General features: G+C 36.6%; 2 protein-coding genes across 2 annotated transcripts; one reads left to right on the top strand and one right to left on the bottom strand.

Annotated features, from left to right (window-relative positions):
- Positions 1-48116: 48116 nt before the first annotated feature.
- On the bottom strand, positions 48117-52507 carry LOC142624279 (ethylene receptor 2-like). The gene is made up of 3 exons (XM_075797806.1): positions 51982-52507; positions 49597-51495; positions 48117-48907 (listed from the first exon to the last, which is right to left on the bottom strand). The coding sequence occupies exons 2-3, from the start codon at positions 51349-51351 to the stop codon at positions 48365-48367; spliced, it is 2298 nt and encodes a 765-aa protein (XP_075653921.1). The 5' UTR covers positions 51352-51495; positions 51982-52507; the 3' UTR covers positions 48117-48364.
- Positions 52508-59227: 6720 nt separating this feature from the next.
- LOC142624969 (uncharacterized) lies at positions 59228-61585 on the top strand. The gene is made up of 4 exons (XM_075798687.1): positions 59228-59419; positions 60695-60917; positions 61038-61123; positions 61205-61585. Exons 1-4 carry the CDS (start codon positions 59228-59230, stop codon positions 61583-61585), a joined length of 882 nt encoding a protein of 293 aa, XP_075654802.1.
- Positions 61586-72089: the final 10504 nt, after the last annotated feature.

Below are 72089 nucleotides of genomic sequence, written 5' to 3'. Positions count from 1 at the left end.
TTTCAGTGCAGCAAGGCTCTACCTCGCAGATTTCCAAGTGAAATTTCTGAGTAAGGAGAGTAAACTCCCAACGGCAAGGGATAAATGGAACCCCCTTTGGGTGAGATATGCAAAACAAATTATGATGGGGCAGTATTTGTAGACTCAGAAGAAGCAAGGATCGGAGTGGTAGTTTGCAACGCCAAGGAAGAAGTGCTAGCTGCATTATCTGAGAAAATTTCTTTTCTAGGTTCGGTGGATTTGGTGGAGGTCCTAGCTGCAAGAAGGGTAGTTTAGTTTGTTGTGGAATTGGGCATAACACAGTCAGTCTTTGAAGGAGATTCAGAGATAGTGTATAAGGCATTGAAAGCAGCAGATATAAAAGACTTTGTGTTTATCGCTAGTTCGCTTCGAACTAGGAGTGGGTCATTCCTCAATAGGAAAGTTTGTAAAAGACATTGTGTTTATCGCTAGTTCGCTTCGAACTTTTTCTTTCTCTCATACCCCGGCAGGGAAATTGTGTAGCTCATGCATTGGCTAAGAGAGCAAGATTTTCTTTTCCTTTATTAGTCTAGATGGAGCATGTTCCTTCAAACGTGTATCCACTTGTAGTTTCAGATTTTTAGTATTTTAATAATATTGCATGGTCTTGATTCTCAAAAAAAAAAAAAAAGGTTAAGAATAAAGTTTTTGTTTTTATTATATCCCAATGCAATGGGAGTCGTTAAATTCTTCCTTAATAGGTGTATTCGCGCACCCATTAACAAAAGTCATAAACAAATACTAGCTCTATCTCATATTGTTGGTCATGTTTAAAAAAATATAGCGTTTTAAGGGAACATCATTTTCTTCTAAAAAAAAAAGGAACATCACTTAATATTTTGTTTATTAGTTAAAACATTGCAAATTTTCAAAACTATCCTCATTAATTTAAACTCTAGTGAATTAATGATATTAACTTAAAAAAAATAGATGGTAAGTTAGGAATTCTACTTATTAACAATTCAATGAGGGGCTACATTTGGGGACATCCCAAAATAGAATAGAACCACAATTTGGGATGTGGGGTGGGGGGGGTACTTTTTTTAACTAAATATTGTGAAAGTTGATCAATTACAATAAAATAAATAAATAAATAAAAACTCAACCTTAGCCAATGCACTGATGAACTCGTTAGCCAAACCCTTATTAAGATGATTAGTCACTAACTTGAGGGATACATAGGGAAGTTCATCAAAAATATTTATAATGAGACAGATTTATATGTGTGTATATATATATATATATATATATATATATATATATATATATATATATATATATAAGTCATATTAGAGAATCAATAGAATGATGAAACATTTATTAAAAATAATGATGAAACATAATTAATTAGAATTTTCTCATAAAAGGCCAAATGTATATATATACATGCGTGTGTATAGTGTCTTTTTGGGTTTAGCTTATAAGTTCAGCCTTTAGCTATAGTTTTTTAAAACCTCAATTTTTTTTTCAATTTTTTGAAGTACAAATAAACTTTAACACACTTTTAGTAGAAAAAGTTTTCAGTAAAAAATTAGATAAATTGTTCTCAAATAAACACTGTAGTGTATTGTTAATGTGTAAAAATGTGGGTTTTATTGATTTACGTAGCAATGTAGAAAGAAATTAATAACAAGTAAAATGTTTCCATTACCATTTTACTAGTATTATTTATATATTTTCTTCAGGTGAAAGCTTATTACCAACTATTTACCCCATAAAAAAATCATTATTACCAACGTTCTATTAAGTATTAAATACAAATTGTAATTTTATTATGAAAAAATTTAAGGAATTCAAAAATAAAATTTTCTATTTCTTTTTTATTATTTCAATCAATTATCAATTTTTTTTTTTTTACTTTTATAAAAAATCAGACTCACATGATATGTTTATGACCACATAATTTACAGTAATTTTTTTAATTATCTATTTATTATGATATTAGTTAATTTTTTTCTTTAATTTATATAAGATTTTAAATTAACTTGTAGAGTTGTAGTATATCAGATGAAATTATGAGTATACTGCAAAGTTATTTTAAAAGTTAATTTAATTTTGAATTCAAACCTTATCAAATTAGTCAACATAGTATTAGGCTCCCTAGTCCCTACACACTAACAGCCTTTCAGTGTGCAGGCCCACTCGCTAGCGGAGAACCTATGGGCCTTATGTATGCAAAACAGAAGAAGTGAATTTATTTTTAAATTCCAAGCATTAAACAATTAGTAACATTGTATTGGTCAATTTCGTTGATAGCTTAAGAAGTTAGACATAAACTAGCAACGTGTCAGCAAGACAAATTTCAAGTTGAGCCCACCAATCTATCTGAACTTGGGTACTTTGATTGTATGTAAGCCCATACTTAGGTCCATAAAACCAAGTTTATCTATTATTGTATACTTACCATCAATGAAAAAGAGAGTAACTATGCTCCGCAACATTTTATAACAAATTTTAGATGGTAAACTATTATTAATAAGTTAAAAAGTGGTATTAGTAGTAGACCTAGATTATAACTAATAAGTAACAACCTATCATCTCGAATTTGTAATAAAACTGTTGTGAAAAATAAGTAGTAGACTCAGATTATGACTAATAAGTAACAACTTACCATCTTAAATTTGTAGGATCAGTATAAAAATAGTTTATTTAGATAAAACTGAAGACTTTTTTATTGAAAATGTAGAAAAAAAAATAAAAAGCTAACTGAATAGTAAAATAAAACCTATAAATTATATCAAAAAATACAATAGAAACAATAAATATTATAAAAAAGAAGTTAAAAATTCAAATAAGCGTAACTTTTCGTCTCCTCTCCCAAAAAACGTAACGTAATTGTTGTAGAAAAATAAGCTAATGATGGCCCTTTGGCCCTTTGAACATTGTTCAGTGATCCACGTCCCAATCTAACTGGGCCAACAAACCATCTGAAGAGCCCAAAGTGGATTTTAATTTTGATACCCACGGACCCACCACTTCTTTAATTGAGGCAATGATTAATTTTAGCATGAATCTCATGTTTTGTTTTTTCATTCCAATTATCTTTTGATCTGCTTTTTTGACTTTAAATTAGGGGTGTGCAAAAAACCGAGGAACTGAACAAACCGATTGAAACCGATTGAAACCGACCGAACCGTTGTCAAAATTTTGGTTTGGTTTTGGTGCGGTTCGGTTTCGGTTTCATTTTTTAAAAACCGAAATTTTCGGTTTTGGTTTCGGTGCTGGATTTTTTACCCCGAAACCAACCGAACCGAACCGATATATATTTATTTACGTAACTTTAAAACATAACTCTTCAGTGGCTTAGTGGTATGCTCCTTAAGTTTTGGCTAGCAGTTCTAGAGATCGAGTCTTTGCGTGGGCGTGAGTGATTTTTTGCTATTTAATTTTTTAAAACCCTAGAACTATAGCATGATATAAATATCCCTACTTTCTTCTTCTCTTTCATTTCTTTCCAGCCGCCCCTACCCCTAACTTCTTCTTCTCTTTTCTTTTTTTCCAGCCGCCCCTATCCTTCTTAATTTCTTCTTTTCTTTTCTTTTTTTCCAGCCGCCCCTATCCTCCTTAATTTCTTCTTCTCTTTTCTTTTTTTCCAGCCGCCCTTATCCTCCCTATTTTCTTCTTCTCTTTTCTTTTCATCAGCCCTTCTCATGTCTACCTCAGCCTCCCCATTTTTTTCATTTCTTTTTGTTCTCTATGAGTCCCATGGACCATGGCCATGCCTTTCTCTTCTCTCTGAGTCACATCTCTATACAGAGAACGAAAAATCAATGGTAGGCTCAAGCATGGTGGTACGCTCTTGCTATGGTGTGGTAAAGTTCAATTTTTTGTTTGAATCTATGTGTAAATTGTTGAACCAATATTGTTGGAAATTTTTCTTTCTTTTTCGTTCTGATTTGTTCAATAGCTCCCTCTCTGTTGCTCTATTTATTTGTTTTTTTATATGTGATTAAAGTTAGGGTTTTGAAAATCTCAATAACCCTTTCTTTGAAAAACTGAAAACCGACCGAAATCGAAATACACCGAAACCGTTCGGATTCCAGCCATTTCGGTCGGTTTCGGTTGAGAATTTCACAAACCGAAATATTCGGTTTCGGTTGGCCATACCCATAAAAGCCGACCGAAACCGAACCGAAACACCCCTACTTTAAATCACATCTATCGGATTCTTCTTCAAATCTAACCGCCCCCGAATACATATATTTATATTTAGAAAAGAAAAAAAAAAAAGAAAAAAAGAGTTCTAGATTTTGGTTTCATTACATTAGATAATAATCTGAATCAAGCACATTTTTCAGTATCTTTACCTGCTTTTGTTATTTAAGAAAAAATTTATTAAATGCTTTTGGAATATAGTGACTTAATGCTTCTTACTCTTATATTCATAATGGATTCCACTATAAATTAAATTGGTGGGATTGACAATAATTACTGATGAGGAAGAAAATAACCTAGGGTTGTCACTCCCATTAATGTCGACCAAAGCGAGCGTTACACATTTATTGCATGCATTGATGACGAAACGGACGGAGCAATGATAACAAGTGAACTATGCATTTCAAAGCTCTCATTGATAACGTACTAGCTGTTACTCATAAATGCTGGGACTCATTATCCATTAAAACAGGAAACAACTATAAAATAGAAGAACAACAGAATCCAAAGGTACACACAATTACTCATCCAAAAATCACTTTAAATCATTTTCTCTCTAAACAAACTTTCTCCCTTTCTGACTTAAGTATCAGAGTATTTTTGGCAAACACAACACTGGTGTGTTCCATTTATTTCCAAAGCTTTCTTACAGGTTCTCATAGGAGACACGACCAAATACATGATCGTCCATCCACTGAAACAAGGATCTCAACTGCTGATTTTTCGCATCATTAGTTTGGCGCCGTCTGTGGAAATCGCTACTCATTCAAGCCATCTTCCGTAAGTGACAAAAGAGAACCTCATAGCATGAGATGGATGCCGAACAAGCCACACAACAAATTCAAGCCCTGACAGCCATCACGGAGGAATTGACTCGCCAGGAAAGCTGCGGAATCTCAGAACAAAGAATGGCAGCGGACTGTCAAGAACCAGAATGAAGAAGAATGCCAGAGGACCGAAAGGCACCATAATGAGGAAAAATCAAATAGCCAGGCCAATAGGAGTATAAGAGTGTTGGAAGAGAACTCGTCTAGAATGAAGAGCAAGCTTTGTAACTTAAGGAGAGGGATGAATGAGCTCAGGAATGCAGTAAAAGACAGAGCTGTGGATAACCTGAATGGAATAATTTGGAGGACGGATTCACCATTCACCACTGAGGTGTTGAATCGTCCTCTCCCACCGAAGCTTCTCATTCCCCAGCTGGAGTTGTTTGACGATTTAAGAGATCCCTTGGATCATATCAAATCATCCAAGACTTTGATGTTTTTGCAGATGATCCCAGATGAAGTCATGTGTAGGGCCTTCCCAACAATGCTGAAATGCACAGTTAGGGCGTGGTTCACTAAGCTACCCTTAAGTACTGCTGCAAATTTTGAGCAACTCAGTAAGGGTTTTGTTCGTCATTTCATTGGAGGACAAAGACACAAGAAGCTAACTGGGCACCTTCTCAACATATGCCAAGTAGAGGGAGAATTTTTGAGACAATACGTGATGCACTTCAATAAGGAATTATTGCATGTGGAAAAGGCGGAAGATCAAGTCATCCTAACGACCTTCCAAGTAGGATTGCTTCTAGAAGATTTCTTCTTCTCAATCACCAAGAGTCTGCTGAAAACGGTGGCAAAGCTACTTCATTAGGCCCAAAAGTATATGAATGCAGAGGATGCAGTAACCGCTCAAGGAGTGAAAACTAAAAGGAAATGAGATAAAGGAACTAGTCGCACTCTTGACAGGAAAAAGGAGACACAGGGCGTTAGGCATGCATTGGACAAAAAGAGGAACCTCCTAGATCGAAGGTCTAAGTTCACCAGCTTCACTCCCCTAGTGATGCCAATCGAGCAAGTACTGATGGAGATAAAGGATGAACCCTCTTTGCATTGGCCCAAACCAATTTATGCTCCAGTAGAAGTAAGAGACAAAATCAAGTACCGTAGATTCCACCAGGACAACGGGTGTCGCACTAATGAATGCAGATATTAACGACCAAGTAGAAACCCTAATCCATCAAGGGAAATTACAGAAGTTTGTATGAAAAATAGAGCCATCTAGACGACAACAGAGGGACGAGAAAGACAGAGAACTAGAGATGGGGGGCAAGAAGGCCTCCATGGGAGAAATAAGGATGATCTTGGGAGGGTTGGTAGCTAGAGGATCCTCCAAGTCATTGAAGAAGGCGTATGTAAGGGAAGTGGATAGTGTCCATTCATGGTTCCCACCTTCAAAAATGTTTAGATTCAGCGAACCAAACATCGTCTTTCCGAAAAAGAAGCTCATGGCGTCAGACAACCCCATGATGACCCACTAGTGATAATACTTAGAATGGAAGAATTTAACATCCATCGGGTACTAGTGGATAATGGAAGCTTAAAAACATCATCAATCTACCAGCCTTCCAACAGATGAAGATAAGCAAGGAAAGGCTTCAACCATCACTTCCCCATTGGTAAGTTTCACCAAGGATAGGATCATTCCCAAAGGTGTTGTTAAACTAACCATAATTGTAGGCACTTATCCCACACAAGTCTCCAAAGAGATTGATTTCCTCATGGTAAATTGCCCATCCACATACAACGCCATCCTTAGACGACCAACACCCAACAAGTTGAAATCGGTAACATCGACTTATTATCTAAAAGTGAAATTCCCTATAGCCCACGGCATAGAGGAAATTAAAGGAGACCAAGTCCTCGCAAGGGAATGCTATCAAGCCACCCTAGCATTAGGAGAAAATCATACATGGATAATAGACGAACTTGAACCAATTCTCAAACAGTCAGAAGTGCCACAAGAGGTTGAGGTTGTCCCTAGAGATCCATCCAAATTTTCGAAGATACGATCAGTACTTTCAACCACAGAGAAGACGAAGATAACAACCTTCTTAAGAGAAACCATGATGTTTTCGCTTGGAAGCACAAGGATATAGTCGGAATCGACAAGGAAGTCTTCTAGTATTGTCTTAACGTTAATTTAGAGTACAAACCAGTGCAGCAAAGATAGAGGGTATTTGCATCTATACGCAATAAGGCAGTAGCAAAAGAGGTTGAGAAACTCTTGGAGGCATGCTTCATAAGGAAGTGTTCTACCTTAAGTGGCTAGCCAACGTAGTGATGGTAAAGAAGAACAACGGCAAGTGGAAGATGTGTGTCGAATTCACAGACCTCAACAAGACATGCCTGAAGGATAGCTTCCCCTTACCTAGGATCAACCAGTTAGTAGATTCAATTGCTGGACATAAACTCTTAAGTTTCATGGATGCCTTCTTCGGCTACAATCAGATCATGATGGACGAAGAAGATCAAGAGAAGACCGCATTCATCACTAGCCAAGGGTTATTATTACAAGGTGATGCCTTTCGGACTAAAGAATGTAGGAACCACATACCAAAGGTTGGTAAACCGCATGTTCTCTCAGCAATTAGGAAGAAATGTGGAAGTATATGTAGATGATATGCTGGTGAAAAGCAATGATGAAGCAGACCACCTGGACAACTTGAGGGAGATCTTCGACACACTACGTAAGTATAAAATGAAGCTAAACCCAACAAAATGTGTCTTTGCTGTATTATTAGCGAAATTCTTGGGATTCATGGTATCTCAATGGGGCATAGAGGCTAATCCAAAAAAGATAAAGGCAATAATGGAGATAAAGTCCCCAAAGGCAGTGAAGGAAGTATAGAGCTTAACGGGAAAAGTTGTATTCTTGAATAGATTCGTCTCTCGAGCGACAGACAAGTGTCTACCATTCTTCAAAGTCTTGAAAAGGCCTTTTAATGGACTAACACATTTGAAGAAGCCCTAACGAAGCTAAAAGACTACCTAACACAAGCGTCATTGTTAAGCCCTTCAGTAACAGCAGAGAAGCTACATCTCTATTTGGTAATATCTAATACGGCAGTAAGCTCAGCACTGATCAAGGAAGAGGAAGATGTGCAGAGGCTAGTGTACTATACTAGCCAACCATTCCAAGGAGCTAAAGCGAATTACCCAATGCTAGAGAAGATCGCCTTTGCCCTAGTAGTCGCCTCCAGAAAACTACGCCACTACTTTCAGTCACATCCCATTGTCATCATGACAGACGAACCGATAAGAAAGATGATGAACAAAATAGATGCAGCAAGGCACCTCGTCCAATGGGCCATAGAGCTTAGCTAGTTCAACATAGAATATTGGCTCCAAGTTGCAATCAAAGCCCAGGTCCTCACCAACTTCATTGTAGAGTTCACTTGCCCTCAAGAAAAAGAAGAGCCCCAAAATACAAAATGGACAGTCCAAATAGATGGGTCCGCCACCAAGAAAGATAAAGGAGCAGGTGCAGTCCTCATATCACTAGAGGACAAAATCTTGAAGTATGCGGTCAGATTATAGTTCCTAGCAACAAACAACGAAGCCGAGTATGAAGAACTTCTAACAGGGCTAAGTCTTGCAAGAGTACTAGAAGCCAAGACCATCATCATCCAAGTTGACTCTCAGCTTGTAATTGGCCGGGTATGAGGAGATTGTGAAGTAAAGGAAGAAAGAATGCAGAAGTATCTGAAGATCATCCAAGAACTCCTACAGTACTTCGACAGTGTCAATTTCTAGCAAACCCCTCAAGCAAAGAATGGTGAAGTTGATTTCTTAGCACGACTAACCTCATCAGACGAACATGGTCTATCTCCTGAACTATGCATGGAAACTAGGGGATAGCTTAGCACGGAAGGGGAAGAGGTGATGAAGGTATAGGAACAAGACAAGTGGATGACTCCCATCGTCCTTTACTAGAAAGAAGGACAACTCCCAAAAGACAGGAATGAAGCACAAACGGTATAGATCAGGAGGCTCGCTTCGTCATTATTAACAATGCCTTATATAGACAGTAACACTCCCTCCCCTATCACCGATGAGTTAACAAGAAAGAGGCCAACTATGTGCTTCAAGAGATACACGAAGGAATTTGCGGTAACCATGTGGGACCACTCCCCATAGGAAGGAATCAATACAAGTTCTTCATCGTCGCAATCGATTACTTCACAAAATGGGTGGAAGCTGAACTAGCAGCAACGATCACAGAAGCCAAGATCACCAGCTTTGTATGGAAGAACATAATTTGCAGATTCAGGATTCCTAACGTAATCATATCGGACAATGGGAGGCAATTTGACAATCCCAAATTTCAAAAATTTTACCAAGACTTAGGCATTAAAAACTACTACTCTTCTCTAAGACACCCTCAGGCTAATGGTCATACCAAAGTGATGAATAGAAGCTTGCTTAAAATTATTAAAACTCGACTTGAGGGGTCAAATGGCGCATGGCCTAAAAAGCTACCTAATGGTTCATGGGCATACAGGACAACCACAAGAGTGCCAATGGGAGAAACACCATTCAGACTGACGTTTGGAACTAAAGTCATCATACCAGCGGAAGTAGGACTGATGAACATCCAGATCAAGGCGTACGAAGGGCAAAGGAGTTGCCAAGGACTCAACAACAATCTGGATCTGATCGACGAGGTGAGAGACGAAGCTATGAAGTAGATGGCAAAGTACAAGGGAGTAATGACCAGATACTACAACAAGAAGGTAAAGGTAAGAAGATTCAACATAGGTGACCTCGTCCTTAGAAAAGTCTTGCAATCGACAAAGGACTCATCCCAAGGTAGGGCCAGCATGAGAAGGACCCTACGAAGTAATTCGTCACTCCAGAAAAGGATCATACTATCTGAAGAACCTGGACGGCCAATAACTACCTTGTCCATGGAACATAGAACACCTAAAGAGATATTATCAGTAAGAATTCTTGAGTATTCCAAAATGCTTATTTTTATTTAGATGTATTTCCCTTTTTATTATTGTTTACCGTCCATAGGATACATGACTTAGAGAAAGTATTAATACGTAATAACGTCATCATTCATGCATGAATAAGAAAATTTATTGATACATAACAACATCGTCATTTATACATGACTTAAGAAAAGTTATTAATACATAACAAACATCGTCATTTAAACATGACTTAAGAAAAGTTATTAATACGCAACAAACATTGTTATTTAAACATGACTTAAGAAAATTTATTGATACATAACAACATCCTCATTTATACATGACTTAAGAAAAGTTATTAATACATAACAAACATCGTCATTTAAACATGACTTAGGAAAACATCGTCATTTATACATGACTTAAGAAAAGTCAACATCGTCAATTATACATGACTTAATAAAAGTTATTAATGCATAACAATGTTGTTGTTTATGCATGACTTAAGAAAAGTTGGTATTTCATAACAACATCGTCTTCATACATGACTTTAAAAAAAATATAAATAAGGTTATTAATGCATAGCTAAACTGTTGTTCATACATGACTTAGAAGAAGTTATTAATATGTACCCACAACGTCATTGATACACTCGTACGCGAAGTAGGCGATTAGCTCCAAAGACGAAGTAGGCGAAGTCAAGCGCTGATCTCTAGACTTGGCGACAGAAGAGGTCACCGCAGGGTCATCCTTTGGTGCCTCGTTTTCCCTCTAATGTTTCCTTAATAGAAGGCCACCAGTTAAACTGGTCTTAGCTTTCTTCTCCTGAGCCTCAACAAGCTTCGCTTTGCTAAACCTAATCATCATTCCTAAAAAAGAAAAGAAAGGGATGGTGATCCTTAGCATAGACAAGAAATATAATAAAAAATAATAATAGAGACTGAGGGGGGGGTCAACATACTCTTCTTGATGATCTCAATATTCTTTCAAACTTTGTTAGAAGGTTTGGGACCAAGAAAATGATGAAATAGAGATTGGGGGGGAGATGAGCTCGTTAAAGTCTTTGATGGTCTCCAAATACTTCCTAACCTTTTCTAGACAAGCGTGAAATCACCTCTTCATCAAGGACAGACTTTATCTGCATAAAAGAACAACAGACAACGGATTCAGAAAGAAACAAAAATATACAAGCATAGAAACACATAAACACAAGTACGAATAAAGGACACACCAGACACAAGAGTCCCCCAACTGTGAAACAACTTGGGAGCTTCACTCGGATCCTCACTAGGAACAGTTTCCCAACCTTCACCGGAGACAAAGGAAAAGCTTGTCTTCCAATTTTGAGGAGAAGAAGTGGAGTCAAGAATCAACCTTAAACTCCTATCCCAGGGTTTGAACTCCCAATAACTAGGATCCTTGGAGCGTCTTAGGCGATACAAATGTAAAAATTCATCTATCCTAATGGTGTTTCCGTCATAAGTTGACATCCACACCACCATACAGCAAATAACTATCCTCAACGAATTGGGGACTGTTAGGACATATGTGATTCATGTTAAAAACATATGTCAACAATTTATGTAATTGACTAATCCTTTGACAAAACGCACTTTACTTGTAATTGGGTAGATATAGGATGTGTTTAATGCTTCAAGAAATAAGGTTTCAAGTTCAAGTGTTAAAGCCATGCAAGTCTATCCAAGAATCAAGTGAAGAAATGTTGTTCATTAAAGCTCAACAGCTAGTATCTATCAAGACTTAAAAAGTTGTTTTAGCCCGAGACTCGACAGTTGCTCGATAGATAGGGTATCTGTAGAGGTTTATAAAAAACAGATTTTTAGTTCTGTTTTTCATCCAATCCGTGAATGTATGTTTGGGCTTTCTTTTCTCACAATCTTAAACATGTATAAGGATTATTTTAAGGGCCATCACAAGTTGAACAAGAGCACAATTGCACATGTGTGAAGAAATTTGTTATTCATGCAAATTGTGACCGGAAATCTAGTTTGTCCTAGTTCATCGTGAAGAAGTTGCTGTGTTTGTACACCATAGGGTTTTGTGACCAAGCAATTTTGTAATCTTCATTGTGTGATGAACTAAAAAACTTTTCAATCAACATCCTTCTCAAGTTGGTGATAAAGTCGCGTACTGGGATCCGCGCATCTTTTGGTTAGTCATGTACTGGGAGCCGTTCAATACAAGGAAAGATTGTCAATACTGAACAAGTCCAATTGGGTATTGGGGTAAGAGTTCAAATATAGGTTGGTATAAGGTACTGGGATTCCTTTACTTCTAACCTCTTGTTGCGATAATAGTGAATTCTCGAGAGTGGTAACCTTAAAATCACCCAGTGGGATTTTTGCCTCAAAAGTTTTCCCCATTTGTAAATAAATCACCGTGTCAACTTTATTTGCTGCTATATTATATTTTAGTTGGTGATTTGTTTGTGCTGCCACGTACTTTGCATGTTAATTTGATTAATTAATAAATTTGGCTAATTAATCAATTAATTAATCACAATGGGACAATACATTCTTGGCCTATCAAGTGGTATCAGAATAGGCACACTCTGATTAGGTTTTAATCTTTGCTGTGTGATCCATTGGCCCCTATTGTCATGGAAACTCTTGATTTTTTTGATTTACATGATCTTGTGTTGAATGATGATGATGATATTTAAGGTGTCTATTGCAAGCTTTATAATTTTTGTATGAAATCTCTTGAATGTTCTACAAATTTAAAAAAGTCAAACTTGAAAAAGATGATTTGATTGCCAAATTGGATGAAACCAATAATTTGAATGAGAATTTTGAAAATCAAATTTCATCTCAGGTGGACAAAATTAAGAGTTTGGAAGAGCAACTAGTTGAATTTAAAACTGAAGTTGAAAAGTTAACAAGTGTCAAACTTGTTGTTGAGCCTAACATAAAAGAAAAAGATTTTTATATTCCCCCATTTAAAAGGAATAATGAAGAGTTGAAGGCTAATATTGCTAGGATAAACAAAGGTAAAAATTCTGATGTTAACTCTGAAGTTTCTATGCCTATGTCTAAAACTCCTCCAAGGTTGAATGAAAAATCTAAAATTGTCCCCATTTGTCATCATTGTCATATTGTTGGTCATATTAGGCCAAATTGTCCAAAGTTGAGGTCTCTATCAACCTCTAAAGTTAGACCTCTTTCTAGGAAGCTGAGTAGCTCTAAAATTGCTCATGTTTGTCACCATTGTGGTGTTTCTAGACACACTCATCCTAATTGCTTTAAGTTGTATCCTCAAAAGTAAGTGTCCAAATGGTCACAGGTTTCCTCTCAATGACCTATACCTTTGTTTGGAGAGTTATTAAAAGTTTTGAGCTTTTTAACTCAATTTCAGGGGAATTCTAATTCCTCTATGTCCTTTAGTAGTCATACTAGGACATGTGCCTTTTCATCGTCACGGCCAAAGACTCCTGCTGTGTGAGCGATAAAGGATCCTAAGACTTAATTGTCTTTCTGTTTGTCCTCTGCTTTAATTCTTTCTATCTAAAGTAGGACTCTCTTTCTTGTTTTCTTATCTTTTTGGAATCATGTTTTCATGCATTTGCATCTAGTTTCTATGCATTGCTTTGCTTAACATGCTTTTGTTTATTTGTTTTCACTTTTTGCTATATTTTTTTCATAAAATAAAAAAAATGAAAAATCAGAAAAATATAAGAACAGTGTGTGATTGTGTACCTTGAATGGCCAATGAAACAAAGTTTTCTAAACTTTGTATCTCTTGTAGCTTAGATGAGCATCTCTATGCACAACTAAGCAAGTTAACATTGTGGCTCGTGTTTGTGATGAGTAAGATTAAGTAGTCTCATGTGCTTAACACTCATATCACTCTTTTTGACAAGAATGGCTTAAAAATCCTAAGAGAAAGACATAAATAACCATCTCACCACTGTTGCCCGCCAATCAAGAAATGACATCTGTATGCTTTAGCATAGCAAAAGTGCAATGTCAAAAGCTTAGCATCATTGAGTATTTCTTTGTTCTCTTTTATATGCCCATGCATGATATGCTTAATAAAAGAAAAATATGCAAAGAAAATTAAAGAAAATAAATCAAAATGCATTAAAATGTGATTGCAAGCGTGTATTTAAGGAGATGTAGGAGTTATAGGATGTACCTCAAAGGTGATAGTCCCCATCAAGCAGCTATGATCATATGTGAGTTAAATTGAGTTACTTATATCTCAAATCAGCATAACATAGAGACGCTTATGCAATCTTGCGATGATTTTCACGCACAACACGCAATATTCTTTGCTACTTTTGATACATGTGCAGGTACAATGTGATTTGGCCATCACAAGGTTTACATGTGTTAAAATATGCTCACTAAACTGTCTTAACTTGTATTTGAAATATAAAATTGGTTAGACTTGTTTAGTGTGTGTATGTTTGTTTTGGATCTAAATGCATGACATTTTTTTCTTGATTGAGAGATGTTTTGAGAGATTAAGATGTTGTTTGGACCCCTGGTTGAGTAGCATGTTTGATGGGAAATTTAGACCCTAGTTGATAGAATTAACAAGTTTTAAACCGAAGTTGTTAATTAGATTTATTATGAATAAATCTTGTTAAAAGAAAAAAACATCAATATCATATCAAAATCATACACAGGGGAAAAGTGAATAAGACAAGATATGATGACCTAGGAAAACCAATGAAACAAACTAGTTTCACAGTAAAAATCTTGGAGAAAACCTTCCCGAAAAGCAATTCACTATAGTAAAGAAAAGTTTCAGATCTAGTACAAAACTTTTGTCCCTAGACTCTACAATCACCGTAGATGAACTTACAGTAGAAACCTTCTACCGCTTCAGAACCTCTGAACTCTTCAATATATGAACGCCACCCTTTGATGCACAGATCCCAGTATGTGACTCACTCACCAACTTGAGGAAGAAGAATGTTGGCTACAAAGTTCTTCACTTCATCAACAATGAAGATCAAGAAGTACTTGGTTACAAAACCCTAAGGTGCAAAGATGCAGTAGCTTCTTTCAGGCATCGGTCACCTTTTTCATGTGTTCTCCTTGTATTCTCTTATGTAACGGCCTTTAAAATAAGCCTTATATATGTCTAGGGTTGTGAGAAAAGAAACCCTACACAAATACATAAGCATGGGCCAAAAATTAGATCTGAAAAACTAATTTTCGTAATTCTCGATAGATAGCATCTGTCAAGCAGCTATCGAGACCTCAATAGATAGAATCTGTCAAGAACTGTCGAGACTCATTAAACCTCAATAGATAGCTATCTGTCGGCAGTTGTCGAGCTATCTATCTAGCTGTAATGAACAGCTTGTCTACACTTGTTTCTTGATCCAATCTTCATGGCTTTAATACTAGACTTAAACAACATGTTTCTTGAAGTACTAAACCCATCCTAGATCTACCCAATTACAAGTAAAGTGTGTTTTGTCAAAAGATTAGCCAATTACATAAAATATGTCCTTAACAATCTCCCCCTTTGGCAATCCGTGACAAAACCACAAAAAACAAATGAACATATGAGATAAGTCATAAATCACTCAACTCATACTCACTTGTTGAATACAATAAAATCTATCCTAACACAAACTCTTAAAAAACTTTTCAAGAAGAAAGTTTATGGCAAGGAAGACTTTGACAACCTGTATTTCTGAAACACTTTAAACAAAACTCATTAAGGCATCTTAGTGTGAGACAAAAATAAAAGATTGCATACAAATAAAGAGACATGTGTATAAAGAGAGAAAAGAAACAACACATGTAGAGATAGGTAAAAAAAACATGCATCACACACACACACACACACACACACACACACACACACACACACACATATATAAAAAAGATAAGCACAATGTATGTAAACATGGTCACAAGACCGGTTTACAAGAAGACGAAGCTAAAAATAACTTCTACAACAACAAGAAGGTAAACACTCCCCCTAACAAGATGAAACACAACTCCCCCTTATAAGGGCATGCATTTCTCCCCCTAACATGTAGAATCTTAAAAAGAAACCACATATTCTCCACAATTTCTCCCCCTTTTTGTTATGATTGACAAAGGGTATAGAAAGCTAGAAAGCTTCACCTGAGAAACATAAAGATGATCAAGGATAATCAAGGGGGTATAAGGAATCCATATAAATGCATGAATGTAATGAAACAAGATGCTATGGATGACAAGATAATAGATAGATGCAAAACATATGAAAAACAATGTATGCAAGAGGATCTCGATGGATCGAGAGCTATCAAGCCAACCTTGATAGATCGAGAGTCTGTCGAGGATCTATCGAGCACACAGAAAATTTCTCGATGGATCGAGAAGTTATCGAGATTGCGGTAAATAAAAGCTGAAGAGCTCGATAGATAGCCTAGCTGTCAAGAGGTAACAAGGAGCTGTTGAGATTGCTTTAAAAACAGTTTTTTCAAGAAGAGAAAAATACAAACATGAATGCAATCAAACATGCAACTCAATCAAGGATCCAAACAACATTTTAATCTCTCAAAACATCTCTCAATCAAGAAAATTTTAAGCACATAGATTTAAAAACACACACACATACACACTAAACAAGTCTAACCAATTTAATATTTCAAAAATAAGTTAAGACAGTTTAGTGAGCATACATTAACACAAGTAAACCTTGTGATGGCTAAATCACATTGTACCTGCATATGTATCAAGAGTAGCGAAGAATATTGCGTGTTTTGTGTGAAAACATTGCAAGAATGCATAAGTGTCTCTATGATATGACGATTTGAGATATGAGTAAATCAATTTAACTCACACACGATCATAACTGCTTGATGGGAACTATCACCTTCGAGGTACATCCTATAACTCCCATATCTCCTAAAATACACGCTTGCAATCATGTTTTAAAGCATTTTTTTTTATTTGCTTCAATTTTCTTTGCATACTTTTCTTTTATTAAGCATATCATGCATGAGCATATAAGAGAGAGAAAAGAAATACCCAATTATGTTAAGCTTTTTGACATTGCACTTTTGCTATGTCGAAGCATACCGATGTCATTTCATGATTGGCGGGCAATAGTGGTGAGATGGTTATTTATGCATTTCTTTTAGGATTTTCTAGTCCTTCCCGTCAAAAAGAGTGATACGAGTGTTAAGTACAAGAGACAACTTAATCTCACTCATCACAAACAAGAGCCACAAAGCTCACTTGCTTAGTTGTGCATAGAGATGCTCATCTAAGTTACAAGAGATATAAAGTTTAGAAAACTTTGTTTCATTGGCCATTCAAGGTACACAAGTACCAATGTACACAAACACACACTGTTTTTGTATTTTTCTGATTTTTTTATTTTTTATTTTGAAAGCAAAAATAAAAAATAAAAAACTAAATAGCCAAACAAAAAAAGACAAACAATATGAAAGCATGAAAGAAAGATGCAAATGCATGAAAGCATGATACCAAAAAGATAAGAAAACAAGCAAGAGAGTGTAACTTTAAATAGAAAGAATTAAAGCGGAGGACAAACAGAAAGACAATTAAGTCTTAGGATCCTTTATCACCCACACAGCATAAGTCTTTGGCCGTAAATATGAAAAGGCACGTGTCCTAGTATGACTACTAAAGGACATAGAGGAATTAGAATTCCCCTAAAATTAAGTTAAAAAGCTCAAAACTTTTAATAATTCACCAAGAATAGGTACAAAGCCTTTAGACAAAGGATGAGACCTATTGGACACTCACTTATGAGGAAACAACTTGAAACAATTAGGACGAGTGTCACCGGAAGCACAACAATGGTGACAAACATGAGTAGTTTTAGAACTACTCGGTTTCCTAGAAGGAGATCTAACCTTGGGGGTTGACAGAGACCTTAACTTAGGACAGTTTGGCCTAATATGACCATCAATATGACAATGATGACAAGTGGGGACAAATTCAGAATTTCTATTTTTCCTAGGAGGAGTTTTAGACATAGGTTTAGAAACTTTAGCGTTAACATCAGAATTTTTACCTTTGTCTATCCTAGCAATATTAGCCTTCAAATCTTCATTATTTCTTTTTAATGGAGGAATATAAATATCTTTTTCTTTTGAGTTAGGATCAACAACAATTTTGGCACTAGTTAATTTTTCAACTTCAGTTTTATATTCAACTAGTTGCTCTTCCAAACTTTTAATTTTGTCCACCTAAGAAGAATTTGACTTTTAAAATTCTCATTCAAATTATTGGTTTCATCCAATTTTGCAATCAAATCATCTTTTTCAAGCTTGACCTTTTTAAATTTAGCTTTTAATTTTGTAGAACATTCAAGAGATTTGATACAAAAATTATAAAACTTGCAATAGGCATCTTGAATATCATCATCATCATTCAACATAAGATCATGCAAATCAAAACAATCAAGAGTTTCCATGACAATAGTGGTCAATGGATCACACAGCAAAGATTAAATCCTAATCAGAGTGTGCCTACTCTGATACCACTTGAAGGAAAATTTAGACCCCGATTGATAGAATTAACAAGTTTTAAACCCAAGTTATTAATTAGATTTATTATGAATAAATCTTGTTAAAACAAGCAAACATCAATATCATGTCAAAATCATACAAAACGAAAAAGTAAATAAGACAAGATATGATGACCCAGGAAAACCAATGAAATAAACTAGTTTCACAGTAAAAACCTAGGAGGAAACCTTCCCGAAAAGCAATTCATTATAGTAAAGAGAATTTTTAGATCTAGTACAAAACTTTTGTCCCTAGACTCTACAAACCTCGTAAATGAACTTACAGTAGAAGCCTTCTACCGCTTCAAAACCTCTGAACTCTTCAATATATGAACGCCACCCTTTGATTCACAAATCTCAGTCACGTGATTCACTCACCAACTTGAGGAAGAAGAATGTTGGTTGCAAAGTTCTTCACTTCATCAACAATGAAGATCAAGAAGTACTTGGTTACAAAACCCTAAAGAGTAAAGACGCAGTAGCTTCTTTCAGAGAGAGTAAGGCATCGGTCACCTTTTTCATATGTTCTCCTTGTATTCTCTTATGTGATGGCCTTTAAAATAAGCCTTATATATGTCTAGGGTTGTGAGAAAAGAAACCCTACACAAATATATAAGCATGGACCGAAAATCATTTCTGAAAAACTAATTTTCGTAATTCTCAATAGATAGCATCTGTTAAGCAGCTATCGAGACCTCTATAGATAGAATCTGTCAAGAGCTATTGAGACTCATTAAACCTCAATAGATAGCTATCTATTGGCAGCTATCGAGCTATCTGTCCAGCTTTAATGAACAGCTTCTCTACACTTGTTTCTTGGTCCAATCTTTATGGCTTTAATACTAGACTTGAACAACATGTTTCTTGAAGTACTAAACCCATCCTAGATCTACCCAATGACAAGTAAAGTATGTTCTGTCAAAGGATTAGCCAATTACATAAAATATTCCCTTAACAATGTTTGATTGCATTCATGTCTGTGTTTTTCTCTTCTTTGAGAAACTGTTTTCAAGCAATCTCGACAGCTTCTTGAAACCTCTCGATAGATAGGCTATTTATCGAGCTCTTCAGCTTCTTTTTATCGCAATCTCGATAGTTTCTCGATAGTTCCTTGATCCATCGAGAAAGTTTCTGTCTCTTTAATAGATGTTCGATAGCTCCTCGATCCATCGAGCTTCTTTGCTGTGGAAATCTCTAGACAGATCCTCGATAGCTATTTCTCTCTATTTTAATTCCCGACAGCTCTCGATAGCTTTCTATTAGGACATATGTGATTTGATGTTAGGAACATTTGTCAACATTTTATGGATTGGCTAATCCTTTGACAAAACACACTTTACTTGTAATTGGGTAGATCTAGGATGTGTTTAATACTTCAATGAACAAGAGTTTAAGTCCAAGTATTGAAGCTATGCAAGTCTATCCAAGAATCAAGTAAGAAAGTGCAAGATTTTAAATCTTGACAGCTAATATCTATCGAGGTTTAAAAGCTGCTGAAGCCAGTGTCTCGACAACTAGCTCGATAGATGGCTATCTATCGAGGTTTATGAAATTTAATTTTTCAGAGCTGTTTTTATCCAATCCATGAGTATGTGTTTAGGATTTCTTTTCTGATAACCCTAAACATATATAAGGATTATTTTAAGGGCCTTCTAGGGTTGCGCGAGTATTGAGCAAAGTCTTGTTTATGCAAATTGTGACCAGAGACAATATTTGTCCTAGTTCATCTTTAAGAAGCTGTTGTATTTGTACACCATAGGATTTTGTGACTAAGCAACTTCATGATCTTTATCGGTTGAAGAGCAAAAGAACTTTGCAGCCAAAATCCTTCTCAAGTTGGTGATCAAGTCGTGTACTGGGATCTACGCATCTTTTGGTTAATCACATACTGGGAGTCATGCATTACAAAGAGAGATTGTCACTATAGAACAAGTCCAATTGGGTATTGGGGTTAGGGTTCAACTGTAGGTTGGTATAAGGTACTGAGATTCCTTTACTTGTAACCGCTTGTTTTGATAATAGTGGATTCTCGGGAGTAGTGACCTTAAAATCAACCGGTGGGGTTTTTGCCTCGGAGGTTTTCCCTATTTGTAAACAAATCACCGTGTCATTTAATTTCGACTGCATATTTAGTTATTTGGTGATTTGTTTGTGCTACCACGTACATTGTATGTTAATTTGATTAATTAATTAAACTTGGCTAATTAATCAATTAATTCATCACAATGAGTCAATACATTTTTGACCTATCACTCTCGATCCATCGAGAATTATGAGATTCCTATATTAGGATTAGCACGATTTCTGCTCATCTCTCCGCGATCTCTCTCTACAAAATCATTCTCTTCACCTCCCAAAACCTCTCTCACTCACTCCATACCTCTTCCCCATTCATTTTTCGGTCTCAAGATCTTCTTTCTTCTCTGGTATGATACTTTCTCACTCATTAATCATGCATTTCATATCTTTTGACCTAACTTTTTGGATTTTTGAAAAATTTTGGGGTTTTTCAAAATTGATGAAGTTTTTGTGAAATTTTTGGGATGAGTCTATTTATGTGTTTTTAAATCACCACTGCATCACATTTGCATTATAACAATGTTTTATGCATTTTAGATGTGTGTTTACTTTGTTGCAAACTTATGTGCTAGTAAGTTTGGATTAGGCTGAGCCCATAATGTTTTTGTGTTTGCATGTCACATGTTCATGAATTTTCATGCATACGCACCTTGAATTCTTTATATTCTTATATATTGATTGTGTTGGTGCAAAGTCTCTCTCCCTCTCTCCTTCTTTCGGTTAGTTGCTCTATTGCACCCAAACAAAAATCTACTTTGTCCAAGAACCCTCTTCATTCTGGGGCATCATCTTCTGATTCTACCCCCTCCCACATTCGATTCTGTGATGATAAAGCCCGCAATGACTTTTTGGAGAACTTTTCTAGGCGAGACCTTCATTCAGAACGCCAAGTCATTTTGTCGAACTTCTCCGATACTGACCTACCCACTGTCATTCACAGTAAGGGTTGGGAGTCACTGTGTGACGTCCAAGTCACTTCTCCATCCGTGATCATTCATTAGTTCTACTCCAACATGCACAGTGTTGATTATTTAGTAACTCATTTCTTCACTCACGTTCGAGATACGCATATTGTGGTCACACCGGATATCGTATCCGAGGTGCTCCACTTTTCGAGGGTAGCGCATCCTGACTACCCCGACTGTGATCGTCTTAAGACTATGTCTAAAGACGAGCTTATGTCTTCTTATTGTGAGCGACCTTCTGATTTGGGTGGTCGTCAGTATACCCCTTGCTCGACCTTTGCTAAAAGTCCGAGGTTCATTAAAATAGTGATGACTTTTGTTCTACATCCTTTGTTTCACTATAACTCTATCATAGAGTCCCATGCTCGATTTTTGCTTTCCCTTCTAGAGCATCTTACTATAGACTTACCATCTCATTTTATTCTATCCCTTATAGATGTTTATAAGGATACGACGACCCATGATAAGCTCATTTTTCCTTCAGCTATCACGCAGATTATTCGCCATTTTTCTATCTCCTATCCCGAGTCGAACCATTTCTCAATTATGTGTGCCATTGACGCCGCTACCATTAAACGGATCGAGACGTAGCTTCGATCGAGACAACCCGGGACGGCGATTCCTCCAGCTTCTACCGCTCCAGCCACCTCCGCTCCTTCTTCCACGGGTGAGGTGACTCTTGAAGACATCATAGCATAGCTTGTGCGCATGGATGCTCGCCTTAACACTCTCAGTGATGAGTTGTGTCAGGTGAACACCCGTGTGGGTAGAATCACACGACGACAGGCTATCATGGGTGGTTTTGTTGCTTCCTCTCCATCTCCACTAGCTTCAGAGGATGAGAGTGATGATGGCTCTGGCAGTGATGATGCTAATGAGGACAATGGTGCTAGCTCGCCTAGTGATGATAAGATGTCTACTTGATGTACTTACACTTCGTCACTCATGACAAAAAGGGGGGAGTAGTTTTGGATATTAGAATAGTCATATACATAGGGGGAGAGTTAGTACTTAGGAGATTTTTGTTAAGAGGGGTGTGTCTATTTTTTGAGGGATGTAGTGAGGACTTATGTATCTTTTTCTTTTCTTTCTATTTTACATACATTGTTCTTGTACCTTTGGTCTTGTGACCACTTTATGATAGCAAACCTTGTACTTGTTGATGATATATATACATTTGAGGTTGTTATTACAGTTCTTTCACCTATCTTTACATGTGTTGTTTCTTTTTTCTCTTTATTCACATGCTTCTTATATATTTTGTATGCAATCTTTTATTTCTATCTCACACTAAGATGCCTTGATGAGTTTTGTTTAAATTGTTTCAGAAATACCTGTTGTCAAAGTCTTCCTTGCCATGAACTCTCTTCTTACAAAGTTTTTCAAGAGTTTATGTTAGGATAGATTTTATTGTATTCAACAAGTGAGTATGAGCTGAGTGATTTATGACTTTTCTCATATGTTCATTTGTTTGATGTGGTTTTGTCATGAATTGCCAAAGGGGGAGATTGTTAGGACATATGTGATTCATGTTAGGAACATATATCAACATTTTATGTAATTAGCTAATCCTTTGACAAAACGCATTTTACTTGTAACTGGGTAGATCTAGGATGTGTTTAATGCTTCAAGAAACAATGTTTCAAGTTCAAGTGTTAAAGCCATGCAAGTCTGTCCAAAAATCAAGTGAAGAAGTGCTGTTCATTAAAACTTGACAACTAGTATCTATCGAGACTTTAAAAGCTGTTTCAGCCAAATGCTCGACAACTGCTCGATAGATAGGGTATCTGTCAAGGTTTATGAAGAATATATTTTTAGATCTGTTTTTCATCCAATCCGTAAATATATGTTTGGGCTTTCTTTTCTCACAACCCTAAACATATATAAGGATTATTTTAAGGGCCGTCACAGGTTGAACAAGAGCACAATTGCACAAGTGTGAAGAAAAGTGTTGTTCATGCAAATTGTGACCAGAAACCTAGTTTGCCCTAGTTCATCTTGAAGAAGCTGTTGTATTTATACACCATAGGGTTTTGTGACCAACGAACTTCGTGATCTTCATTGTGTTATGAATTGAAGAACTTTGCAGCCAACATCCTTCTCAAGTTAGTGATAAAGTAGCGTACTGAAATTCGCGCATCTTTTGGTTAGTCACGTATTGGGAGTCGTGCAATACAATGAAAGATTGTCACTACAGAACAAGTCCAATTGGGTACTGGGGTAAGGGTTCAATTGTAGGTTGGTATAAGGTACTAGGATTCCTTTACTTATAACCGCTTGTTGTGATAATAGTGAATTCTCGGGAGTGGTGACCTTAAAATCACCCGTGGGGTTTTTCCCTTGAAGGTTTTCCCCATTCATAAACAAATCACCTTGTCAACTTTATTTTCTGTTGCATTATATTTTAGTTGGTGATTTGTTTGTGCTGTCATGTACATTGCATGTTAATTTAATTAATTAATAAACTTGGCTAATTAATCAATTAATTAATCACAAGGGGTTAATACATTCTTGGCCTATCAGGGACTAGTTGAGCAAGAGCAAGCAACAAATGATTAAAAAGCTCCCTGAGAAAGGGGTGGATGGGAAAACAAAGACCACTAACGATGTTAGCCTCGTAGAAGCACACTTCATCAACATAAGAATGGCAAGCTATATCATCGCCATTAGGGATCCTAACCTTAACCGACGAAGGGAATTGAAACCTATTCCTAATTCTCCCCTCGTCTTTCCCTTTCAATGCATAGCAAATACCCCAAGCTCTGTAGGAAGTTGACAGAAAGGTAACCTCAAAAGCCCCACGATCCTCAGACGAAGACAAACCTGTCTCAAGCTTACTAGACCTAACCTCACCCTCTCCTGACATAGCCAACATTTGATCAACCCGCATGGAATGATGAACAAAAGGAAAAATGAAACACAAGACAAACCTAAAGGGACAGTTTCTACCTATGAAAAGCCCAACCTTAGGGCATCATCTACCTACAACTTCAATCAAACTACACAAACGAGCAAAGAGAAAAGAAACTGAGGGGCAATTGGACCTAACTACAGAATAATCTACCATTAAAAGAAAGAAAACAAAGAGATAAACACGAAAGACTTATCAATAAGTAAGAAGGAATAAGGGAGGCTCCAAAGCAATTGAAATGCCACAAAGAAGGAAATAACAGAGCAAAAATGGAAAGAAAAGAAAAGGAGAGAAAAGGCAGAATAAATAGAAGATCGTGCGTGGGAAAATTGAGATGAAGAAGACATCCTAACCGTACACGTGGCATGCGGCAAACAAGACATCAATTCACAATAAATGCGCCGAACACAGAACACGAAGTGATGAACGGTTATGTTCTTACTTCGTCTCATAGACGAGGATATGAGCAGTGGGGCAGTTGATGAGTCAGAAAATAACCTAGGGTCATCATTCCCATTAATGACGACCAAAGCAAGCATTACACATTTATTGCACGCATTGATAACGAAACATAACAGACGGAGCAACGGTGGGAAGTGAGTTGTGCACTTCAGAGCTCCCATTGATAACGTACTAGCCATTGATTGTATATGCTGGGATTCATTATCCATTAAGGCAGGAAACAACTATAAAAGAGAAGAACAACGAAATCCAAAGGTACATACAAATACTCATCTAAAAATCACTCAAATCATTTTCTCTCTAAACAAACTTTCACTCTTTCTATCTTAAGTATCAGAGTGTTATTGGCAAACACCACACCGGTGTGTTCCATTTATTTCCAAAGCGTTCTTGCAGGTTCTCATAGGAGACACGACCAACCACATGATCGTCCATCCACTGAGACAAGGATCTCAACTGCTAATTTTTCACATCATCAACTGTATTCCAGAAACACTTAATAATCACTTGTTTAATGTTATATCATTTTGATATTTTTTTTTTAATTCTAATTCTGAACTATGGAAGTCTAGAAGAATTACTTCGTCCTACCATATATAGGGGAAAATGAAGGAAGAATGTGTCACAAAATCTTAGTAAAAAATTATTTTCTATTCCATTATAGTGAGAGTTATGTTGATCACCTAATAATAAAAATTCAACAAAAATGGAAAACCCAATTTAAAAATATCCTAAGTGCTTTGTTGCTGTCAATATCTCACTAGTCGTGAAATCGTGTAATGAACAAAAAAGTTTAACACTAATATGATTTTTTTTATCTTATTTTTATTTTTTTGTCTAAAGGAAAAATCTAAGTTCAATTAAAAATATACGTGATTTTTAGTTAGCTCAACTAGTAAAGTCTCTGATATTTGAATAAAAAATCTGGGGTTCAATCCCTGCCTGTACCAAAAAACCGATTGGTGGTTTAATTTGATAATAAAACACTATCATCAGTAGCGAATGCCATAGGTTGAAATTCTTTCAAAAAAATTAAAAATTTGTAGTATATATTAGAATAATGATGTGTAGAATTATAAGGCTTCAAACTTAGGCGGAAAAATAATTTAAAGTCAATTAAAACTTAAACATCTTCAATTTTATATATTATAAATAATCATTGACCATAAAGGATGGGAGAATTAACTTGAAAGTTGAAACACAAATTAAGCTACTACTTTCATGTAGTACCCTGTTTAAAAAATTCTATATACTACTTTTGTGTTCATATGTTCTAACAAGTATTATTGTTTCCTCAAAAAAAGTAAAAGGGGATATTTATCCCACATTGGTTATGTGTGTTAGAGTTTCAGTCCTTATAACCCCAAGCTACTACTACAAATGTTAGACCATTTTGTAGTAGTACTACGGCTATGTAATATATTATAAGCCTGTTTAAAAAAACTCTATATACTACTTTTGTGTTCGTGTGTTCTAATAAGTATTTCTATTTCCTCCCAAAAAAAAATTTAATTTAAGTTCAATCACTTTGTTTTAATATTATTTAGCCTTTTTACTTTGTTTGTTTCAGCATAAAATATTTTTAAATAAATTTTATATTTTAAGATATATATTTATATATAGAATAAAATATTTATATAGCATCAAATATTTTTAAAATATATATTGAATAAAAAGTTTAATTCACCATTTAAAATATTAAAAACTTTACATCCGTCCCATATTGATGGCCATGTTCAAAAAAGCCAACTTTTTAATGAAACATCATTTAATGTGTTTTCCTTTAAATACAAATGTACAAGTTTTTAAAATTACCACCATTAATTTAAATTTTAGTAAAAAAAATTGTATTTACTTTTTAAATAAAACAAATGATAAGTTAGAAAATTCATTTATTAATTTTTAAAGAGGACCATGATAGGCCAAAAATGTATTTACCCCCTGTGATGGATTAAGTGATTAATTAGCCAAGTTCAATTAATTAACCAATTTAACATGCAAACGCGTGGTAGCACAAACAAATCACCAATAAAATAAAGTGCAACGGAAAATAAATTTTACACGGTGATTTGTTTACGAATGGAGAAACCTCCAAGGCAAAAACCCCACTGGGTGATTTTAAGGTCACCACTCCTGAGAATCCACTATTTTCACAACAAGTAATTACAAGTAAAGGAATCTCAGTACCTTATACCAACCAACAGTTGAACCCTTACCCCAATACCCAATTAGACTTGCTCTGTAGTGACAATCTCTCCTTTCAATGCACGGCTCCCAGTACGTGACTAACCAATTGTGCGGATCCCAGTACGCAACTTCAATCACCAACTTGAGAAAGATGGTCGCTGCAAAGTTCTTTAGTTCATCCTCACAATGAAGAACAAAAAGATGCTTGGTTACAAAACCCTACGGTGCACAAACACAGCAGCTTCTTCACAAAGAGATGAACTAGGGCAAACTTTGTCTCCGGTCACAAATTGCTTAAACAGACTTTTTCAATGCTTGTGCAACTTGTGTCTTCTTTGACAGCCCTTAAAATAATCCTTTTATATGTCTAGGGTTATGAGAAAAGAAGGCCCAAAGACATATCCACGAATTGGAATCAAAACAAATCTGAAAATCTGTTTTTCTTAAACCTCGACAGCTAGAGGTGTCGAGATGCTGTCAAGCAGCTGTAGAGCCTTGGGGCTAGAACAGCATCTTAAGCTCGATAGATGCTAGCTGTCGAGATTTAATGGCAGGCACTTCTTCAACTTGTTTCTTGAACAGACTTGCATAACTTTAACACTTGATCTTGAAACCTTGTTTCTTGAAGTATTAAAAACATCCTAGATCTACCCAAATACAAGCAAAGTGCGTTTTGTCAAAGGGTTAGCCAATTATATAAAAGAACGACATATGTTCTTAACAAGTGAACCACATATGTCCTAATAATCTCCCCCTTTGGCAATCCGTGACAAAACCACAACAAACAAATGAACGTATGAGAGAAGTCATAAAACACTCAACTCGTGCTCACTTGTTGAATACAATAAAATCTATCCTAACACAAACTCTTGAAAAACTTTGCAAGAAGAGAGTTTATGACAAGTAGACTTTGACAACCTGTATTTCTGAAACACTTTAAACAAAACACATCAAGACATCTTTGTGTGAAGCTGAAATAATAGATTGCATACAAAAGAAGGAAATATATGTATAAAGAGAGAAAAGAAACAACACATGTAGAGATAGGTGAATAAAACATACATCATCACGTATATATCTAAGATAAGCATCATGTATGTAAAAATGGTCACAAGACCTCGGTACAAGAACAATGTATCTCCAACAAAGAAAGAAAAGAAAAGAAACATGTAATTCTTACTACATCCCTCAAAAACAAACAAACACTCCCCCTAACAAAAATCTCCTATATCCTAACTCTCCCCCTAAGAAAGACTACTCTCATATCCAAAACTACTTCCCCTTTCTGTCACGAGTGACAAAGGGTAAGAATGTCAAGTAGACATCTCGTCAGAACTGGAAGAGCTAGCATCTTCATCCTCATCATCATCATCGTCGCTGGAACCATCATTAGGTGTCTCGGATGCCTCGGGAGGAGAATAGGGAGACTTCACAAAACCACCAAGGCGAGCCTGCCGTCTAGCAATACGGCTAACAAGAGTGTTAACCTCCCGCTGAAGTAGAGGGAGCGGAGGTAGAAGGAGTTGAAGGAGTGGGAGAAGCTGCTGAACCGGACCGCCTTGAATGAAACTGCGCCTTGCTCCGTTTAACGGTAGCGTAGTCAATGACACACATAATGGAGAAGTGGTCGGATGAGGGAAAAGGAACAGAAAAATGGCATAAAATCCGCATGATAGCAGAAGGAAAGATGAGCTTATCACGGGTCACTGTATCCCTATACACATCTATGATAGAAATAATGAAGAGTGAAGGAAAATCTATAGAAAGATCCTCAAGAAGGGATAATAGAAAATGAGCACGAGACTCTGTGATAGAGTTGTAGTGAGAGAGAGGATACAAAACAAAAGTCATCACCATGTTCAAGAATCTAGGACCTTTAGAAAAAGGCCGACATGATGTAAACTGGCGCTCACCCCGATCAGCTAGGCGTTCACAGAAAGCAGAGATCATCTCGTCTTTGGACACAGTCCGTAGACGCTCACAACCGGGGTAGTCAGGATGCGTAACCCTCGGAACACGGAGCACATCGGATACCAACTCCAGTGTGACTACTATGCGCGTACCTCGAACGCGAGAATGAAAGAAAGGTACTGAAGTATTAGTTCCATGCATGTTGGAGTAGAACTCCTGGATAAGCACGGAAGGACAAGTGACCAGGACGTCACATAGTGACTCCCATTCCCGACTGTGAATGACATTGGGAATGTCAGTATCAGCGAAATATGACAAAATAACTTGGCGTTCCGAATGAACACCTCGTTTAGAGAAGTTCTCCGAGAAGTCCTTTTGGGCTTTCTCATCACGAAACCGAACATAAGAAGGAGTAGGATCAGAGGACGAAGAGGCCCTAGAACAAAGAGGGTTCTGGGACGAAGCAGACTTACATTTTGGTGCCATTGACACACTAACGCAAACTAGATAGAGAAAGGGGGAAGAAAGAAACACTCAAAAAATTCCCAACACATTTCAAATATAAAAAGTATATCGAAAGGAAAGAACGTATGCATGAAAAATGCATGAACATGTGACATGCAATATAAAAGACATCATAGGCTCAGCCCAATCCAATCCTACCAGAACACAATCAAATTGCACACATCTAAATGCATGATAATACAGTTATAATGCTTATGGAATGCAATGTATGAGATTTGAAACTCAATTAGGTAAAAACCCATCCCAAAAATTTCACAAAAACTCAATCATTTTGAAAAACCCAAAAAAATTTTCAAAAACTCAAAACCTAGATAAGAATGCATGAAAAGATCATGAAGAAGGAGAGAAAGAGAGATTATACCAAGTGATTTGAAGCAAGAAATGACCAAAAATCACGTGGGTTGAAGGTTTTGAGAGAGAAGAGAGTGATTAGGAGATGAACAGGTGCGGACAGATGGAGAGAATGAAGATCAGATCGCGCTGAAACATATATATAGAACCTCAGTAAATCTCGATAGATAGAGGTATCGAGAGGTATCGAGACAAGTGTCGAGGTAGGTGTCGAGAACACAGGTGTTGACATATGAAGCTGTCAAGGAACAAATCATTAGACACGAATAAAAGAAGCTCGATCGATCCACCAGCTGTCGAGAAGCTATCGAGATTGCAATAAGAAACAGCTTAAGATCTCGACAGATAAGCCAAGTGTCAAGAGGTGTCGAGAAGGCTTAAAACCTGTTTTTCAATAAGGGAAAAATACAGATATGAATGCAATCAAACATGCAACTCAGCCAAAGATCCAACTAACATTTTAACCTCTAAAAAGTATCTCTCAATCAATAAAGAGTTAATCATTTAGATCCCAAAAACACACACACACACACACTAAACAAGTCTAACCAATTTAATATTTCAAAAACAAGTTAAGACAGTTTAGTGAGCAAACATCAACACATGTAATCCTTATGATGGCCAAATCACATTGTACCTACACATGTATCAAGAGTAGCAAAGAATATTGCATGTTGTGTGTGAAAAACATCGCAAGATTGCACAAATGTCTCTATGTTATGACGATTTGAGATATGAGAAAATCACTTTAACTCACACAATCATAACTGTTTGATGGGGACTATCACCTTTGAGGTGAATCTTATAACTCCCACATCTCCTACAAAACACACTTGCAATCATGTTTTAAAGCATTTTGTTCTTTTTGCTTTTATTTCTTTGCATATTTTCTTTTTATTAAGCAAACCATGCATAGGTATACAAAAAAGAGAAAAGAAATACCCAATTATGTTAAACTTTTAGACATTGCACTTTTAGACATTGCACTTTTAGACATTGCACTTTTGCTATGCTAAAGCATATAGATGTCATTGACATTGCACTTTTGCTATGCCGAAGCATACAGATGTCATTGTCATGATTAGCGGGTAACAGTGGTGAGATGGTTATTTATGATTTTCTCTTAGGATTTTCTAGTCCTTCCCGTCAAAAAGAGTGATACGAGTATTAAGTACAAGAGATCACTTAACCTTACTCATCAAAAATAAAGAGCCACAAAGCTCACTTACTTAGTTGTGCATAAGGATGCTCATCTAAGCTACAAACGATACAAAGTTTAGAAAACTCTGTTTCAATGGCCATTTTAAGGTTCACAAGAACCAATGTACATATACACACACTATTTTTGTATTTTTCTGAATTTTTTAATTTTTTTAATTTTTGAAACAAAACAAAATAACTAAAACTGAAAAACTGACAACCAAAAACATGTAAGACAAAACAAAGCAATGCATAAAACTAGACTGACTCAAAACATAAAAGCAAAACACACAAGTAATGCAAAATCAACAACAGATGGAGAGAGAGAAAAAGTGATTAAATCACTTGGAACCCTTTTCCTTCCACACCTTGGAAGAACCTTTCCTTTTCGCAAACCCTTGAACCGGTGGTGAGAGGGAATAATTGATACCGTTCAAATTCGAAAGGAACATGAGGGCTTTGAGAAGATCTATGAGAGGAACAAACGAGGACGGAAACTGATTCTGGTTTCCCGACGCCATCATGTTGTTGCTATTTTGAGTGGGTAACCACTTATAGCAATTTGGTTGAGTATGACCAGCTACTCCACAGTGATGATAGAGATGCTACTTCTTTTGTTTAGGCCTTTGAGAGTTAGCCTTCTTAGCCCTAGGGTTTTTAACTTCCTTCTTATCCTGCTTAAAGGGTGCTCCTAAGATAGATTTACTCTTGTCTATGTTCTCACTAGCTAATTCAGTTTTAACATTAGTGTTCTCATTTTCAACATTATTGCTAGGAGGAACAAAAATAGTAGTACTAGAAAAAGTAATATTAGAGGAAGATAAATTATACCCTAAACCTGTTCGATCTGAAGCAGATTTCTGAAAACCGAGCATCTCATCGAGCTTAGAGCTTGAAGTCCTTTCCAACTGAGCTCTGACTTGGAATAGTTCTACCTCAAGCTTCTTAGTCTTCTCGGCCAATAAGTTATTCTCAAACCTCAGTGCTCCAATAGTTTGATTTGCTTCATCAAACTTTGTGGAAAGTTCTTCATGTTCAAGCTCCGCATCACTAAGCTTCTTGGTGGTCAACCTATACAGCTTTTCGTACTTTTCAGAGACCTTGTATAACTTAGCATAGGTTGTGTGAATGTCATCTTGATCATCTATCTTCTCAAACTTGGATTCCACCAATTCCTCTTCTTCATCCACATCTTCAATAATCCCCTCAATAGGATTAACTGTGGTAGTGAAGGCATTCAAGATTCTGTCATCCTCATTGTCGGAATCATCTTCAAGCTCAGTGTCACTTAGCGTAACAGAAAGTGCCTTGCTTTTTCCAATTGTCTTAAGATATGTTAGGCACTCTTGCTTCATGTGTCCGAAGCCTTGGCACCCAAAACACTTAGGTCCTGTAGGAACAGTATACTGACCGTCATCCCTAGCATCCTTCTTCCCTTTGTCTTGGCCCTTAAACTGAGAAGAACTAGATTGTCTACGGTCCTTGTTGAAGCCTTTCCCATTGGCATTCTTCATAAACTTCTTGAATTGCCTGGTGATGTAGGACTTCATCTTAGAATCTTCATCATCTGAAGACTCTTCCATCTCACTACTCTTGGCCTTCAGTGCCATACTCTTGCTCTTGCTAGACTTTCCAATTCTAGACAAACCCAACTCATAGGTCTGTAGATTTCCAACCAGCTCTGTCAAAGGAATTTTATCAATATCCTTTGATTCCTCAATTGCAGTGATCTTGGCATGGAATCTTTCGAGCAGAGATTTGAATACATTTCTCACAATCTTGGGTTCTAGGATAGTTTCTCCAAGATTAAAGGCAGAGTTCACTATGTCTTTGAGTTTGACATAGAACTCATCAAATGACTCATCCCCCTCCATCTTTATCTCTTCGAAGCTTGTAGTGACCCTCTGTAGCTTCAAATCCTTGACAGTTTTTGTTCCCTCATAGGTTGTCTGGAGGATGGTCCATGCTTCCTTTGCAGTTTCAGTGGAGGATATCTTCTTGAACTCCTTATTCGTGACTGCACTGAACAACACATTCAATGCCCTACTATTGAAGTTTGCCGCCTTGATCTTAGCCTCATCCCAATCAGCCAGTGCTTCCTTTGGCTTGGTCCAGCCAATCTCTACAGCTTGCCACACCTTCTCATCTAAAGAATGCAAAAAAGCTCTCATGCGTACTTTCTAGTATGCATAGTTAGTTCCATCAAACAAAGGAGGGATAATAAGAGATTATCCTCTATCCATGACAAATAGGGATTAATGGATCACACACAAGGATTAAACCCTAATCAGAGTGTGCTTGCTCTGATACCACTTGATAGGCCAAAAATATATTGACCCCTTGTGATGGATTAATTGACTAATTAGCCAAGTTCAATTAATTAACCAATTTAACATGCAAACACGTGGTAACACAAACAAATCACCAATAAACTAAAGTGCAGCGGAAAATAAATTTGACACAGTGATTTGTTTACGAATGGGGAAAACTTCCAAGGCAAAAACCCCACCAGGTGATTTTAAGGTCACCACTCCTAAGAATCCACTATTATCACAACAAGCGGTTACAAGTAAAGAAATCCCAGTACCTTATACCAACCTACAGTTGAAGTCTTACCTCAATACCCAATTGGACTTGTTCTGTAGTGACAATCTCTCCTTTTAATGCATGAGTCCCAGTACGTGACTAACCAATTGCGCAAATCCCAGTACGCGACTTCAATCACCAACTTGAGAAAGATGTTGGTAGCAAAATTCTTCAGTTCATTCTCACAATGAAGAACAAGAAGATGCTTGGTTACAAAACCCTACGGTGCACAAACACAACAGCTTCTTCACAAAGAGATGAATTAAGGCAAACTTTGTTTCCGGTCACAAATTGCATGAACAGACTTTTTCAATGCTTGTGCAACTTGTGTCTTCTTTGACGACCCTTAAAATAATCCTTTTATATGTCTAGGGTTATGAAAAAAGAAGGTCCAAAGACATATCCATGGATTGGAATCAAAACAAATCTGAAAATCTGTTTTTCTTAAGCCTCGATAGCTATAGGTGTTAAGATGCTATCAAGCAACTGTCAAGCCTCGAGGCTGGAACAGCTTCTTAAGCTTGATAGATGCTAGTTGTCGAGCTTTAATGACAGGCACTTCTTCAACTTGTTTCTTGAACAGATTTGCATGGCTTTAACACTTGATCTTGAAACCTTATTTCTTGAAGTATTAAAAACATCCTAGATCTACCCAAATACAAGCAAAGTGTGTTTTGTCAAAGGATTAGCCAATTACATAAAAGAACGACATATATTCTTAACAAGTGAACCATATATGTCCTAACAGACTATATTTTGGGACATCCCAAAATAGAATATTTTAACATACACACTATTTTAGCATCCGATGTTTGGGTCCCAAATACAATATCATAAACACAATTAATTGAACATAGAAAGACCATGGAGATGGAGCAATGGCTTATGGAAGGAGAGCCACTGGCAGCTCTACATGCAAGCCAAGATGGTCATAAGATTACTCTAACTTGCAAAAAAAAAAGTATATATATATACATACTTGCCAAAAAAAATTTTATATGCTAAAGTAACCTATTGTGACAGCTCTAATAAAAATGTTAAACACCCTAACATGAGAATTACAAAATTTTGGGTTCAACAAAAATAAGAGTAATGCTACTACATTCACAACATTTTCGCAATACTTTCACAACAAATCCAATGTGAACTGATTCTAATTTGGGCTCAATACTGATATTATTTTTTTACCCACCAATAATAGCTTTTTGCATAAGATTTATTGTAAAAATGTTGTGCTCATAGCATTACTCTAAAATTAATTTTGCCCCCCAAATATAACTCTTAATCATTTATTTAAATTTAAAAAAAAACTTAAATAACAACAACAAATATTAGCTCAAATAACAACAAAATAAACCAAACAAAAACAAGGCAAGACCAAACAATAACAAGAGAACAAATTATTCAACAAAAAGCCTATTATAAAACAAAAAGATAAAATTTGTAACCCGTTCAACCTATTCAATAAAAATAATCTCTAATTTCATTTTTTTTCCTTAAGAAATGATACCAAAAAAAAAAATATTGTGGTTGTGAGTTCTCCTTGATGGTAACGACAGTTTTACTCTTTTTGACTTTGCAGTTACAAGAATTTTTCTCTCCTTAGTGACTCGACTCGTAGTTGTAGCAAATATTCAAGTTATCCCTTTATTATATTTTTTATAATTTAAATTTCTTGGTGACTATCTTAAAAAAATTCATAGAGCCGCCGGTGAGGAGAGCCATGGTCCACTTGGTGCCATGATTTGACTTCAAGGGCGTAGCATTTGTTTCATACAATTGTGGACATATATAGATGCATATGTACAATGCATGCATTCTGCCTAGGACAAAGTTTGGCTCCAAATATGTGTTTGGATTTTTGAGCTCCAACTACCGATAAAGATATGACATTAGTCCTTATCATATGCACTGCGCATAACTCACTTAACCTAACTAAATAAGTGAGCACATGATAGACACATGTCAATTAACTTCCTATAAGTGGTTTGAGCCCAAGGATACAAATATGTTTTGAGACAAACATTTTCCTTATGTGTAATATTTAAAGCCAATCTAAATAATAAAATGACATGAATATGAATACTGAGTGGTATTTTAATGTTATAGAACTTGATGAGTCGAAAATGACACAGGATCGTCATTCCGTGTCAATGACGACCCAAACAAGCGTTACACATATTGCATGCACTGATAATAAAATGTAATGGATGGAGCAACGTTAACGAGTGAGCTGTGTACTTCAGAGATCCCATTCATGAAACACTAGCCGTTGCTCATAAACGCCAGAATTCATTATCCATAAAGACGGGAAAACAACTATAAAAGAAGGGAACAACATAATTTAAAGGTACACACAAATACTCACCCAAAAACCACACCAAGTCATTTTTCTCTCTGTCATCTTCTTCCTTTCTGACTTAAGCATTGGAGTGTTTTTGGCAAACACCACACCAATATATAACACTTCTTTCTCAAGCTTTCTTACAGGTTTGGACTGGAGACACGACTCATCACGGGATTGTCCATCTAGTGAGACGTGGTCCTTAACTTGATGATTTTTTGCATCATCAGTTTGGCGCCATCTGTGGGGATCGTTGATCATTCAAAGCCATCTTCCCTAAGTGACAAAAGAGAACCTCGTAGCTTGGACAAAGTGACTCGCCAGAATGAAGAGCTGAAGAGAGTTGTTGAATCCTAGAATGAGGAATGACAACAGATCATGGGGAACCAGAATGAAGAAGAGCGTTGGAGGATCTAAGGAAATCATAATCAAGAAGGATCAGATAGCCAGGCAAACAGGAGGACAAGAATGTTAGAAGAAAACCCATCCTGAGTGGAGAGCGAGCTTCGCGACATGAGGAGGGAGATGAACGAACTCAAGAATGCGGTAAAAGACTGAGCCCTGGAGAAGATGCCCTCAGGCACCATCGCAAAGGTTTCGTTCGTCATTTCATTGGCAGGCAATGACACATGAAGCAAACGGGGCATCTTCTCAACATACACCAAGCAAAGGGAGAATCATTGAGACAATACGTGACGCGCTTCAATAAAGAGTTGCTGCAAGTGGACGAAGCAGAAGATCAACTTATCTTGATGACCTTCCAAGCAGGATTGTTACCAGGAGATTTCTTCTTCTCAATCACCAAGAGTTTGCCAAAAATAGTAGTAGAATTACTTCACAAGACCTAGAAGTATGTGAACGCAGAGGACGCAGTAATAGCTAAAGGAGTGAAGACTAAAAGGAAAAGAGATGAAGGAATCAGTCACAACCCTAATAAGAAGAAGGAAACATGGGGTGCTAGGTATGCACTAGACAAAAGGAAGAACCTTCCAAATTGAAGACCTAAGTTTACTAGCTTCACTCTTCTAGTGATGCCTATCAAGCAAGTATTGACGCAAATAAAGGACGAACCTTCTCTGCAATGGCCTAGACCCATTCACGCTCCAGGAGAAGTAAGAGACGAAAGTAAGTATTGTAGATTCCACCAGGACCACGAGCCTCGCACTGACGAATGCAGGCATATGAAGAACCAAGTAGAAACATTAATCCATCATGAAAAATTGTAGAAGTTTGTACAGAGAATGGAGCCGTATAGAAGACAACAAAGAGAGGAGAAGGAAATAGAGCCGGAGACAAGGGCAATTGTTGTGCATGAAATATATACAATAAAGTACTCCCATATTTGCATTTTTAGCCTTACTTTTATGCTATTTTGTGGCTAATTATAAGTTATCTTTGTTTTATAGGTAATAAATGATTTACATGCTAATGAGAAGTGGTGGAAGAATAAAATGAAGAAAAAGAGGTCCAGGCCTATTGATTCAAAAACCAACATACTCTCTAAAAAAAAAAAAACCAACATGAAAAGAAGGATCTGGAGACACATGAAGTGCAAAGAAAGGAAAAAAGAAAAATAAAATTAAAGAGGAGTAAGAGCTAAGAGCCAATCTGACGTGGAGATAAAGATCTGCAAATGGGCTTGAGTCTTAATTGCTTACTTGTCTACTTGGGCTCTCTAGTGTTTCACGAAAATCCATTTACGAATTGTAATAGGACAATTGGGCCACGGTTTTAAACTTACAGGCTTTAGGTTAGCGTGTGTCTTTGTGTTATATAAATATAAGCATATAGAGAAGAGAGGCGAGTGCTAGGGCTGAGGGCTGAACATATAAAGAGTTGCAGCTACAACTACCTCTTCCATGACAGTTAGTTTTAATTATTTTTCTAGTTTAATGTTTAGTATTTTATTTTTATGTTTTCTTTCAATTACTATGAGAAGCTAAATTTATAATTAGGGTTGAGGATGAAACATTGTTAAGGATTATTAATAATATTTATGTAATTTGATTTTTCCCATAATAGTTGTTCTTTAATGATTTAAATTGTTCTTGCTTCATATCAATTGACTAAGATGAGATTCTAGATATGAGTTCAATCATGTTTTTCTCATGATTTAGTATTTATCATAATTAGTTGAATGCTTGGTTTATTAATTCTTGATTATAAAATTGGATATCGCTTGTGATTTGTTTGTCAATGGATACAACTTATGATTTGATTTTATGAATTGGATATATCTTGTGATTTGTTTGGCTACGGATACAATTGATGACTTGATTTTATAGTTAAGAAGCGACGAAGAACATGCTTTTGATTTTTAAAATAAGGATTTTAATGAGAATATTTTCCATGATAGTAAGATTGATTTCTAGATTATCATGTAGTGAGTTGGGAAAAATTAATGATCATAAATATATGCTGATTTGACTTACAAGGTGGATTCCAAAACCTTAATTCATTTCCCTTGATTGTTTACATCTTTTTATTACTTTATATCTTTTGCTTAGTTTAACTGTTTGCTTAATTTTATTATTTGTTTAGTTTATTTAATTTCAAACAACCAATTTTTATTAAACTAGATTAGGATTAATTTGGTTAAGATTTAATTAATTTTCCTACGTACATACAAGTCCCTGTGGATTCAACCTCGTTCTTGTTAAACTATACCTCGGTACGATTCGTATACTTGCGAGTACTTTAAAATTTCCCAATAGCAATAAAGCACCAATAGGAGAAATAAGGATGATCATAGGAGGATTGGTAGCGGGAGGATTTTCCAAATCACTGAAGAAGGCGTATGCAAGTGAAGTAAATAGCGTACACTCGCGGTTCCCACCTTCAAAAACGCCTATATACAACGAACCATATATCATCTTTTCCGAGAAGGACGCTTATGGCGTTAGACAGCCCCATGACGATCCGCTAGTTATAATGCTCAGGATGGAAGAGTTTAACATGCATCAGGTATTGATAGATAATGGAAGCTCAGCAGACATCATCTATCTGCCAACCTTCCAACAAATGAAGCTGAACAAGGAAAGGTTACGACCATTCACATCCCCATTGGTAAGTTTCACCAGGGATAGGGTTATTCCCAAAGACGTTGTTAAACTAACCATAATTGCAGACACATATCCAACACAAATCTCCAAGGAGATTGATTTCCTCGTGGTAGATTGCCTATTGACATACAACGTCATCCTTGGACGACCAACGCTCAACAAGTTGAAAGTGGCAACGTCTACCTATTATCTAAAGGTTAAATTCCCTACAGCCCATGGCATAGGGGAAATCAGAGGAGACCAAGTCCTTGCAAGAGAATGCTATCAAGCTGCCCTAGCATTAGGGGAAAACACACATGGATGATAAACAAACCTGAACCAATCCCCAAGCCAACAGAAGTGCCACAAGAGGTTGAAGTCGTCCCTGAAGATCCCTCCAAAGTCTTAAAGATAGGATCAGCACTTTCAGCCTCAGAAAAGACGAAGATAACAAACTTCCTGAGAGAGAACCAAGATGTTTTTGCTTGGAAGCATAAGGATATGTCAGGAATCGATAGAGGTGTCATCCAACATCGTCTTAATGGTGATCCAGAGTGCAGACCAGTGCAGCAAAGAAAAAGAATATTTGCTCCTGAACGCAATAAGGCAATAGTAGAGGAGGTTAAGAAACTCCTAGAGGCAGGCTTCATAAGGGAAGTGTTCTACCCTGAGTGGCTAGCCAATGTAGTGATGGTAAAGAAGAACAATGGCAAGTGGAGGATGTGTGTCGACTTCACAAATCTCAACAAGGCATGCCCGAAGGATAGTTGCCCCTTAGCCAAGATCGACCAACTAGTGGATTCAACTGCTGGACACAAGCTTTTAAGTTTCATGGACACCTTCTCCGGCTACAATCAAATCATAATGGAAGAGGAAGATCAAGAGAATACCTCATTTATCACTAGCCAAGGGTTATACTGCTACAAGGTGATGCCTTTCGGACTGAAGAACGCTAGAGCCACATACTAGAGGTTGGTGAACCGCATGTTCTCTCATCAGATGGGAAGAAATGTGGAAATGTACGTAGATGATATGTTGGTGAAGAACAATGACAAAGTGGACCACTTGGACAACTTGAGGGAAACCTTTGACACACTACATAAGTATAAGATGAAACTAAACCCTACAAAGTGTGTGTTTGCTGTCTCATCAGGGAAATTCTTGGGATTCATGGTATCTCAACGGGGCATAGAGGCTAATCTATACAAGATAAAAGCAATAATAGAGGTAAACTCCCCTAAAACAGCAAAGGAAGTACAGAGCTTAACATGAAAAGTTGCAGCATTAAACAGGTTCGTCTCTTAAGTGACTGAAAAGTGCCTACCCTTCTTCAAGGTCTTAAAGAAGACCTTTCAATGGACAGCCGAATGTGAGGAAGCCTTAACGAAATTAAAAGAGTTCCTAACACAGACGCCATTTTTAAGCCCTTCAGTAACAGGAGAAAAGCTGCAACTCTATTTGACAGTATCCAACACAAGTTTAAGCTCAGCACTGATCAGAGAAGAGGAAGACGTGCAAAGGCCGATATGCTACACCAGCCAAGCATTTCAGGGAGCTGAAGCAAATTACCCAAGGTTAGAAAAGATCGCTTTCGCCCTAGTAGTCACTTTTAGAAAACTGTGCCACTACTTTTAGGCACATCCCATCGTCATCATGATAGACCAACCGATAAGAAAGACGATGAACAAGATAGACGCAGCAGGGCACCTCGTCCAATGGACTATAGAGCTTGGCCAGTTAGACATAGAATATCAGCCTCGAGTAGCAATCAAAACCCAAGTCCTTGCTGATTTTATTGCAGAATTCACTTATCCTCAAAAAGAAGAAAAGCTACAAAATAAAACATGGATGGTCCAAACAGATGGATCCGCCACCAAGAAGGCCGGAGGAGTGGGTGTGGTCCTCGTATCACCAAAAGGAGAACTCCTGAAGCACACGGTCAGATTACAGTTCCCAGCAATAAACAATGAAGCCGAGTATGAAACACTTCTAACAGGATTGAGCCTAGCAAGAGTCCTCGAAGCCAAGACCCTCATCGTCCAAGCCGATTCTCAGCTTGTAGTTGACTAGAAAAAAGGAGACTATGAAGCGAAGAAAGAAAGAAAGAATGCAAAAGTATCTGAAGATCATCAAAGAACTCCAGCAACACTTCAATAGTGTCGAGTTCTAGCAAATCTCTTGTGCAAAGAATACTGAAGCTAATTTCTTAGCACGTCTAGCCTCGTCAGACGAACACGGCATGTCTCCAGAGTTATGCACGGAAACAAAGGGACAACCCAGCACTAAGGGAGAACGGGTGATAAAGATACAAGAATAAGACGAATGGATGACTCCTATTGTTCGTTATTTGAAAGAAAAATGACTCACAGAAGACAAGAACAAAGCACAAAAGATATAGGTCAGAGCTGCTAGCTTTGTCTTTATTGACGACGCCCTCTACAGACGAGGACACTCTCTCCCCTATCTTCGTTGTGTTAACAAAGAAGAAGCCAACTATGTACTTTGAGAGATACACGAAGGGGTCTGTGGTAACCACGCTGGAGCAATATCTTTGGTGAAAACAGCACTTAGAGAAGGATATTACTAGCCAACACTACAGAAGGGTACATATGACATCATCAAAGTATGTGACCAATGCCAACGGTTTGCGAACATCTAAATGAGACTAGGTAAGCCAATGACGTTGATAACTACTCCATGGCCTTTCACTCAATGGGGGATCGACATAATGAGACCACTCCCCATAAGAAGGAAGCAGTATAAGTTCCTCATCATCGCAATCGACTACTTCACGAAGTGGGTCAAAGCTAAGCCAACAGCAACGATCACAGAAGTCGAGATCACCAGCTTTGTATAGAAGAACATAATCTACAGGTTCGACACTCCAAACGTACTTATATCAGACAACGGGAAGCAGTTTAACAACCCCAAGTTTCAAAAAAAATTCCAAGATCTAGGCATCAAAAACCACTACTTATCTCCAAGACACCCTCAAGCTAATGGCCAAACCGAAGTGACGAACAGAAGCTTGCTAAAAATTATCAAAACTCGGCTTGAGGGGGCAAAGGGTGCATGGCTAAAGAGCTGCCTAACGTTCTATGGGCATACAGGATGACCACAAGAGTGCCAACGGGAGAAACACCATTCAGACTAACATTTGGAATTGAAGCCGTCATACTAGTGGAAATAGGACTGACGAACATCCAGATCAAAGCATATGAAGAGCAGCGGAACCACCAAGAACTCAACAATAATTTGGATCATCAAAACCCATAAAGATATAACACACACACACACACACACACACATATATATATATAATATGTTTATTTGTTAGGATTTATATATGAATGTGCTGTAGTTTTTTTTTTTTTCATTATCAAATTTTACTTATAATTCTCATGTAATTATGTTAGTAATTAGATAAAACGATTATATTATAAAACTTTTAAGTCCTAATGTAACCATTTATGCATCTAAAACTTTGTTAATACCCATTTTTGCGACACATTCTTTATAAGCCCGACTCAATCGAGCCCAACCTCATTATGGGTCCAATTCTTGTATTATATTATTTTTTATTCTTTTAAGCATAACCCAAGCCTATGAAACATATAGGGGAAATTAAGGAAGTGTGGTTTGGAGAGTATGGGTCGGTTTCTTTCAGACCTTTTGCATGAGCCCAACCCATGCGTTGCTACCAACTGGGCAAGGGACACTGGTAGCACCTTAAACTCATGGAAGAAGTCTTGTACTCAAAATTTCCATTGTAAAAGAGTCTTTATGCCCTGGCTGACCGTGGCCCAACTTTGCTGCTCTACCATTTTTTTGAGTAAAACAAATAGCTGGCCCTAAGTAGCTGGCCTTATTTGCTGCAACAACCAAATTCAAATTCCAAGGGCCTGCCATGTCTAGGAAACATCAGCCCATGAATTTAAGCCACCCCATTTCCCAAATTATGCAAAAAACAAGCCAACCCTCTTACCCAATTAAAGCAAATCTGACCATAACCTCTTTGATTGAGACCTTGGGGTTCAAAGTCTCTTTTATTAACCAAAAACCAGTCACTTAGAGCACCCCAAACTCACAAGAAAAGGACAATCCACGTTCTACCTTTAGAGCTGAAACTTTAGAGCAAAAGTCCATTCAGCTAGCTAAGATTCTCAAAATTCTGAAGCTTAGGGGTGGAAAGAAGAGTACAGGGGAACCTTCCCTCTCTTCATCACAACCTCTCTCAATTTCCTCTTCTCGTTGACTGTGGGTCAAAGTTTTGGACCTGTGTGCTTTTTCTGCATTTTCTTATATTTCAGTTATAGCATTTTAATTTCTCTCTTATTGAAACACTATTAGCCTTTTGTTCATTACACATTTGTAATTTTGGGTTTGATTCTCCACAAACAAGCATTTCTAAAGAATCTAATGGGAGATTTGGGCTACTTTTGCATTTTTGGCTCTTGTCGCAAAATGTCTCTGACAAACTTCAAACATCAACAAAAACAATATCTAATTATGGAATTTATTACATAATTTTTTCAAAAATTTATTTCTTATACATGTAGTTTTATGTAAAATAATAAATTATCATAGAATTTGAGTTGATCTGGACCATTTTAAAGTTAGGGTTTCTTTTTTTAATATTCAAATAAAAAAATTTTCTTATTTCTTATTTATTTTAAATCCTTGTTTTTCTTTTGTAATTTTTTGACATTGTGGAACACCTATAAAAAGAGGAAACTGTTTTTTTTTTCCCATATTTTTCAATTAAGTTTCACAAATTTTTTTAAAAAAATGTTAATGCAAAAACCCTATGTGTGATAGAGGGAGGGGGAGTTTTTGTTGGGCCTCATCCACTCCTAACAGTAAACCATCTAAACTCAAAATTTAGCTTGGATACTCGTGACTAGCACGTGATTAATTACAATGGCACCCAACTAAATATATTTGTTAACGGATTAATTAAGCCTTTTTTTAGAATATTAATTAAGCCTTTAGTAACCAAAAAAATTAAGCCTTTTGTAACAACCTTATGGTGTGACAGTTGGAGTATTTAAACTTGTACCCATCTCCTGGTATTGTTTTTGTGGTCTAGGAGTGTATAAAATACTAATGTATTTTACATCAGAAATGTAATGCATAATGTCTATAAATACTGATGTACAAATTCTCCAGAATGTTATGCAATTCACTCTCAAATTCATTGTTGTTATTCTCTCATTCTTAGATATTTTAATTAGTTCTATGCATTCATTATTTAATACCTGCACAACTGCTTCTGCTATAGCAAAGCTTTCAGTGATCAGTTGATGTTGATCAATGGAATGGGATGTACCCTCTTCTTTTAGTTTACATGTTTTGGTGATTAGTTATAAAATAAACAGAAGAAAGGGATAAAACCTCTCTATCGTCTTTGTTAAGCAAATAGCAGATTCGTTTCCTAATTGACACTAATCTAGCTTTCTGTGCTTTTTACATAACGTAGAGTGAGACAAAAAGAAAGTCAAAACCTAGTTATACTTGAGGTTACAAGTTCCAATAGCTACAGAGAGTAATAAAACAGTGCCAGTTTTCGAAGAATATAAGCAACGCGTTGGGCATAGTGTAGGAGTCTATCATATAGGAGCATCTCATTGTTATCGAAAGGTCCTATGAAGGGACTAAGCACCTAATTATTATTATTAATATAATATTCAGGTTTGCCACCTTTTCTGGTTATAGTGGATCAGTAATCTATTAACTATTAAGCATACATTTAAACAGCAAAGTCCAAATTACTCAATTCAGAAAACTTACTTATTTTAAGATAAGTGCTAAGCAAGTTTAGAAGTTCTCTCCATATTGGGCCAAGAGCAGCAGCAGCTTTTTCTAATATAGTATGGAGTATTTTTAGAGTTCCAAAAAGATTTAAATAAATAAAATAAAAAGACAAATGAAGGAAGCTCAGATCTACTACAAGCCAAAAATGTATATACAAATACTTTAATAAGCTTTGTTTTCAGGATTACTAAAGTATTTTGTTTAGAGTAATCCTATCAACACAATTTCTTTTTCTTTTTTTCTTTTTTTGCAACAAATCTCATAGTTGTTGGATTCGTTGATTGAAAGATATACACAACAGAGCATTCACATTAATTTTTGTAAAATTTAATAAGCTCACATTTTAGACAACCAACTCCTAAAACCTCTTAGTGTAAATTTACATAATTATTGTACCTTTACAAATGAATATTTTAATGATTCTCTACTTGTTTTGATTTCAAAGGAAGATCATAAAGTGATTATTTGAAATAATAATAAAAATTGATAATAGAATAGTATTTTAATAAAATGTAGTGTAAAATAAATAATCTAATGTGAAGTATTTTAAAAAGTAAGTACGTATAAACTTAAAAAAATAAGTTTGTATACTAAAATAGATTTTTAAGAAATTATACAAATGGATGTGAATGCTTGGTGTGGGAAGATCCTTACCTTTTTATTAACTACTCACAATTGATTATTTTAATAATTGTAAAATTTATTGCAAATATGTGGTATGCATAACACAATCCTGTGCCTTTCTAGATCTTTTCCTGTTGTACTTTTTCAACATACATAGCCCTTTGACACAAACTTTTTAGCCCTATCAAAGCAAAGATTTAACTAATGCCAATATAGGATTAAATAATGCAAATAGGATTTAACTAAGTCCATCTATCCCTCTCTCAAAAGTTTATTCCGTAAAAGAAAAATAAATTAACTCAGGTGCTAGATTCACTTCATGCAACCCAATGTCATGAAAGGCCCAACTTTATCCTATTTTATTTTACTTTAGGATGCAGAGAACCTGGCACAACAATCAAATACTAAATAAAACAAAGCTAAGGAGATTTTTATTAGTTTTTGGAAGAAAAGTGGATGTTTACTAGGCAAATAAAATTTATGGAGATAGTTGCATGATAGAATTGAGACCCATCATCCGTAATGGAACACACATCAAATTGTTTTTTTTTTTTTTTTTTCTCCAAGCCATTAATTTTGACCAAGTTGTTGCTTCCCAAGAGACAGCACCTCTTGGTAATTTTCAAATATGGTGGAGCCAGGAGGCTAACTTCACGCACATGATATTGTCTTAGCGAGTGGATCTCTATGCACCGACAATTAGACCAGCAGCTCGATATGCATTTGACGTTTTTGATGCTCAAGACTTTGAGGGTTTTTCTGGGGTTTAGCTCAGATGGTGTGCTTATTAAACCATGTATTTTTTCACATAGGATTAGTTAAGATGTGAAAAAGAAACCAGAATGTAGAGAGACAACATTTAACGCCCATTGAATTGTGGGAATATAAAAGTGGGTGGTCGGTAGGATCCATTGAGAGTGATATGCCTAAGATCTAATCCCATAATGTTGACAAGGATTTCACCAACCTAATAATGATTCAAGATGAGCCACCACCTTATACCACTTTTACAAGAAATGTAGTAGAGCAATTGATAGGCAAAAGTGATGGATAGAAGAGAGAGAGAGAGAGAAGAATGCGTGTAGGGAATTAGTCAGTAATCCAAATGGATGTAAATGTCTAAAGTCCTCCAAATATAATAATGATGATATAGAATCAATTGGCCATTGTTGATGAATATCAAAGCAAGTTCCTGTTTTGGGCTGAGATTTTTGTGGGATGAGGAAAGGGTCCACGTGACATGATAGTGAAGCAAAAGAAAAGAGTCCATAATCGTACTAAGATTCATGCATGGTTTCAAAACAAGTAACCACAATGAAGAAAATTGACCCATACTCTTACACAACTTTCGGAATCCGTATCTTTGGCAATAATGGGATGTTGTACAAGTAATCTTCATCTTTGTTTCCCCCTTCCCCTGAATAGAAGTAATCTCCATTGCCAATGAGTTACCCAACCCCAAATTTTTGCTTACAAAAAACTTATCACGGCAAACTTCATTTTAAAACATGATCTACTTCAAAAATTGTGTAACATCCTCTCTAAAAATATTCGAAGTTAAATTAATCTTTGGGGCAAGCCATGGATTACTATCCTATGCTTTTAGTAGAGTTACATTCTACCTCTCTCTTTCTAATAATTATTTTATGTATTGGTGAATTCCAGTTAACTCAACTGTTAAAATCTCTGATAGTTGTATAAGAGATCTGAGGTTCAATCCCCGCCTACACCAAAAACTGATTAGTGTCTTGGTCTGATAATAAAGAGTTATCATCAGGAACGGACGCCATAAGTTGAAACTTTCTCAAAAAGAAAAAAAATTATCTTATGTATTGAATCATCAAATATATTCATTTTATCTCAATATATGAATCTAACTGTATAGGACTCACGCTATGAAAGAAATGATACACATACCAATGCATGAAACACTCTCTCAACATGGCAAATACATGCCATAGAAAGCTAATAAGACATGTATAAAACAAGCAAAAGGCAGCAATGTCCTTCGAAACAGATGCTCTACTGTAGCTTTCGTGTTAGTAATATTCTAACAAATCATTGCTACAAAAAATGTAGACAATATAACATTTAGTATCAATGTCCTTGGATACTCATTTAGTAGTTTTCGCATTACTAAAGTGCTAATGAATTACTATTACATAAAAAGATCTTAACCGAAAAAGAAAGTCTCATTGAATACCTTCGCTGTTTTACAATGCAGCACATATTGCTTGTTATGAATGACAGTGAATTGATAACGCTACAAAACATTGGTCCCTATGACTATGAGTCCCTATTACAATTTTCATTTTCAAGGAAAGCACCCTAATTCATTTCAATTTACAATCTTATCATTAATCTATAAAATGATTGCTATAACAAAAAACAAACAGTTGTAAGACAAAAAAAACAAACAGTTGTATCCAATGCTTAAAGCTTCCACTTCTGCAACATTAGGACTATAAAGTGATTACTGAAAAATAATAATTACTAAAAGATTATACATTTTCATTTTCGGATGCCCCCAACAGTATCCTTAAATTTCCCAATGTTGCATCTAACCTCAGGTTAGTGTACTTGAATGTGCTCTACAATAGTATGAAAAATCTGCAAATCAAACTTGCAAAATTTTGACCATGCAGATATCTTTTCATTAGAGGGGCGTGTTCAACTTTAATTACCTGTGATTAGATCATGCAATTATAATATAACTCAAACCACATAAAGGTACAAGAAGTGACCTAATTTTGTATAGCATTTTGACTTTGAATGTTGTTTGTATAACATCTGTGTGCTAGACGCCTTGTGGGGGCATTGGGGGTGCCAAATAATGTTATTTTTCTTATTTTTATCAAGAACCCCTGAAGGATGTATAAGAATCCTGACCACTGTTATTCTCTAACTTACAGCCTGTCATCGGACTAATCATACAACTTTGTTTGCTTGAATCAGGACTCTTCTAAGCTCATTTGCAATACCTTGCAACAGAACCGGTTTCCGAATGATTCCATTAATTCCAATATGCATACATCTTTCCCACACATCTTCATCAGCACTAGCTGTTAAGGCAACAATCAGCGGCCAACAACGGCTACGAAACTGTCGAAGTCTTGCTGCAACTTCAAACCCATCCAAATCGGGCATGTGAAGATCTAAAAGAATGATTTGGATAGAAGAACCTGTAGGGCCAATAGCACCAAGGCATTCTAATCCAGACGATACGGCAGTAACTGTGCAACCTAGCTTTTCAAGCAACTTTCGTGTCACGGCCCTGTTCACGTCATCATCATCAGCTAATAAAACTTGTAAGCCTCTGAAAAGAGAGTTAGAAAGAGGCTGCTCTGAAGATTCTCCAGGTTCTGAGATTGCTATTGCAATGGATGGTCGGAGTTGGAAGCGAAGGACAAGTGCCATGCTTTGAGCAAGACCTTGAGGGCTAGGAACAAGTCGTATGTTACCTTGCATTAACTGCAACAATAATAAGTTATCAGAATCATCAGATAATTTAAATTTAAAAAAATAAAAATAAAATAAAAAACAGGCTACTTTCAGTTGCTTCAGCAGTGTTTGAAGTTAAAAATGTATAAAGTTCTGAATCCAACTGAAACAGTACTAGCAGTAGACCCTTCTCAAGGTGTGAGATACATGCATGTCAGAAAAAATATGAGAAGTTCTATTTGCCATGATGGTTCCATCTTGTAATAATGCAAGTATACAAGTAACCCTTTACGAATTGAATAAATTGATTCATCACAATGTCTTTCTGTTCACCAAAATTTAAAAACTATAAAACCATTTTGAGGATCTCAGCCATAAAGATACCCAATCCAACAAACATAAAAGGACACTATGTTCTTCCCCCCCCCAAAAAAAAAAAAAAACAAGCAGTTGTGCATAATGTGGACAATCAATGCCAGCTACGGCTGATCCAAGATAAACAATAAATTCTGTATACACTAAGAAAACATGTGAATTGGAATATCATAGTAACCAAAACAGCTTCAGTCCTTGTCCTTTGCAAGCAGTCAATCAAGACTCAAGAGGCCATTATAATACGTTTGGTTTCAAGAACAACTTGTCTACATTTATAACTAATCAGGACCAATTACCAGATGAAGGAACAAATAAAATGCACACACAAAATCCATCATTCTCACCTGTACTAGCTTTTTGCAAATGCTGAAGCTCAAGCTTTCCTCAAGGCCGTCACTGGGGTATCTCCTACCAACAGGCTGTGCAATAGAAATTGCACCCTCCGATTGAGAACCATTATTGTTTATCCCAATCTCAAATCTAACATATACATCCCCATCAGAAGAGCCATGCCTCCAGGCCGACCATCTTTGGTCATTCCTTCCCTGACTTCGACTCTCTTTTAAAACCTGGAAAATTACAAAACCCCCTCCATTGTTTCCATTCAACAGGTTCCCAACCATATGCAGAATCACCTGAAAAACCCTTCTTTCATCACCCATTACATGATCAGGCAGTGTCTTCTCAACCTCAATTGCAAAACCAAAGCCTTTATAAACACACAAGCACTTAGCTAGGCAAGCTGCTTCTCTTATCATGGCATGTAAGCGAAATGATCTCATCTCTAATGGAAATCTTCCACTATCTTTCCTAGAATTGTCCATCACATCATTTATCAGGGTTGATAGAACATTGCTGGTCCTCACCATTGTGTCCACAATGGTTTGTTGATCACTACTCATATTCTCATCCTGCATCATTGAAAGCAAACCCAAAATTGAGTGCATTGGCCTCCTCATCCCATCGCTCATTACCTTTTGAAAGGAATTTCTTGCCTGGCTTGCCATCATAGCATTCATTTTTTCCTGTTGCAAGGCTCGATTTCGCTCGGCCAATTTCTCTCTCATGAGCTGCGACTCTTCAAGAAGAGCAGCATGGGAAAGAGCCACAGCCACCTGATCAGCAACTACCTTAATAATCTCAATTTCCTGGCTGCTCCAAGATCTAGGTTGTCCACTTGGAAGAACCAAAACTAATATTGCATAACAAGCCTGTCTCATCTCAGGAGTTCCTCCTTTGAAATTGGAAACCCGAAGCATTGGCATTCGAATTGCAGCTACTGGTCCTGGCTCACCTGTCTCTCCACTGCTTGCAGCGGCAAGTGCTGAGTCGGGGCTAAGGATATTCACTTCATCGCTCCCCTTGATCCTTACAACATCTGGAACGGTAATTGGTATAGAACAATTATATGAATCTGAATGATTCCGCCTCTCATAAGCCTCATGGGTCAAGTTCATCTCTGTTTTATTCTCATTAGGCATCCAAACTGCACAGTTCTGCAAACCCAGTGTCTCAGATAGCTCATTTAGGGTTGTGTACAAAATTGTATGTCTATTAAGGGATTTCCGAATCTCTTGAGTAAGCATCCGAACATGCAACCCAGCTTCTTTCTGCTTCATAATAATTCCAACCTCTCGTCCTAGATCCCAAGTCTTCTTCTTCAACATGAATTCCCTCACCTTGACTTTGAGAAGCAAAGGGATGAGAGTGATGAGTGTGATAGCAGTGGCACATGAGACCAAAGCAGTGAGAATCTTGAAGACCGTGAGAGCCAGCATTAGCTGAAATGGGTGTGGACCATAAGTCCAGCCATTGAGCAAGTGGGTCAGTCCACACAGAACAATGAATGAAATGAACTGAAAGAGAACCCATTTGAACGGGACGTTTGAGCAGCTAACAAAGTAAAGCAGCTCAATGGGTATCGAGAAGTAGGCCACAGCAATCAAGAAATCACTCACTTTCTGACACTCCAGAATGCTCTCAATACTCCACAAGCTACCCTCATCCTCACAGTTACATCGGGGATATCCGTTATCGGCTGCAGATACCGACATTATAAGAAGTGAAATCAACAGCCCAGATGCCAATGCCTTTGACATTGTGCATCCAAAGAAAAATGTCCCTTCAATCCATTTAGCAATAGACTTTCAATCCTCCACAACCCCAGCAGCAACAATAATAAACTTCTGAAAAAACTATGTATTGAATTATAAACTCAAATGCCAATCTACAATTCTCATTTCCTGTAAAAGAAACATGTGCAGCAAAATTGGAAAGCTTATTTAAAATCTAAAGGAATTCAACGGAAATGCTTTAAGATCTAACACACCAACCATCTATATATATAAACACTAATTTCTTTTTAAATACTCTTAAGAATTTAGCTTAATTCTCTTTCTCCATAATTTGTCCCTAATCACTTAAATATTACAACTATTTTATTCCATAACAAATTCATGAATAGCACAGTGAAGAAGATGACGACATTTTTCTCCACCAAATTAATATACCCAAAGAAAAAAAAACAAACAAACAAACAAAAACAACAACAACAACACCACCAAGCCAAAGACCCTCCAGGAAAAGAAACAAAAAACAAAACCCACAAGCAAGATATCATTAAAAAATCAAGCTTTAAAAATAAAAAATAAAAAACCCACCAACCTTTACAAACGAAAAAAACCGGAAAAAAAAAAATCCAGAAATGCAGGTCAAAGTAGAAAACGCACCTGAAGAGGCACAAGTCACAATACAAAACCCAGTTTGTAGATTTTCCAATCAAACCCAGCTTCAGATCTTATGCTTCACACATGCAAAGCGTTTAAACTCTGCAACCCATTTTTTTTTATAGCTCTTCTTCAACAACAATCAGCACCAAATCCCCACCTTTCATTTGCACATGTCAGCAACACCCCTCCTCCACCACCACCACCACCTCATCTTCTTCCATTAGATTAAAAACCATGTAAATTGCTCATACAAGAAACAAAAAAGAAACAGACTTTGTTTCTATTTTTGTTTTTTTTTTTTTTTTGCTCCAAACTCTTCAGCTACCTCTCTTTACAACACCCAAAATATTAAAGAAGGCAACTTTCTTTTTCTTCACCAAAACACTTTCATATTATTCATCTTCTTCTTCTTCTTCTTCTTCTTCTTCTTCCTCCCTCTTTGTTTTTCAAATTTCAAACAGACCCAAAAGCCCAACAAAAACAAAAACAAAAAAAAACCGCTTTGGAGAGAAAGAGAGAGAGAGAGAGAGGGAGAGAGAGGTTGTCCGCGCCGTTGTTTTTGTAGGGAAGGAAAGAGTAGGAGAAGAAGGAAATAAAAAGGGAGAAGGGAGAGAAGGACAAGGTGGGGAAGGAGAGAGAGAAGTGTGGGGCCCATGGGGGAGTTACATGAAGAGAACTTGGACGCTCTTTTGAAACATAACGTCCTCGTCAGAACCAAAACAATTTTACTAAACAAACAGGAATTCTTTATGAATTCTTTTTTCTTTTTTTTCTTTTTTCTTTTTTGGATTCTCTCTCTCTCTCTCTCTCTCCAAATTCCAAACGTTTCTTTCTTTCTTGTTGAACCAAATCCGCTTTACATGGTACAGAACTAGTAGTGAAGTGTGGTCTAGCATACTACCAACCATTGTTATTAATACCGTTTCGGACCCCGTTTCGGTTTGTCCAGTGGAATGGAATATTTCGATGCCGTATTTGATTTTAGTTTTAAGGTGTTTCAAAAATTAAATTATATATATTCTTGTAAAACATAAAATTGTCAATTCTAATAAATAAATAACTAAATTTCAAATAATACAAATCATTTAGTCTTAACTCTTAAGTCTTAAACATCAATATAACATCTATTTAACATCACACAATAAGAAGATTTACAAGACAATAACTAAACATCAAATAATACAAAACATTTAGTCTTAACTTTTATGTCTTAAACCTCAATACAACATCAAACAATAAGAAGATTTATAACAAGTCATTACTCATTACATAAGCACATAATAATTAATAACTAATAAGCCAACAAAATTTATAACATAATATTAGCCATCAAATTTTTTTTTTTTTTTTTTTTTTTTTTTTTTCCATAGGCCAAATCATGTACCGGCCGGAATTCACATCTCGGCCGGAATTGGCCGGAATGGACCGGAATGGCCGGAATGGACCGGAATGGCCCGAAATCTGGCCCGAGGTGGAACGTTGGGTATTCCGGTACCGGTTTGCATACCGGAACGAAAAATTCCGGCCGTTCCGGCCGGAACGGAACGGAATCAATAACAATGCTACCAACTATAGTATATTGCCCTTCATTTTCTCAGTTTCATCTGTTTTATCCACTTTTTTTACATCCACTTTTCTGTTTTTTTTAATAAATAATAGAATTTTAACTTATGTAACGATAAATCTTTATCATTATATCAAAACTATAATTAATTTTTGATATAAGTAATGTTTAAATCTTAAATCTCTTATACAATAATAAAAAAATTTACTAATTGTTCTAACCAAAACCTCACTCATTAACTTTTATATTTCAAACATGGATAAATTCTTTTTACTTTTTAAAATGTGAACATCATTAGATCAATTGTGGATATTGTACAAGGCAGTGAATGACTGGACATAAAATTAGCATAAATGAATATTATGTCAAATATATTTTTTGGAATATAAAGAACCAATCAGTTTCTTGTCTTTGGTCCAATTATTTTATTTTCAGTTCCTAAAACATCTTGAATATCTCATATAGATAGATAATAGGACAAATGAAACTTTAAATCTTCGAGTTTACAACTTAGGGCAAAAGTTGAGTACACAACTCTTGTGTAGCAAACCCATTTAAAAGTCAATATACAATAATTATTTGACATGTGTCTAAATTCAAACAATTATAATGCACATGTTATCGAACGCAAGTCAGTCCCTACAACTTAGGGGTCGTTTGATAACATTGTTCTAATAATATTGTTCGTATTTTTTAAAAAATACGTATAGACGAAAAACTGTATAAAAATACGTGTAATATTATTTAAAAATTAAAAACATATATTTAAACATATGTACCAAACAAGTTTTTATTCTCCAAGTCCAATAAATATACTCCAATGTCTTCAAAAGAACTAAAATTCTATTAGTAGGATTAGCTTTTCATTTTTGTTTTTGTTTTTTTTTTAACTATTAAATGGGGATTTTTTTTTTTTTTTTTTTTTTGAGGAAGATATTAGGTGCGGAAGTTGGTGCCACGTGTCCAGTGCAGGAGCTGGCTATGAAGCTACTCTTGCTTATATTACAGGAGGGGCGTGTGAGTTTAACTTCCCGGAGGGTCGGGTTCACTCCGATGTGATGGGCATAGTGTGGTCTGTTTGGCTGCCTGGAATATCATACTCCAAAGTCGAATGACATCACCAATGCATGACCATTCTACATTTTACAAATTCTTCTCTCGGTTACTAAATGGGGGAAAGGAGGGGGGGGGAGTTCACTAACTGTTTATACTTTATGTCTCTAATTCTAAAATATCCTATACTAATAAGTCATAAGGGAATTATTAAAATATATTATGTTCTTTATCTTTCATCATTTTAATTGTGATTTTTTTCCCATAAAAAAAAAAAAAAAGTGATTATAGTGTTTTGTCTCTCTCCTACCAATATTGAATTTAATATACCATGCACTGTTCCAGTGTATTTGACATAAACTTTTAATAGTAATTTTTAGTTTTTAGCTTTTATATATAACTTTTTAAAACTTCACTTTTTTCACTTTTTTTTTTTAAATATAGGTATATTTAACATATTTTTAACAAAAAATTTCAACAAAAAACTAAATAAGTTGTTCTCAAACAGACACTATAATTTTTTTTTTTTTTTTTTGTTCTCTCTCTTAAGTATACGAATTGGCTTATTGGCAATATTTATTATAGAAAAGTAAGAAAGATTCTCCATAAAAAAAAATTAAGTATAATTCAAAGAGCATCTTTGTGGATCCCAATTAATTAGCATAATTGGTAAGACCTTGGTCATTGAATAAGAAATTAGGGGCTCAACCCACCTACACCATAAACTATTTGATGTCTTAGCTTGAAGATAAAAAAAAAACAATCATCATAAAGTAGACACCATGAGTTAAAAAATTAAATATTATCATTCCCAAAAAAAAAAAAAAAAAACAAAGAGCATCTTAAAAAAACAAATGAAAGATGTATCACTAATTTTTTTTTTTTAAAGAAAAAACAAATATCCACATTTCTTCATATTCTCTGTAAGTGCTCAAAAAATAAAGGCCCAAGCCCACTAAGAACAGTGATGCCTTGTCTTTCAAACCAAACCCAAACAATAGAGTTTCTTGAAAGAGAGTGATAAAACACTTCAAGTGCAATTCTAAACTAAGTCCTAGCTTGTAGCCAATCAGACGAGAGTGATAGAGAAGTGAAGTATAAGTGATGATTGAGAAAAATGCTCTCCTCGAGTAAGTCCGAAGATTGATTTCTTATATATGAATGTTACCAGTAATACATTGTTTACTTCCTAGCTTTCTATATTCCAAAAAAAGCCCCCTCCTTCTGGGAGGTTCCCTCTCTTTTATATCCTCCTTTCTTGCATCATAACTCTCCACTTGTACACCTTTAAACATTTCTCAGGGTACTTGTCCCACCACAACTCTGCTGAAGGTGGTAGAAAGGGCTGCTAGCTGTGAAGTCACTGTTTAGGTGTCATTTCCACTATAATGCAGCTGATATAGTTGGTATGAAGCATTCAATGCAGAGGTAGGAAGCATATCTTTCAAGAAACTTCCTGCCACGTCCTTTGCCCCTTCCATGGTTCCCTTTTCCCTTTCTGGGCCTTTATAGGGTACTAACTAGCCTGTTTCTGCTTCCATCCTCGGGCAAGTGGACTCCTCGAGTCTAACTCATCTATTCGGGCTGGCTTATACATGGTTTTCCACAATCTAATACTCTATGCTCCTTGGACCCCCACACCCCCCACCCCCACATTCTCTATCAAATAAGCTTTCATGGTTTTTGTCTTCCTATTGAAATAATTATTTCCCTCCAAATTATGTTGGATTATATAGGAAACGGTTATTTTATAGGAATGGCAATGAATATGAAAAAAACTTTTTCCAAACTCAAACCCTCTAACTATTTTACGTTCCAAGCCCTCACAATACCTATTAAATTTTAGAAATTTATTTTATATTCATCTCATTTATATTTGAAAAATCAAAATCGGTAAAATAACTAACCCAATTATGTTATTATGAGTTGAGTCAAATAGGATGGATCAAGTCAATTTAACCTTCTTAAAAAAAAAAATCAATTTAACCTAAAATTATATATATATATATATATATATATATAATAGGCTAAAATTATTATTTTCATCTATAAAGTTTGCGTGAAGTTTGTTTTTTTGTCTCTAAACTTAAAGTAAAAGGATTAAAAAAAATTAAACTAAGAAATGAATGGAAAACTTGTTATGGGGGAGATAGAGCGTATTTATGTACACACTGGGCCGGAGGCCCAATCCGAGGACATTAAACAATCCGAGAATAGGTAAATATCTTACTAAGGGTCCGTGTTGGTATATAGAGAGGTAAAGTCTGATCATGATCATCCAAGAAGGTGGTCTGAGGAGGAATATTTCCTCGGTTTAGCTAAGCGGAGGTCGGAATGTATTGTCTGCTGTCTAGAGGCAACATCCCATGGGACTCTGTTGATAAGGATATGCACCACAAGATTATAGGACAAAAGAAAACCATGAAATATCTAAAGGCAAAGCTGCTACCACAACATTAAATGCCCTACAGCTAACTCTCTGGCCGTATTAATGAAGAAGTGATGTCTACGTAGCATGGCTCAACCTTACAGCTGTTTCCAAAGGCTTCAGGAAGGTGTTAATGGGACAAGTATTCAAACGAACAAGCTGATCCATACGTGGAGGTTAGAGAGAGAAGGAAGAATGGTATAAAAGGTAGAGGAAACCCCCAGAATGGAGGGATCAGAGAGGAAGTAGAAAAAACACTGTAGAGCAAAGAACAATATTTGTAATCTATCTTTAAGTGAGATATACAGAAGAATTAGCCTGCTCGGATTGAGTCCGATGACGATTTTCCTTATATAAAATTGTTTCATCTTTACTTTTTGGTCATCTTGGCCCATTGCAATTGATAGACAAACTCATTAGAACCTAGATTTCAAACACACTCTCTACAAATTCATTGTATTGAGCTCTTTAAGCCTATTTCCTTTCTGTTTTGGGCTTAGGTGCAAACTACAACCTTACAATTGGCGCCATCTGTGAGAAATCTTGTGTTTTAGTAAGTTTAACGTTATGGTAGGATTAGGTCCACACCAAGCAGAATCGATGGGGTCCCAGCGTCAAGATCACTTCCTGAATCTTGAAAGAAGTAGGGACTGGGAGGGAAGTGTACACACCACCCACACTAGCAAGAGTCAGTCACGAGGTGGGAGCAAAGTCTCTTATGAGGAAAATGCTAGAGTCATGCAGTTGAAGATTGATCGTTTGAAGAAAAAGTTGCGCCACGAACGGTGAAGGCGAACTCCTTCCTTTTCTGACCCTTCTTCTAATGATGGTGGAGACAGTAGTTACAAGCCCAGGTCAAGGACTCCCCCTAGTAAGTCTTTCTCGTATGAGGAGGACAGCCCTCATGGCCTCAGAAGTAGGAACTCATCCTGTAAAGGCTTAGGAAATGACGCTATGAGCAGAGCATTGAACTAAATTTCCAGGTCACCATTCACACGTAGAATTGAAGGAAGGAAACTTCCTCGGCAATTCACTCAGCCAACGTTCACCATGTACAGTGGCCAAATAGACCCTGTGGAACATGTTAGCCACTTCAACCAGAGGATGGTTGTGCACTCTAGAATGAAGCTTTGATGTGCAAGATTTTCCCATCTAGCTTGGGACTCGTGGCAATGAGATGGTTTAACGTTCTAAGGGTAGGTTCTATTGATTCCTTTAAAGAACTCACCTCGGTGTTTGGATCTCGCTTTATTACAAGTAGTAGAGTTCCTCGGCCTTTAGATTCATTGCTACCTATAACCATGCGAGAAGGGGAAACCCTGAAAATGTACTCAGACAGATACTGGGAGATGTTTAATGAGATTAACGGAGACTTCGAAGATGTAGCAATAAGGATTTTCAAGGTCGGCTTGCTTGCCGATCATGATTTGAAAAAATCACTGACCAAAAAGCCTATGAGGAGTGTGCGCCGGCTCATGGACCGTATTGACGAGTATAAGCGGGTTGAGGAGGACCAACAGTAGGGGAAAAGGAAAGCGAAGGTTATCCCTTAGGAGATAAGGGATTTCAAGTCAGAAAGATACAACAATAACAGACCTCGAAGAGATTTTGCTAGGCAATCTAGGTCTACGGCTCCTTGGGTGGTCAGCATGGTGTTCTAAGAACTGGTACATCAAGTCTTGGAGAAAATTAAGAACGAGCGATACTTTAAATGGCCAAACAAGATGGCAGGGGACCCCATGAGGTGCAACTATAGTCTTCATTGTTAGTACCACCGGGAGAGGGGATATTCCACTGAGAATTGCAGGACTTTGTGGAATCATTTGGAGCAACTAGTCAGGGATGGAAGATTAAAACAATTTTTGTATCGGCCCAACGGGTAGGGAGACCATAAAGAGTTAGGTACTCAGGGGAATACTTCCTTAAGGCCTCCTTTGGGCACAATTAATGTCATCTTTGTTGCTCTTGGGAGGACCGATTCTCGTCCCTCCAGAGTGATGTCTGTAGCACGAACATTCACCGAGGACTCTAATTTTAGGCTGAGGAGGGCTAGAATGGATATGCAACTAGCATTGAGTTTTTCAGAATAGGATAAGATTGGGACCACACAGCCACACGATGATGCTTTGGTAGTCATGCTAAGGATAGGAGGGTATGATGTGAAGAGGGTGATGGTAGACTAGGGTAGTGGTGCAGAGATCATGTACCCTGACTTATACAAATGGCTGAATTTGAAACCAGAGGACGTGACAGCCTATGATTCACCATTTATAAGCTTTGATGGGAAAGTTGTCATTCCAAAGGGCCAGATTAGATTACCTATGCAAGCAAATTCAAAGGTGGTGGAAGTGGACTTCATCGTGGTGGATGCTTACTCTCCCTACATAGCCATTGTGACAAGACCTTAGCTTCATGCACTGGGAGTTGTTTCCTCAACTCTACATTTGAAGGTGAAATATATGTCGGGGGACCAGATTGAAGAGCTGGTTGGGAGCCAATTCACGGCTAAGCAGTGCATATCGGCTACAATTATGCATCAGCCTGAAGTTGAATCCTCGGTCTTTGCTGAGTGGAGCTCGTAGCAATCAAGGACCCCGGTCATGCCCATGGAGATAGTGTTAGAAGGGCCCGTGTGTGAAAATCAAGAGGAAATTGTTATTGACGATGATTCGAAGAAATTTTTTTAGGTCGGAGCTCAATTGCCTCCTCAAGAGAAGGAAAAGCTGGTCATATTTTTGAAAAAGAATATCGATATGTTCGCATGGAATGCTTATGAAGCTCCTGGTGTAAATCTAAATTTCATTTGTCTTCACCTAATTGTCAACCGGTTGTCCTCCCTAAGAAGCAGCCACTTCGGCGTTCATCTAAAGAGCATTTTGATGCTATTAAAGTGGAAGTGATCAAACTCAAGCAAGCAAGCGCTATCAAGGAAGTTTTTTATCCTGAATGGTTGGTTAATACAGTGGTAGTGAAAAAGAAGAATGGGAAATGGCGAGTATGTGTAGATTTCACAGATTTGAACAAAGCCTGCCCCAAAGACCCCTTCCCAATGCCTCGTATAGATCAATTGGTAGATGTCATCATGGGGCATTCTCGGATGAGTTTTCTAGATGCCTTCCAAAGATATTATCAAATACCCTTGGCCTTGAATGATCTAAAAAAATAGCCTTTGTATTCTCATAGGAAATTATCACTACAAAGTGATGCCTTTTGGTTTAAAGAACGTTGAGGCTACCTATCAAAGGATGATGACTAGGATGTTTGAGCCACAACTAGGTGAAAATATTGAGGTTTATGTAGATGACATAGTAGTAAAGAGTAAAATGGTGTCTGAACATGTGGGAGACTTGGGGAATATCTTTAAGATACTAAGGAAACACAAATTGCGCCTCAATACTTCCAAATGTTCCTTTGGCGTGGGATTAGGTAAATTTTTAAGTTATATGGTCACTCATCATGGAATTGAGGTCAATCCAGATCAGGTTAAAGCAATTAGTAGTTTGCTGCCACCTTAGAATCCTAAAGAGGTTCAAAATTTAACAGGAATGACTGCTGCCTTGAACCAATTCATCTCTCAGTCTGTGGACAGATGTAGGCCTTTCTTCTAGTTGTTGAATAAGTAGAAGGGATTTGAATGGACAGTGGAATGTGCTTTGGCTTTTCAACAGCTTAAGGAATATCTTTCTCAGCCACCTGTTATGTCTAGACTTGAGAATGATGAGATTTTGTTTGCTTATATTGTTGTGGCTTCTCATGTTATTAGTCTGGTGCTGGTACGGGTTGATAATGGTGTGCAGAGGCTAGTTTACTACATGAGCAAGTCATTGCACGAGGCCGAGATTCGTTACCTACCATTGAAAAAAGCCATTTTGGCAGTGGTGCACACTACGCGTAAGCTCCCCTACTACTTCCAAACTCATACAGTTGTAGTTTTGACCTAACTTCCGCTTAAACCAATACTTCATAACGCTGATTACACTAGAAGAATTACCAAATGGGGTACAATCTTAGGAGCTTTTGATATTAAGTACATGCCTCGCACCTCTGTTAAAGGTCAGGTTCTTGCAGACCTGGTGGCCGAGTTTGCTGAACCTTCGGTAGAAGAAAAAGAAGACAAGCAGAATATGAATGAAAAATTAGTTGGCATGGTCTCCCTGCAAGAGACTTCATCTTAGAAGGTGTATGTTGATGGTGCGGCAAATCAAAGAGGATTAGAAGTGGAGCTAGTTATAGTTTCTCCCGAGATGATCGTTATTGAAAAGTCCTTAAGGCTAAGTTTCTCAGCCACAAATAATAAAGCTGAGTATGAGGGCATATTGGTTGGGATGGCTGCGGTCCAGAAGGTAGGAGGAAAAACAGTGCAGATGTTCTTAGAATCAAAATTGATTGTTGGACAAGTGGAAGGAGAGTTGGAGGCCAGGGACTCGAGAATGCAAGAATACTTGAATCAAGCGAGACATTTACAGTCAAACTTTGAGTCTTTCACCTTAGTGCAAGTCCCTAGAAGCAGGAATACTCATGCTGATTTCCTAGCCACCCTCGTAACATCCTCGATGTAGAGCTTACCTCGGGTCATCCTTGTAGAAGACCTGTGTAAGCCTACTGAGATGAAAGGTGATATGGTCTGAGTTCATCAGGTCAGGGCGGGACCTAGTTGGATGGACTCTATAGTGCTATTCCTCAAGGAAGTATCTTGCCCAAGGAGAAGTTTGAAGTGGACAAGGTACGTAGAAAGGCACCTCGATTCTGGCTATCTGAGGACCAAAAGCTATACAAACACTCTTTTTCTGGACCATACCTGCTTTATATACACCCTGAAACAACAGAGCTACTTTTAGAAGAACTACATGAAGGGATTTATGGGAGTCATACAAGAGGTAGATCCTTATCTCACAGGGCACTCACCCAAGAGTAATAGTGGCCAAATATGTAGAGGGAAGCGCAAGAATATATGAAGAAGTGCGACCAATGTCAGAGGTTTGATACGAACATTCAACAACTGGGAGGCGCCCTCAATACCCTTTCCAAACCTTTGCCTTTTGCTTAATGGGGCTTGGATATCGTGGGACCCTTCCCTAAGGCAGTAGGGAATAAGAGATGGCTATTGGTTGGCATAGATTATTTCACCAAATGGGTTGAAGTTGAGCCACTGTCAAATATCAGGGACTTGGATGCAAAAAGATTGTTTTGGAAAAGTATTGTCACTAGGTTTGGAATTCCAAATACCCTCATCTCAAATAACGACCTTCAATTTGATAGTAAGGCTTTCAAAAGATATTGCTGTGATCTGGGCATTGCCAACAGATATCCCACCCCGGCTTATCCCTAGGGGAATGGATAGGCTGAGGTTGTCAATAAAGTAATAGTGAATGGGCTCAAGAAAATGTTAGATGATGCGAAGGGAAAATAGGTGGAGGAATTGCCACACATCCTTTGGACATATCAAACTACTCTTCGCAGATCCACAGGGGAAACACCCTTTTCAATGACTTATGTGGCCGAGGCTGTAATTCCTCTCGAAACTAGATTCCAAACACTGAAGACAAGTTCTTTCACTCCAGGTAACAATGACGGATTGTTAGAAAGAAGCTTGGATTTGGTTGAAGAGTGGAGAGAAAACGCCATGGTTCAGTTGGCATATTATCAACATAAGCTCAAACGTGAAGTTAAGGCCATTGGCACTAGGGGATTTGGCTTTAATGAAGGTTCTGGGTACTACAAAAAATCCAGTGTAGGGAAAGTTAGGGCCCAACTGAGAAGGGCCATATCGCATAACCTCGGTGGCCGGGATAGGAGCTTATTATCTTGAAGATCTAGATGAAAATGTTGTACCACGTCCTTAAAATGTAAATAACTTGCTAATATATTATTATTAATGAAGGTTTTTACTATTATATATCGCTTATTACTTCATGCATCACATTTCTCATTATGGTCCAGTATCAAACAGAACCTTGGTGATGCCTGGCTCCTCGGACTACAAACCTTGGATAAATTGATATTTTTCATCATTTTTCTAAGTGTTAAACAGAACCTTAGTTATGTCTGGTTCCTAAGACCATCTACTTTAGGTAAATTAACACTTCAAGTTATTCTTCAAAGTATCAAACAGAACCTTGATCATGTCTGGCTCCTCGGACCACATACCTTGGATAAATTGATATTTTTCATCATTTTTTTAAGTGTTAAATAGAACTTTAGTTATGTCTGGTTCCTCGAACCTTTGACTTTAGGTAAATTAACACTTCAAGTTATTCTTCAAAGTATCAAACAGAACCTTAGTCATGCTTGGCTTCTCGGACCACATACCTTGGATAAATTGATATTTTTCATCATTTTTCTAAGTGTTAAATAGAACCTTAGTTATGTCTGGTTCTTCGGACCATCTACTTTGGGTAAATTAGCACTTCAAGTTATTCTTCAAAGTATGAAATAGAACTTTGGTCATGCCTAGCTCCTCGGATCAAATACCTTGGATAAATTGATATTTTTCATCATTTTTCTAAGTGTTAAACAGAACTTTAGTTATGTCTAATTCATCGGACCATCTACTTTGGATAAATTAACACTTCAAGTTATTCTTCAAAGTATCAAACAAAACATTGGTCATGTCTGGCTCCTCGGACCACATACCTTGGATAAATTGATATTTTTCATCATTCTTCAAGATATCAAATAGAACCTTGGTCATAACTAGACCCTCGGACCACCTACCTTGGTGATCTAAACAAGTGGAAGTTCATGAGCATCACTTAAAGCGTTTGTGAGTATATCAAATATATCTGTTGTCTGGTCAATATCTGATTACTTCCTCAAGGTCATTAGGTTTATGGGGAATGATGTGAATGATTGCGTTGTTGTGATGTATGGATTTTGAAGTTAAAAGTGTGTTTTACTAATGTTGTTGACTTAGTAATTTTTGATTTTGTTGATTAATTAGGAAGGTATTATCACTTATGCATATAACAAAGTGGGTCATATCTCATTATCCTGCTAATTCAGTATTAAGTAAAACAGAAACTATAGAAAGAAAATATACAAACATCATAAACATGAAAGAAAGACTTGTCATTTTCATTAATTTAAGCCTTAGGATAAGGCAATTTACTTACAGGAGATCAAATTACATTTAAAAAAAAAAAACTACTAAGTCTAAAAGAAGGAATGGACAAGGACAAATCAGGGCTTCATCTTTATCACAAGCTTGTCCTTGCAAGTCTTTGGAGGCTGGTTAGGAGCTATGTTGGTCAAAGTAGACCCTTTACCCTTTGAGTCCTCATTGATGGTGACCGGAAGGGTCGCCAGGACAATCTCCATGGGCTGGGTAGATTCCTTCTTCATGGTAGGCTCCTTAAGGGCAATGAGGAGTTGGGCAGCATCATGGGCCATCTCTTTGGTTGTTTCAATTGGTTTCCTGGTAGCCTCAGACTGCTTAGCTTCCTCGAATGGATGGCTAGAAGAAGGAAGGGCTTGGGCTTTGGCTTGGCTGTCCTTTCTAGCATCTGCTTTCTGGGAGGCACATTAGCCTTAGGGACAGATGAACTAGAAGCCTGGATGGCTGGAGGATAGTAAATACTTTCTGCCTTTCAGAGGGCAAAAGAGGCATCAATCCCAGCCTGGTTGAGTGCCTCATTCCACACCTGGAGGTAGTAGTGTCTACATACCTTTGAGACCTCCGACCTAAGGTTTTTCCCGGTCTTAGCCACCCCAGCATCATACCCATCCTGCTCGACCTAGTCCCTTGCCTTCTCGGCTTCCTCCTTAGCTTTTTCGGCTTCATCCCTGGCTTTGTTAGCTTCTTCCTTAGCCTTTTCAAACTCCCTCAGATTCTTGTTAAAGGCTTCTATTTGTTTCTTTTCTGCCACGTAGTCCTCTTCGGTCAGGCGAAGCTGTAGACGTTAGGCCTTCGCCTGCCTCTCAAGTCTCAGCCACCCCTAGAGTGGCCTCAACGCTCTTTTTCTCACTTTCTGCCAAGTTTAACTTGGCAGTGACCTCGTGCAGCTTTTTCTCTGCCACCTCAAAAGTCTTTAAGGCAGCAACGTGCCTGGCCTCCTCGTCCTTCATCATCCTGTGCGTGCTGATGATTATTTCCTCAACCCTATGAGCAGTCTGGACGGCCTTTTTCCCAGAAGTAAAAAGGAACAGTGAAACATATTCAAGTCAGAAAAATTAAGTATAAAAAAAAATGATGATGAATGAATGAAAATTGATGAAGAGTTAGATGGTAATCTTACCAGAGCGAGTTCCTTTTTCAGTGTGAGGAAGACCTCATGCTTCCTTATCTGCCTCAGTTTGCTCATGTCCTCGGGTAGTAAAAGTACTTGCTCTAACGCATCTACCACACAAGCAGCTGTTCCCAGATTAGAACTTTTGATGGAGGCATCAGAAGTTACATCAGCTCCATCTAGAATCATGGTCGGGGCCTAGGCCGGGGTAGATGTTGGGGCCTAGATCTCAGCCCTTCTCTCCAAGGCCGTCTGGGATGTCCGAGTCTGCTCTGCTCCATTTTGGGGCTCGACTTCCTTGGGAGGATGGCTCTTTCCTTCCTCCACCACCTCCTTACCCTTAGGCTGATCCTTTTTTCCTTTTGTGATTAGCCTGGTCAGCACGTTGAGGTTGGGTGGGTGGAAGGGAAGGAAGTTTGGGCTGGATGGACTTCCCTTGCTCCTGACCCTTAGGGGAGGGAAGTTTGGCCTGGACGGTCTTCCCTAGCTCTTGAACCACCACTTAGGACTCCATCAGGTCTCGGAGGCTTTATCTGCCTCTGTGTTAGATCGGCATTGTGTCCGAGCTGGTGGGTTCTTCTTGCGGGTAGCTTGCTTGTTTTAGGGATGTGAGGTCGAGGTCACCAGCTGGACTCCCCAAGGAAGAAGGTAAGTTGAAGACGTCAAATTCGTCCTCGGAGTCCGAGACGTCAAATTCGTCCTCGGAGTCCGAGACGTCAACTATTTCCTCCTCTCCCTTAATGATGGGTTGGGAGGAGGTAGCTTCACCAGTAGTGGTAGTGTGTTGAAGTAGAAAAGCTACTGTAGGAACGCCTTTTGGGATAGGTTGGGTGGTGAGAGTGCCTTCTAGAGTGGGAACGCACTCGAGAAGGAGGAAACCCGGAACGACGACGTTTATTCGGTGCAAGCGTGGGTCGTTGGCCCTTATGAAGCACCTCGGCGCCTAGAAGCTCTTGGATATGGGTGTATATCCAAAAATCAGATGTGCCGCTCTGAGCTGACCGTCACTGTGGACGAACACCTCATCCTTTAGCATCTTGTCCAAACTCGGCTGGTTGACGAGATTGAAGTTTGGAATAGCGGCACGTTTTTTTGCAAAGTCATCAACAAAAATCAGTGTGAATCAAAGGAACGTTCATATACAGATACAAAATAAATAAAGAGCAAGGGGTGATTATGAAATAATTAACCTAACCCTAGAGCCCCACCTGGTTTCCCCTCTCTCGTCGAGCAGGGGAGGCCATCGTGCCACTCCCCAAATAAGATTAAGAAGTCCTTATTTAGGCCTTTGTTGGAATCGGGGAGGCATTGGATAATCCTAATCTCGGGGAACCTAGACTTTAGGTAGTACCCCTGCCCTTTTAGGTGGTGGAGATTATAGATCTAGTTGACATCATGATGGGTAAGTCCCAACCCCATTCTCTCATTAAGTGCATCTATACAGCCTAAAATTCCAAACATATTTGGGGCACATTGGGTAGGAGCTAACCGGTGAGCCCTAAGGTAATCCCTAGTGATTGTGCCTATGGGGTCCCTCCCTTTATAAAGGCGATCATCGGGATTACTACTTCTCCCTCCTGCCTTTTCTCATGCCACTCCCCAACTTACAATATCTAATGGACACTTCGGGCGGAATCCTATACAGAGCTTTAAACTCCTCTATTTTCTTCGCGGAATCTACTAGAGAGGCGAATCTACCCATTTTCAAGGGAGGTTTGAAGGTATTAAAAGATAAAGAGATGAAAGAAGAGCCGAGGAGTAAAAGACACAAAAGAGAGAGAAGTAGATGAAAAGAAAATAAGCGAAAGAATTTATGAAGACTTACACAAGAAAGAAAACTCTCCTCGGACTAGCTCTCGGTAATTGTAAAGGCACGAGTGGAGTAGGTAAGCTTGCAGGTTCAGTGTATGAGTGCAAAAGTGAGCTAAGGGATTAATTTGGACGGTATTTATATCAAATAAGAGTTACAAGTGGGAAAATTCCTGCCAGGTCCCAGCAAAATAATCCACAATCGTTGTATTCGCATCACTCCTTAGAATGTGGGGGACATAAAGCTATAGAAATTTAATAAGGGAGCATCTCGTAAGCCGAAACGTCAAGAACATGCCTCAGGCAATTAAAAAGGCACTCGCGCAGTCAAAGTTGATGTATGATGGGCACAGAGTGATTATGGTGACATCGAGATCCTCCTTTCTTACTGAGGAGCTAGAAAGAAGAATCTCGAGGGGCTATTCTGGGGAAGATAAGTCCAGGAGTACGTATTTATGAACATATTGGACCGGAGGCCCAATCCGAGGACGTTAAGCAGTCTGAGGATGGGTAAATATCTTACTAAGGGTCCGTGTTGGTATATAGAAAGGTAAAGTCTGATCATGATTATTCGAGAAGGTGGTCCGAGGAGGAATATTTCCTTGGTTCAGTTAAGTGGAGGTCGGAATGTATTGTCTGCCGTCTAGAGGCAATGTCCCATGGGACTCTGTTGATAAGGATATGCGCCACAAGAGTATAGGACAAAAGAAAACCATGAAATATCTAAAGGGAAAACTACTACCACCGCATTAAATGCCCCACAGCTAATTCTCTAACCGCATGAATGAAGAAATGATGCCTGAGTAGCATGGCTCAGCTTTACAGCTATTTCCAAAGGTTTCAGGAAGGTATTAATGGGACAAGTATCCAAACGAATAAGTTGATCCATATGTGGAGGTTCGAGAGAGAGGAGGAAGAATGGTATAAAAGGCAGAGGAAACCCTCAAAATGGGGGGATCAGAGAGGAAGTAGAAAAAACATTGTAGATCAAAGAACAATATTTGTAATCTATCTTTAAGTGAGATATACAGAAGAATTGGCCTCCTCGAATTGAGTCCAATGACGATTTTCCTTATATAAAATTGTTTCATCTTTACTTTTTGATCATCTTGGCCCATTGCAATTGATAGACAAACTCATTAGAACTTAGATTTCAAACTCACTCTCTACAAATTTATTGTATTGGGCTCTTTTTGGGCTTAGATGCAAACTGCGACCTTACACCTATCAAAGTAAAATGGAGTAATTTAGTGTAAACTTAAAAATTTATGTGTTGTCCAAATTTTATTTTTGAGTGCTTTATTTGTTATTTATTTGTATTAAAATAATTTTGAATAAAAAAGTTACAAACCATTTTTAAGTTTATTTATATATTTTGTACAAAAAAAATTAGGCCATACTAGATTGATTCGACTTATCAAAGGATATGTAAGGGCCAAAGAAATACTAAAATTTTAGTTTCATACTTTTCTAACCTGTACTTGACTAACTCAAATTTGAACTTAACTGACCCAATTTGTTTGCCAAATCTTAACTGAATCATTTGCCTATAAATTTTTATATAATCTAGATCATCCTTATAGATCCTTAATACTCTGGAATTGATTATGTCAAACATTTTTAGAAATTGTTGATTTGGTGAATGGTTATTTGTAAGTCAAAAAAGTGATATAAATGGTGGCTAATATGAGAACCGGTAAAAAATTGCTAAAACAAAAGTTTATAATTGAAGTGAGGGAGGAGTGATATTGAGAAGGGGTTTTATCACTTGCTCTGCGACACTAACTGCTGCATGTAGTTTTGGTGTTGACGTGTGAGTGTATTCTCTTATCTTATCTTTTTTCCTTTATATGTGTGTTTCTAAAATAAAAAAAAATAAAAAAAAAAAGTAGTAAAGTGAGGGTGGGGTAGGGGGATGACTGAGGAGAGAGATAACTTGTAGTGATTTTATTGGAGATGCTTTCTAAACATGCTCTTAATTGAGGCGCGGGTGAATATTTACCTAAAGAAATTGAATTTTCCAGCATATAAAGTCAACTAACTTGATTGCATTTAATAATCAATGCGTCATCTACTACCACCGGTATAGCGTACGGTGCATTCCAGTAGAAAGTGTACTACAAAATTATAGTATACTCTTTCTTTCTTCTTTTTTTTTTTATTTAATTTTTTTCTATAATAAGTTATATTTTATTCTTCAATCCACATATATTAACTTATAAAATAAGTGATTTAATATAATTTCATGTTTCATATATAACAAATGTATAGTAGAATCTATCCCCCAAAAAGAAAAAGGATAATAGGATATATATTGAACAATAATATTAAAGACACAACAAAGAGAATTTTAATCTATAGATCCTAATAATAACACTTTATCATCAAATTAATATACCAATTAATTTTTAGTGTAAACAATAATTTAACCTCAAATCTCTTATATTATATTTATTTATCAAAAAGAAAAAAAAGAATTATTATATATTGAATTTAACCTTTGTTTAGCATTAAAATATAGAGCAGCACGACTAGTGTTGGCGCGTACCGATTCAGTGGGTTCTACAAATGGAAAATTCTTCCTGTGGGTATTGACCAATGACCTACAAGTTTCCTTTTGGAAAAAAAGAACAAAAGCAAAATACCAGTATTGACTACGTCTTCAACAAAAAGCGGAAAAGGGTAATGGATTCAAGGATCGGTAATTGTAATGAAATCATTATATCATGGAGTAATCAACTAATTAATCATGCATCTCTATGGACTTGAGACTTCAATTTTTATAAAGAATAAGGCTATTAAAAAAAATCAAATTTCATAAAGAGTGAGATTTATTGGATAAAATATTTGGGATAAAGTTTAGTTATAAAATTAGTTGTAATTTTAGGGTAAAACCTTATTCAATATCTTTTGATTGGGGATGAATTTTGACAAATTCACCATTGGATTACATATTTTTCCTATATCCTCCATACTTGCAAAATTTCTAAAAAATTAAAGATCAATAGCTATGTTATCAATAATTATTTAAATTGTAAATTTTTGTAATTAAAAATTATGTATAAATTATAAGCTTATAGATCATATAGTAAATAATATCCGATTGACACAAAATTTGACATGTGTATTGAAAGTGTAAAGAATATGAAATTCAATAACTAGATTTTTAAAATATGTAATAATGTTTATTTATTAAGTAAAGTTGGAGTTTTAGGCTACAATCAATTTTATAGCTAAACTTTATTCAAATATTTGTATGTATCGGTAGTCTTTTGGAGTATTAGGGGTGGTATTTAAATATTTATATTTAGGCTACTTGGTACAAGAAAAATAATTGATTAAAAAAATAAAATAAGAGTTATAGAACATGTTATTGAACTAATACATTGGATTAATATACTTAGGACCATTGTTGTCAAAGTTCTGATTTAGATTCTACAATTCTACGATTTTCTGATCCCATTTGCTCAAAACAATCCAGATTTTTCAAGAATCTTTGTGATCATTTAGGATCAATAGAATCGTATAATTCTGATGATCCAAAACGATCCTGATTTCTTGTAATCTTTAATTTGACAGAAAACTCAGTTTGGCTGAAATGAAAAATAACATCTCAATACACCAAGTTTTGCTATTCTAATGTAGAGAGATAGAGTATCAGTTCAACCCAAGTAAAAATAACATCTTAGAGTGTCGTGTTTTGAGATTTTTGGTCTTTTTAAATGATGCTTACGAATTGATGTAGTAATATATAGTAATTATATCAAATGAATGCAAATTTTTGGTATTTTTTTAATGAATGTATAATTTATGTAATTATTTAACATATAAATATGTATTTTTTGTTTTGTTTTTTCTCAAATAATGTAGGATCTTACGATTCAGGATCCGATCTTACGATTTTATGATCTCACCTACCTCCTATGATCCTATGTAGGATCCTGATTTTGACACCCTTGCTTAAGACAATTCCCATTAAAAAAAAAAAAATACTTAGGACAATATTTGTGCTTATAAAATATTTGAATTTTATATTTTATATTTATAATAAAGGACTTTTTTTAAGAAGCCATTTAATAAAGGACATGTATGATATCTTTTAATTTATTTGTTAGAATCTGACATCTTTTAAATTGGGATAACTTGTTGGCTGCTTGATATTTTATTTTAAACAACCAATAGTTCTTGAAATTTTCAATTGTAATGAAATTTATATTACGTGGCGATTATTTTTTACTATCTTCTTGTTAAACCACTAATCTTTTATTTAACGAGAAGATGGTGTCCATCTTTTTGTGTTCTAAAAAAGAATCATATTATTAATTAAAAACTAATTTAGAAAGAAATCTTTTAAACTCCTCTTATATTTTTTTTATTAGATGTTAATTTTGAAAATTTAATCGTTTGTATGCTCTTTATTTTCTTAATATACATTTCAAATTTGTTTAAATTGGATGTTATTTACTATTCAATGAACAAACTTATTTTTTATATATAATTTTAGAAAGAAAAAAAAATTGAAATTTAAAATTTAGATTGATAACATAGCTGTTAATCTTTGATTTTCTTAAAATTTTACAAGCATGAAGTATATAATAGCTTAGTGATTCAAATCCCACATCTCTCTTCACCATTATTATTAGAAGTATGTGATTAAATAATTAAATTTACTATATTTCAATAACTGAGTGTTAGAAGTATGCGTCAGATCTCATTGAATTGACTATAATATGGAGATCCTGTAAAAAATAAAAAAAATAAAAAAAAAAAATAATAAAAAAACTATAATTAATATGGAGCAGTTACACATCATGTGGAACAACAAATGGGTATTCCACTACCGCATGTACATCGCCTGTTAGGCTGTTACCAATTTAAGAATCCTAATTGAAACCCACATCGTCAAAGTCTCTTCGATATCATGAACGAATATTTGATTGCACTTGATTACAGTTTGACTATATATATATAAAACTTTTTTTTAGTTTATCAAGTAAATTTTTTTTTAGTAAAATATATATATATAATA

The sequence above is a fragment of the Castanea sativa genome, chromosome 2 (assembly GCF_040712315.1).
Source record: "Castanea sativa cultivar Marrone di Chiusa Pesio chromosome 2, ASM4071231v1".
Lineage (NCBI taxonomy): Eukaryota > Viridiplantae > Streptophyta > Magnoliopsida > Fagales > Fagaceae > Castanea > Castanea sativa.
This window is presented reverse-complemented; position numbering and strand designations above follow the sequence as displayed.

Coding starts and splice junctions, on each gene's coding strand:
- LOC142624279 (XM_075797806.1), bottom strand. CDS start 51,351: ATGTCAAAGGCATTGGCATCTGGGCTGTTGATTTCACTTCTTATAATG. Junction 48,908..49,596: donor TTTGCAAAAAGCTAGTACAG/GTGAGAATGATG, acceptor TTATTGTTGCAG/TTAATGCAAGGTAACATACG.
- LOC142624969 (XM_075798687.1), top strand. CDS start 59,228: ATGTACCCTGACTTATACAAATGGCTGAATTTGAAACCAGAGGACGTG. Junction 59,420..60,694: donor ACTCTCCCTACATAGCCATT/GTGACAAGACCT, acceptor GCTTTTCAACAG/CTTAAGGAATATCTTTCTCA. Junction 60,918..61,037: donor GGCAGTGGTGCACACTACGC/GTAAGCTCCCCT, acceptor GTACAATCTTAG/GAGCTTTTGATATTAAGTAC.